This window comes from Silene latifolia, chromosome 7, assembly GCF_048544455.1.
Source record: "Silene latifolia isolate original U9 population chromosome 7, ASM4854445v1, whole genome shotgun sequence".
In the NCBI taxonomy this organism is placed as follows: Eukaryota; Viridiplantae; Streptophyta; class Magnoliopsida; order Caryophyllales; family Caryophyllaceae; genus Silene; species Silene latifolia.
The window spans coordinates 28,228,824-28,300,912 of NC_133532.1; positions in this window are offsets into that span (position 1 = coordinate 28,228,824).

Below are 72,089 nucleotides of genomic sequence, written 5' to 3' on the forward strand. Positions count from 1 at the left end.
TCGAGCTGAAGTTGATGAAAAGCAAACATCTTCTCCTTAGGGTCCCCGCATGCCCCAGATGTGTGTCCCGCTCCCTCGCATCTCCCACAAAACAGCACCTGCTGCTCATGAGAATGGAACATGAGTGGACCCTCCTGAAGTACTGCAAATAAACAACACTAAAGAAGAAGATAAGAACTGCCTCAAGGTACTCAGTCTTCCCTTGAGGCGAAAAACAGACTAAAATGAAAAACAACTAAAACTAGCGCTGCCTCCCCGGCAACGGCGCCAAAATTTGATACCGTCGTAGAGTATCAAAGATAAATTTATAATTTTCCAAACTACTACTATAGATAGCGGCAATCAGGGTCGAACCACAGGGAGGTAAGGAATTTGTAGTTGATTTCAATTCTAGTCTTAACAGTAACAGTGAGGGGGTTTTGATGAGAATTATAACTAAATCTAATGACATAAACTAAATAAACGAATAATAGTAGCAAAAGAGGTAAACAATGATAAAAGAAAAGCTAAGACGGTCGGTTCACTATAGCTGCGATGGCACAAAATCCTAGGTAACTTCGAAATACGGTCGCGAAGGATGGGGAAAACAAGTCCTCTCGGTCCATGTTAAATAGTAGCTACCTCTCGGCCTATGCTACTATTCCCTAAGTCTCATTAATACTAACTCTCGTTCTTGATTAATGATTCCTAATGCAAACTAAATCACGTTATCTCTCGATCTTAGCAATTTAGTCGTTTTAATTCGTTAATTATTGTCCATTCCTATCTCTCGATCTATGGGATGGTCAAGTTTAAGCATCTATCAAGTCTCCTCTCGGTCTCATTGAAAGATAAAGCACTTAACGAAACAAACAAAGCAAAACCAGACGCGAAGTAAGTCGATCGACCAGCTACCCCAGTCGATCGACCAACCGGCTCAGTCGATCGACCAGATAAGCCAGTCGATCGACTAAACCCTAATCCGAGGGTCACCTATTCGTATGCCATCTACGCTAAGTTCGCCTACATCCTAGCAAAGTATTTAGCTACTCATGTCTATGATGAAAATAACAATAAGACTAAGGCATAAAAATACTGAATTCATGATTGAGACAATTGAACAAACAAACAACATAAATTAGTAACACGGCTTTGGGAATCCTAACTAGCAAATCTAACTATAGAGAAATTAAAGCAATAAACTGAAATTTGGAACATAAGATACCGTATGAAATTGCAGCGAATAAAGATCCCAAAAACCGAATGCGAAACTAACTTGTATGGAAGGAAATAATTATAAACTAAGAACCCTAGAATTTGATGATGAAAACTGATAAAGACTGAATGAAAACTGAATGTATAAAACTGGATGCCTAATGCTTCATGTCAGGTTACGTTATATAGAAATATAACGTAACATTATTCCTAAACCTAACACATCTTGGGCTTCGGGTTTCTCGTTCTATAAGTTTAATTCACGCATCAGCTCGTAAGTTGGTCGATCGACCACTTAGGCCAGTCGATCGACCAAAGGTGCTGTACAGAATTGCATTCTGACGATTCCTACCGCGCGCACCGATCTTAAAACAGCTGCCATTTCTTCGTTACTTGGTCAAATCAGGCGTTCTACACGGCGTTGGAAAGCTAAGAGGATAAGCTTTCACGTCCAATTGGAATCACTCGATTATCTGCTCTAGAACTCGCGATATAGCCATCTGAAGTAGGCTACAATATCGAGAAGTGCTTCTTTGCTTCTTAAACTCGTATGCATCCATGCCGTTGCTATCTTTAGGCCTTGAAACGCGCACCAAGCTCATTCCTCGAGTCAATACTCCATGTCAAATGCAATGCTAAGTACTTAGGGACGGATTCGGCTTATTTTCCGCTGAAATATTCATATTCCTACAAAATCACAAGAAAAGGAAGAAATACACGAAACAAGGGAAATAGTAGCATAAACTACTCAATTGAGCTCTGAAATGCGTGTAAAATAGGGTGTAAAACATCATATAAATGACACGCATCAACGGTCATAGTCGGGTTCCTTGTCCGGGCCCAATACCTAACCCTTTTCGACCAATTGGCTCGTCCCGTCGGCGTGAGTTTTCTCATCCCCGCGTTTCAAATCCCGATTGAGTCAAGTATACCGTTGACGTTACACGTTTATGTTTCGTCAAAAAGCTTTCATCACCTTCGAGCACGAGGTTAGGGCACACTCCTTACACATTTTGTTTGGATTGGTATCCCTCTCGAAAATCGAGGTTTGATTGCTTGGTGTGTAACCCACCCTTTAAGCCAAAACCCGTGTCAGCAATTTGCATAATATAATCAAACTGCGAGTGCTTATGTGTTATGTGATCATAAGTCCTTCCGTGTCATTTTCAACTTTCAAAAACACCCTTTTTCTCCGTTATAATGGCCATTTCAAAACCTCGGTCTTTCGCCGACCGTTGCATTTCAAACAACATGCCTTTCTAGGCCGTCGTAATGACGATTTTCAAACTCGGTTTTTACAACCATTTCAAACATGCTTTTCTTGGCCGTCGTAAAGACGATTTTTAAACTCGGTTTTCTACAACCATTTCGACACGCCTTTCTAGGCCGTTGTAATGACGATTTTCAAACTCGGTTTTCTATAACCATTTAAACACGCCTTTCTAGGCCGTCTTAATGACGATTTTCAAACTCGGTTTTCTACAACCATTTCAAAACACCTTTTTACGCCGTTATAATCGCCGCGTCAAGACACGGATTTTAACCCGTCTCGCGCTAACAATGGCTCTTTCAAAACCCGAGAAAGGCACACACCCCTTTTTTAAAACATTTTCGAAATCCCGAGGACCATACACCGTCCTCGAGACCTTTTCAAACATTTCAAAACTCGATTTTTAAAACATAAAATTTTGAATTTAAAAAAAAAACCGTCTTTGAAAACACTACATTTTTTTCCAAGCCGACTCAAACTCGAACCGTCTTTTGAAAACAAACTTAAGACAACTCTTCAACTGACCGACTTTCGGAGATTCCTGTTCTTCGGAAGCCGTCCATAAAGCGACAAACTAATCTTTTTGAAAATCTCTATTTTCAAAAACTTCAGTCCACCATTTCAATTCTGCCTCGTGTCTATCGAGTCAAAGCAAACGTACTTATGGGTCTTTACTTATGAGTCGTCTCACCACGAGACTCGTCCAATGGCGTCATGCCACTACGTTGGACGCGAGTAAAAAAGTCCGGTCAACACCGTCGCGTTATAAATCGAGTCAGCACCGAGGTACCACACACGGTCATCCTCGTCTTGTTGAGTCCGATCTTTGTTCCCCTTTTTGTTGTCTACGTTGAGTCTTTCAACCGTGTCGGATTGAGATGTAATGTTAGCCGTTTTTCTTCCTTAGTTCCATGGCCTCGTCTTCAACTTCGTCCATCAAAAACAACGACAACAACAGAGATGTCACAACTGCCCAGCTAGCCAGCCTACTCACTGCTCTCAAGGTCACTCTGGACCGTGTCGAGACCCGTATCGACACCCTGGAAAATAAGGAAACCAGAGAACACAACACTCCGCCTTGACTGAAACTGAGAAAAGGTTCAAACTCTTGGAAGAACAATTCCTAGCCTGGGGTAACAACATCCACCTCGAAAACAACCGAAGATTTGAACCCGTTGGGCATAAACTACCCGACAACTTTACATTAACTGATGTGCCCAAATTCAAGGGAGGGGACGACCCACTCAATCACATCCGAGCCTTCAAGGACTACATGGCCATAAAAGGGGTCAAACAAGAACTCTTCACCCGGATCTTTCCATCATCCCTGGAACCGATCCCTCACCAATGGTACTACTCCCTTGACCCGAAGAACCTCACTACCTTGGATGAGGTCGCAGTTGCATTTGCTAAGCAATATGCTGACAATGGCGAGATTCAAGCCAACACCCATACTCTGGAGGTCCTCACTCAAAATGATAAGGAGGGATTCACGGAATTCCTAACCCGTTGGAGGAGAGTAAGCACTCAAATAGTCAGCAAGCCAAGCGAGTCAACTTTGGTAGAGAAATTTGTCAACAATCTCCGCCCGGTATATGCCAACTTACTGAGATACCAAAACATCAAGACATTCCAGGATCTACGAATCCTTGGAACACGCGTTGAAGACGACCTCCGAAAGGGTGTGCTAGCCAAAACCACCGGTAGAGGCTACCAGGGATCTACATCAACCGAATCTCGCCCCTATGGTCAAATAAACAAAATGGACGAGGTCAACCTTCTCGAGCCAACCGCGAAAAGAGCTGAGCGCCCTCAAAGAGTGTTCACCAACCTAGGGTCAACTTATGCAAGCGCCCTAAAAATGCTTCTGGAGCAAGGGAAACTACAACCAATCGGACCCACTCCGGATCCATCTGAGGGTAAGAAAACCCGTTTCTGGAATCCTAATGCCTACTGCCAATACCGCCAAGGGAAAGGTCATGACACGGAAACCTGTTTTAAGCTCAAACACGTCATTCAGGACATGATCGAGAAAGGGGAATTACCTTTGCCTCCACCGACAAAACCAAAAAACAAGACAAACCCTTTGGGAATCCACGCTATCTCCGAAGATGAGCCAACCTTAGATTGCTCACACCTCACCTTACCAATTGATGATGAGGTTAATGCCTTGGAGAAGGATGCCTCAGACGGGGTGTTTGTGTTCAGCGCCGCAACCATGCTTACCATGGTCCAAAAGGTTGAGGAGGTTATAGCCAGCCTTTCTGAAAGGATTACTGGACTTGACGACGCTTACCACCGATTGATTTTCAATCCTCCGACACCGCGCCCAAGGGAGGGTCATGCAAACACCCGAAGCTACTCTCACCAGGAAGGATTGCTGACGTGACCATTCTGGCATGCACTCCACAACAATCAACCCCATGTAGATACCGCATTTCTTCACCTCCCGCCAAACACCCGGTGATGATTGGGCCGCATGTTTGGTACCGGGAACGATTTATGACAGTTCGTAATTTTATCATCAAATGATAGCTCAAATACTTGTGTCTACCCCTTGGTCGTCATCTACGCGCCGATACGGTCGTTTTGATAGTAATTAGAGTTCATTTGGAGTCTGGGTCAAAAACCGCTTCATTTTCTAATAAACCGTTTAAAATGCCGAGTCGGAATGTTTTTAGAATATTCCAGATATTTATTCCATAATTTAATTTAATATCTTTTGGCAAAATATATCCTGAAAATCTTATTTTAAGGAACAAAGAAGTTGAGATCTACCGCAATTCCATAAAAGAAACACGGAAATATTTCTTCCGCAGGAGGAAACCTCTGGGGACAGGACGCAGCACCTGCTGCGCCTCTTCGAAGGATCGCAGCAGCTGCTGCGCCTCTTCCCCACTTCTTTTCTGCGTATTTTCAGATCTTTTCGAGATTTGTTTCCAAAGTTTTAGTCATTCCATAATTCCTCCGTGTGATTAGTATAAATAGGGACCTGTGGACATGGGCCACGTCTCGGTCTGCGGATTTAGGCCGCCTACCGGTCCGCGGTCGCGGGTCACCTGCACGCCAGGCCAAACTGTGGACATGCAGAGGTCTCTTTGAAAGCCACGCTCGGCGGCGTAAAAATGCTTTCGACCAGATCGCTTTAGATCGGTCGGTTTCGTCTCGGTAAGGGTCTCGAAACGATGTAGAGATGTTCGGAGTCGCCACCAAGCATTTTTGGGATGCTTGGACCCCGTTCGAATCCACTTTATACCTAGGTCAACCAAGGCAAAAAGCGGTGTTTGACATAGGTACTAAAGATAAGGACTCATCCCCCTTTTAGCATTCTATGCCTAAAATGACTCTCGTACCCCCTGGATAAGGCCATCCACTATCCAAAGGTTCTGAGTAAGGGGTGAGGGTACGTATTGGGAAGCCCTTCAATCGGACACCCAATCCCGCCCGCGTTAGCGGCCTCTACTGATCGATCGTGGTTGTTTAAGTGCAAGAGTTGATAAAACGGTAAATGCATGAATGCACACCCAAAAGTGTTAACCTAACATGTGAGCTTTCTATGTCGATTGATTTAATCCAAGTATCAAGTATAAGATGTCAAGTTGGATTTAGATTGATTTACATGTGAAAACGGAAATTAAACATCCATTTACCAAGTTCGGGTTATGATGCTTAACACGATCCATTTATTGAAAAAGGGTGTCAAATGACAAAGTGTAAAAATGTAAGCTTGTCAATCTGATCCGTCATGTATTCGGATTAACCGTAATCGGGATCGTCCTAGACAAGTGCTAAAAACGAGGCAGAACAGTGCCAGGCAGCCCCTTTGGGGCACGAGCCTATTGGCGATAGAAGGGGCTTTGCCTTGGTTTTGAAAGATGGAAACAGATGGCCTCTTGGGGCGCGAGCCATGGGGCGAACCAAGGGGCGTCTCCTGGTTGTTAAAAAGGTTGTTTAAAACCGTTTTTTGTGATTAATGATTTGCAAGTATGATTTGCATGACTCGGAATAATTACTATTGTGTTAGTAATATTCGTTGTCGGATTTGCATGTTTGAAAAGCATAATAAAATGGTAAAAGGAAAATGTTTGATTTGAACTAATTATGTTAAGTTCAATTATTTGTAATTAGTCAAGTTTGTCATCGTACTCGGATTAAACCGACATGGTATAAAAAACAAAGGATGATTATGAATTATGACTAATATATTTACAAATGTAAACAAATGAGAAAAATGGTAAATAAAATAAAAGGGTGTTAAAATACCCATTAAAATGTAATTATCCAATAATATCATCGAGTCACGGAATAAACCGTCATGGTATAAAGAACCAAGGATGATTTTTGTAATGGTCAAAATATGTTTATCATAAAAATGAATTAAAATATTTGAAATGGTAAAAACCGTAAAAGGAAAGAAGTAAGAATAAAAGAAAGTGTTGAAGGAAAGATGAACTCAAACACGGATGAGTCTGACCCGAGACCCACAAGAGGCGCGAGCTCCCTTGCATAGCAAGGAGCTTTACATCTCGAGCCAAAACTCGGTTTTGGCTCGTCTAACCTATATTTGAATCGTGTTATGCATTGTTCATGCTTATAGACTCATAAAAACAGTAAATACATGAATTAAAGTGAGATATTTACACCCTCAAACTTACGTATTTTAATGTTTGTGTGGTAGACGACTTTAGAGACGGTTTTCTCGTTGTGACTACTCGCGATCAAAGAAGTTTAAAAAGAGTGCCTTAAAAAAGGATTTAGTCTTAAAAATATGTTGAAAATATGTTAATTAAAACATGTTGATTAATGTTTGAGTTGGTCGAATGGGTCGGTCGAATGCACGGCGACGGTACCAAACAATATGTGTAAGGCTTGTGTTTACGATCGGTAGGTCGTAAACACGTGTCGATTTGTTGACTTAGGAAGTCGAGTATAGAAGTTTAAGGGAGAAGGAGGGGGCGGACTCTCGCGTGAGTTTTATGGGGTATGAAGGGTGGTATTTATAGAGAAATGTTGGGTGGTAGGTCGGTTGTGTTTGCTTGGATGCTAAGGAGACACCCCATTGAGGCGCGAGCCACCCCGTGACTCAATGGGGTGTACTGTCCCGTTCGCAAATTTGGATTTTGCATTTGTTCTAACCAATGTTTTGTTGGTTGTGATTTGTGGTCTTTGATGGTTGCTTAGCCGTGTAAGATTCATCTTAGGTGATATTTGGGGTAGGTATTTTGTGTCTTTGACTCGGGTTTGACCCGTGCGAGTCGGGATTTGAATTCTTGAGTCGGTTTTTGGCTCGGTGTCGGTTTTGACTCTAATTAGGGTCATTTTAATGGAAATGACATGATGAAGACATTCATGGCATTATTTTTGACATTCGAGATTTGGGTTGACTCGGGTTGACTCAGGTTGACTCGAGTTGCGGGTTTCTGAGTCGGTTTTGGGTCCGAAGACGGTTTTAACTCTAAATAGAGTTATTTTAATGGAAATGACATGATGAAAACATTCATGGCATTATTTTTGACATTCGAGATTTGGTTTGACTCGGTTTGACTCAGGTTGACTCGAGTTGCGGGTTTCTGAGTCGGTTTTGGGTCCGAAGACGGTTTTAACTCTAAATAGTGTTATTTTAATGCAAATGAAGTTAGAAAACTTTTGAAATCATTTTTCATATTTGAGTAGTGCATTTAACCGTCTCATGTATAGATAATCCACGCACGCATATCAAAAACACGTTATAGTCCGATCATCATCGGGTGGTTTTTGGGAGGTGCGGATACTGGGTATCTACAGAGCCCCCACTTTGACTGAGGCTTGGACAGGGCGAAAGTCAAAGTATGATCTCCAGGTCAATCAAAGATTACAACCTGAAGACCATTGCGACGTCGAGGCGACTCAAAAGGGTTTGAGCCAAGTACCTGCCGTCGGGAAGGGCGACGTCGAGGCGACTCGGGGATTCGAGTCAAGGACCTGCCGTCGGGAACAGTTTAGAGTCTGTCGACTTCCAGTTCGGGTCGTTTAAAGTCCATTAGACTTTGTATAAAGGCTCGCCAGCCATAAGAAGGAATCATACCTAAGGCATCTTCGGGATACGTCCTTCAATCATTTGCGCGCAAAGGCTCGCCAGCCGGGGTTGAAGGTGGTGCGTTTTGAGGCTCGCCAGCCATAGGAAGGAGTCATACCTGAGGCATCTTCAGGATATCCTTGAGTCGTATCTCGTGTGCGTGCAAAGGCTCGCCAGCTATGATAAGGAGTCGTACCCGAGGCATCTTCGGGATACTTCCTTGAGTTGTACCTTATTTGCGGACAAAAGCTCGCCAGCTTGTGAAAAGGAGTCGTACCTGAGGCATCTTCGGGATACGTCCTTGAGTTGTATCTAGTTTGCGGATAAAGGCTCGCCAGCTTGTGAAAAGGAGTCGTACCCGAGGCATCTTCGGGATACGTCCTTGAGTTGTATCTTGTTTGCGGACAAAGGCTCGCCAGCCATGGTGGTCGAAAGATCGACTGTGGGAAATAGCATGTGTGACATCAATTTGAAAATCGGCACTCGCTCGGGAGTTAGAAACTTCTCAGGACTCGCCGGGGATATGAGTTGCTGCTCGCTGGGAGGTAGCGTATGCCATGTAATTGACGGGGTTAAAGCCCTTGGACTTGACGGGTCGCCGTTTGTTGGGAAGAACCCAGTACTCAGTTGGAGTGAGTTCGTTTTCTCAAGATTATCTGCATGGTTAGTGACCACACAAATCCGCAGTCGCATAGACAAGCATGTAGGCATGCATAGAAGCACATAAGCACATTAGCATGTGAGCAGTTAGCATATAAGCAACTAGAATGTAATATCTCACGCAAAGGGAGATAGAAGTTTTGAATGTTGTGAAGCTTAAGAATTAAGTCTTATTGCTCGCAAATCCGTGATTTGATAAATTGGAGACGCGTGGCTATTGGGACACTGACTCACACAGACACATACCGACAGACTGACAAACAGGCGGTCGTGAACATGATGCCAACTCAGCATCGACACGACACGGGGGTGACTGTGACAGACTTTGCACATGTAAGTGCAACTCCTAGCCAAGAAAGGGTGACAACGCGTATCAAATCCCTGAGGTAGAAGGTCCGCTTGGCTGGGAAACATGAATTGATTATCTTCTCCAGACATCTTTGCCACTGTTTGCTTGTTTGAGATCCCTTCTCGAGGTATGATGATTCGGAGAGCGGAACCAAGACCTTGTCATCGTCCGAACCGAGCACTAGGCTATGGGTGGTTTATTTTGGACTGTAGTTGAGACTCAAAAGATGTTTGAGGACAAAGGACGGGTGGCGTCTTGAAAGAGAAGCCCCCAGAGTAAGAAGATGAGAATTTGACGAAACAAGGAATGGGTGACGTCTTAAGGAAGAAGCCCCCCAGTAAAGAGGTATAAGATTTATTTTTGCAGCTGGGTGGGCTGCTTTTGAGGATTGATGTTAATGGTTTAGATTGAAAGGGGTATGCGGTTGTGTCCTTGTTGGGGGACTTCCTACATATTCGCGTGTTTGCGAAATCAAACAAGATCGTAGTTCTGAGCTGGTTATTGAGGATTGAAAATTGGAAATGTTGTGAAAGGAGTATGCGGTTGTGCCCTTGTAATAGGACTGCCTACGTATTCGCGTGTGTGCGAAAACAAACCAGATCGTAGTTCAGGGCTGTGTGTGCAATGGGTTGCAAATTGAAGGTGTGAAAATTGAATGTGTGTGGGGGTGTGGTTGTGTCCTCGTAATAGGACTGCCTACGTATTCGCGTGTTTGCGAAATCAAACCAGATCGTAGTTCTGAACTGTGTGCCTAAGCGAGTTGTTACGACCTTAAAGTGATTTTGATGTGGATGGTTGTGTCCTTGAAGGACTGCCTACGTATTCACGTAATGTGAAATCAAACCAGATCGTAGTTCTGAACGTGTGCCTAAGCGAGATGTTAGGACCTTAAAGTGATTTTGAGGTGGATGGTTGCGCCCATGAAGGACTGCCTACGTATTCACGTGAAGTGAAATCAAACCAGATCGTAGTTCTGAACTGTGTGCCTAAGCGAGATGTTAGGACCTTAAAGTGTGTGGGTCACGACGGTAAATGCCGTTTGGTGACTCGAAAAATTGATTTGAGAGAATTCCCCTCGATCATGAATCGAAGAGGTCTAATTTGTATAAATGTTCCTTATCATGTGAGCACACTAAAAATTGGACCCTAAGGGTAGATTGGGTATGTCCCGTTCTCGGTAGCAAAGCATTCGAGGACTCCGTATCTTGGTCAGGGTGAAAATGGCTTCGACATTATGGAATGTGGAGCTTGGTAATAATGGTTTGTTTGACAGATAAAAATCTGGAGTTAAGGGTCACGACGGAAAATACCGTTTGGTGACTCGAAGGTTGATTGGAGATAAATACCTCTTGATCATGAATCGAAGAGGTGTAATTTTTGAAAATGTTCCTTATCATTTGAGCACACTAAAAAGTGGACTCTAAGGGTAGATTAGGTATGTCCCGTTCTCGATAGCAAAGCATTCGAGGACTCCGTGGGGATTGTGGTGAAAAATGGCTTCAACATTAAGGAATGTGGAACTTGGTAATAATGGGTTTGCTTAATGAGATAAAAACGGAGCAAGAATTTTGTGGTGTTTAGGCCGATGGGTAACGGCTTGTAGTGTGGTGCGGAATGGGGTCTCCGGCTTGATGTGGCCTGAGCACGAAATGGTTGGTAAATAACATGGGATCAGATTTCCATGTCTGGACCTTAAAGGTTAAGGTGGAATATTACGAGCTTGAGGGAAATTCTCAGAAGCCTAGATAGGTCTCCCCGCAACAGTCTCTAGAAGGACTTAGGGGTGAAGCGATGTTGGTCATGATCTTTGAAGGCAATCCCCAGGATCCTAGATAGGTCTCCCTGTAACAGTCTGTAGAAGGACTTAGGGGTGAAGCAGTTTTGGTTGAGGTTGTAGTGTTTGGTGTTTTGGACTTGTCGGTCCTGGGCTTTGGACTTGTTGGTCATGGACTTTGTATTTGGGTATTGGACTCATGGGTCCTGGACTTTATATGTTGGACTCATGGGTCCTGGGCTTTGGACCTGTTGGTCCTGAACTTTCTATTTTGGACACATGGGTCATGGGCTTTGGACTTGTTGGTCCTGGACTTGATGTTTTGGACTCATGGGTCCTGGGCTTTGGACTTGTTGGTCCTGGACTGGGTGTTTTGGACTCATGGGTCCTGGGCTTTGGACTTGTTGGTCTGGATGGGTGTTTTGGACTCATGGGTCCGGGCTTTGGACTTGTTGGTCCTGGACTTGATGTTTTGGACTCATGGGTCCTGGGCTTTGGACTTGTTGGTCCTGGACTGGGTGTTTTGGACTCATGGGTCCTGGGCTTTGGACTTGTTGGTCCTGGACTTGATGTTTTGGACTCATGGGTCCTGGGCTTTGGACTTGTTGATCCTGGACTAGGTGTTTTGGACTCATGGGTCCTGGGCTTTGGACTTGTTGGTCCTGGACTTTATATGTTGGACTCATGCGTCCTGGGTTTTGGACTTGTTGGTCATGGACTTTGGATGTTAGTGTCGGACTTATTGGTCCGAAGTTTGAAAAGTGAAATTGTGGGAAAATAACGAATTTGAATTTCGCTATTTCATTTTTTTTGAAAAGTGACGGATTTGAATTTCGTCAGTTGAAATTGTGGGAAAATAGCGAATTTGAATTTCACTATTTCGTTTTTGGAATGGGATGGTTTTTAATTCCGTTGTTTGGAATTGTGAAAATAGTGAATTTGAATTTCACTATCTTGTTTTTTAATTTGAAAATGACGGTTTTAATTTCCGTCGTTTGAAGCTGGTGAAGATAGCGAACTTGAATTTCACTATCTTGTTTTTTAATTTGAAAATGACTGTTTTAATTTCCGTTGTCTGAAATTTGTGAAAATAGTTAATTTGAATTTCACTATCTCGTTTTTGTTTTGGCTTTTGCCTTGGCTTTCGCTTTGGCTTTGGTTTTTGCCTTGACCTTGAACTTTGGCTTTGAGTGAATGGATATTGGCTTGGGCCTTTGACTTTGGCCTTTCGCTATGGCTTTGGATGAATGGCTATTGGCTTGGGCCTTTGATTTTGGCCTTTCGCTTTGGCTTTGGATGAATGGCTATTGGCTTGGGCCTTTGATTTTGGCTTTTCGCTTTGGCTTTGGTTGAATGGCTATTGGCTTGGGCCTTTGATTTTGGCCTTTCGCTTTGGCTTTGGTTGAATGGCTATTGGCTTGGGCCTTTGATTTTGGCATTTCGCTTTGGCTTTGGTTGAATGGCTATTGGCTTGGGCCTTTGATTTTGGCCTTTCGCTTTGGTTTTGGTTTTTGATTTATTGGTTCTTTGCCGTCCTTCATTCGAGGCTGGTAAAGGTGCAGACGGGGATGTACCCGTTGGTGAGAGGTTTATATTTGGTGATGGGATGTTTTTGTGGGGAATGGGCTTGCCTTCCGTCATTGACCATGAACAAGGAGAGGTTCTGGTTTGTTATCTAGGTTCGTCCTAGGATCCCTTTGATAAGGGCTCGTTCTAGATAGATGGAAATCGTGCTTTTATTTAGATAAATAAGAGGTTAGCAGAGACTCGATGAATAAACGTGACTCATGGGGACAGCCCCCAGTTGTCGTTTAGGAATAAAAGGACAGGCGCTAGGATAGATATGAGAAAGCCTAAGACTCGGACTCGGACTCAATCATAGATACGAACTCCTAATCATCATGTTCCTTCTTGAAGGTCTCCTTCGCAGCATCCAGCGGCTTGAATGTCTGATCTTGAGCATTTACCCACTTTAGCACTTCACTCTCGTTGTTGGGGATGATATGAGGACAATAGTCGATGAGGCTTTTATCTCCTTGCAGAAAGAGATGTTCATTAGGGTCGTCTTCAACACTTGGTTGGCATAGGGATGAAGCTATCAGTTCATGATTGTCGATCATATCTTGAAGAACATGTTTCAGCTTGAAGCATGTTTCAGTGTCATGACCTCTTCCTTGATGATATTGGCAATAGGAATTGCCGTCCCAGAAACGGCTTTTCTTGCATTCAGACGGGTCCGGAGTGGGCCCGATTGGTTTCAGCTTCCCTTCAGTCACAAGCTTTTGAAGAGCTGCGGCATAGGTTATGTTGAGTTTAGTGAATGTCCTTTGAGAACGTTCAACCTTGCTGTTTGGCTTGAGGCACCCAGAAGGATTGTCCTGGCTGAGAGGTGCAACTATGATTTTGCCATCGTCAATCATATCCTGAATAGCATTCTTGAGTTTGGAACAAGTTTTGGTGTCATGACCTCTGCCTTGATGGTATTGGCAATAGGCATTTTCGTTCCAGCAACGGGCTCTTTTGTGTTCTGGTGGGTCCGGAGTCGGACCAATGGGTTGGAGCATTCCTTCTGAAGCAAGTATCCCTAGAGCGGTGCCATATGTTATTCCCAGATCTGTGAATACCCTTTGATGTTTTCCCACGGTTCCCACATTTGTGTTTTTGGGGATGTTTTTGTGAGTTTTGTTTTTGTTTTTGTCAATCCTGGGCAGAAGCAGGATTGAGTTGTTGTTAGTGGGAAGTTTTTGGGATGTTGCTTGATATTTTGAAGGGTATTTTGGTGAGGCAATTTCATGTTCTTTGTTGGTGGGTTCGTGGGTATGGGAACCATCGGATGATTCCTCATTTTCAACAGCTGTTGGTTGGTGAACGGAGGGTTGGTTTTCTCCTTGATGGTAAGGTTCGTTTTCAGTACTTCCAAACCTTTTCTCCAAATTAGCTACTCGAGTGTCCAAGTCATCGATAACAACTTGCAGCTTTGAGAATATGTTGTTGATGGAGACAGAGAGCATCATTATACCGCTTTGTATGCCATCCTCATCAATTGCATGAATTTCCTCATCGTCAGGAGGGCTGAGGTGAGAGAAGTCCAGAGAAGATTCCTGGCTGTGTTCAGTAGGGTATTCTGGAGGGTTCTTCTTTTTGTTTGTTGAGGGAGGTAATGGTAACTCACCCTTTTCAATCATGTCAAGGATGGCACATTTTAGGGGGAGACACATTTCAGTATCGTGTCCGCGACCTTGGTGATATTGGCAAAATAGTTTTCCGTCCCATCTTCGTCCTTGCTTGTTTGGAAGAGGGTCTGGAGTTGGACCAATTGGTTTGAGATTTCCATGGGAGGTTAGCCTTTCCAAGGCTGTGGCATAAGGCATACCCAGATCAGGGAAGGCTCTATGAGGTCGTCTGGTTTTGGTTTTGTCGATGGCAAGTAGTCGGCTTTCAAGGAGCTTAACCCTTTGCTTAATATCAGAAGAGGGGAAATTCCCAGTTATCATTTTGTCCTAAACCTGGAAGAGACGAGTGCTCAAGTTTTTCACGGTTGCTAGGAGTCGAAGGACCATGCTGTTGGTTTCGGCAGAAGTCATGGTGGATGCAGATTGATTAGCTTCTTGAGTTTCTTGTCGACGATCGATGGCACCCAAGGGATTCCTATTTGACATAACGATAGGGGTTATAACTTGTCTTGGCAAGAGGTTGCACAAACAAAGGCAAGTGCGACACATATGTATAAAAGGCAGTTTTGCAGTGAAGACGCGACGGTGTGACTAGGTTATGAGTTCATGAAGATCGTGAATGACCTCTTGTGTTTGAACTCTTGGTGCATGACGTTGAATTTAGACTCGAGTGTCGACTTTGGCATAGTGATGCCTAGACAGACGACTTCTGACGAGATTTGGAGGTTTGTTGCTGGCGTGACGCCGTTGGACAAGACATGTACACAAACCTGACCTTTGACCCGTAATACAGGGGAAGGACGGGTTTAATACCCGAGAGATTTTGACTCTCCTAACGCCATAATTGGAGATGTCTCGACAATTAGGCGACACGACCTAGACCAAAAGGTAGGTACTAACTTTGGCAGACACTCGATGTTATCTAGACGACTTGACTTGAAATCGACTGGACTCTAATCGACTAGAGGCTGAATCGGAATGGTGGACTGAAGTTTTCGAAAATAGAGATTTTCAAAAAAGATTCATTTGTCACTTTATGGACGACTTCCAAAGAGTAGGGATCTTTAGAAGGTCGGCCAGTTGAAAGGGTTGTCTTAGGTTTGTTTTCAAAAGACGGTTTGAGTTGAAATTGCGGCGGCTCTGAAAACAAAGTGTTGTTTCCAAAGAAGGTTTTTAAAATATTGAATCACGGATTAGAAAATCGAGAATCGAATAATTTGGAATCGTCATCACAGTGGCCATGAAAACGGTTAAGTTTGTTCTCAAAGGATTTAAAATTGGGTTGAAAATTTGAAAACGGTTAGATTTGATTTCAAACAATTTAGAATCGGATTGAAATTTGAAAACGGTTAAATTTGTTTTCAAAGATTTGATTTTGAATTTGAAATTCGAAAACGGTTAGGTTTGTTTTCAAACATTTGAAATTGGATTTGAAATTTGAAAACGGTTTGATTTGTTTTCAAATATTTGAATTTTGATTTGGATTTTGAAAACGGTTAAAGTTGTTTTCAATATTTGATTTTAAAATGAAATTTGAAAACGGTTAGATTTGTTTTCAAAGATTTGATTTTGAATTGAAATTTGAAAACGCTTAAATTAATTTTCAAATATTTGATTTTGAATTCAAATTTGAAAACGGTTAAATTTGTTTTCAAATGATTTGAAATTGGATCAGAAATTTGAAAACGGTTAAATTTGTTTTCAATGATTTGAAATTGGAAATTGTGAGGATTGATTTCGTCATTACGACAGGTTAGAAAACCGTTTTATCCTTTGAAAGACGATATACAAATCGAAAATTATGAGAATTGAAATCGTCATTATGACGGCTTAGAAAAGCCAAATTTGATTTAGAAAACGAGATTTTAAATTTGGAAAGTAGCACGGGTTGAAATCGTCATTACGACGGTTTGAAAAACGTTTTTGTTTGAAAACTGATTTCGAATTTTGAAAATTTGAGGGTAGAATTTGTTATTACGACGGCGTCAAAGGGCACTTTGAGAATGCAATGGTCGGCGAGAGACCAAGGTTTGAGATGGCCGTTACGACGACGTAAAAGGGTGTTTTGAAATGGTTCGTGAAAACCAAGGTTTGAAATCGTCATTACGACGGTATGAAAAGGTGCATTTGAAATGGTTATAAAAACCGGGTATTGAAATGGCCATTATAACGGCATAAAAAGTTGTGCAACGGTCGGCAAAAGACCAAAGTTTGAAACGATTGTGGAAAACCAAGTTTGAAAATCGTCATTACGACGGCCTAAAAAGGTGCTTTTGAAACGGTTGTAGAAAACCGGGTTTAAAAATCGTCATTAGGACGGCCTAAAAAGGTTCTTTGAAACGGTTGTAGAAAATCGGGTTTGAAAATCGTCATTACGACGGCCTAAAAAGGCGTGCAACGGTCGGCGAAAGAACGAGGTTTTGAAATGGCCATTATAACGGCGCAAAAAGGTGTTTTGAACGGTTTGAAATTGACACGGAAGGACTTATGATCAATTAGCACATAAGCACTCACAGTTTCATTATATTATGCATAATGCTGACACGGGTTTTGGCTTAGAAGGGTGGGTTACACACCAAGCAATCAAACCCCGATTTGCGAGAGGGATACCAGTGCAAACAAAATGTGTAAGGAGGGTGCCCTAGCCTCGTGCTCGAAAGTGATGAAAGCTCTTTGACGAAACAGAAATGTGTAACGTCAATGGTATGCTTGACTCAATCGGGATTCGAAACGCGGGGATGAGAAAACTCACGCCGACGAGACGAGCCAATTGGTCGGTAAAGGTTAGGTTGTGGGCCCGGACAAGGAACCCGACTTATGACCGTAATATCAATTAATGCACTTTTAACCACGACCTCGTTCGAGTTTCACCTCTAAGGATCACAAAGACACAAGTGTCCTAGTTTTCCCCAGCGGAGTCGCCAAACTGTGGACATGGGCCACGTCTCGGTCTGCGGATTTAGGACGCCTACCGGTCCCCGGTCGCGGGCCACCTGCACGCTAGGCCAAACTGTGGACATGCAGAGGTCTTTTTGAAGGCCACGCTCGGCGACGTAAAAATGCTTTCGACCAGATCGCTTTAGATCGGTCGGTTTCGTCTCGGTAAGGGTCTCGAAACGATGTAGAGATGTTCGGAGTCGCCACCAAGCATTTGTGGGATGCTTGGAACCCGTTCGAATCCACTTTATAACTAGGTCAACCAAGGCAAAAAGCGGTGTTTGACATAGGTACTAAAGATAAGGACTCATCCCCCTTTTAGCATTCTATGCCTAAAATGACTCTCGTACGCCCTGGATAAGGCCATCCACTATCCAAAGGTTCTGAGTAAGGGGTGAGGGTACGTATTGGGAAGCCCTTTAATCGGACACCCAATCCCGCCCGCGTTAGCAGCCTCTACTGATCGATCGTGGTTGTTTAAGTGCAAGAGTTGATAAAACGGTAAATGCATGAATGCACATCCAAAAGTGTTAACCTAACATGTGAGCTTTCTATGTCGATTGATTTAATCCAAGTATCAAGTATAAGATGTCAAGTTGGATTTAGATTGATTTACATGTGAAAACGGAAATTAAACATCCATTTACCAAGTTCGGGTTATGATGCTTAACACGATCCATTAATTGAAAAAGGGTGTCAAATGACAAAGTGTAAAAACGTAAGCTTGTCAATCTGATCCGTCATGTATTCGGATTAACCGTAATCGGGATCGTCCTAGACAAGTGCTAAAAACGAGGTAGAACAGTGCCAGGCAGCCCCTTTGGGGCGCGAGCCTATTGGCGATAGAAGGGGCTCTGCCTTGGTTTTGAAAGATGGAAACAGAGGGCCTCTTGGGGCGCGAGCCATGGGGCGAACCAAGGGGCGTCTCCTGGTTGTTAAAAAGGTTGTTTAAAACTTTTTTTTGTGATTAATGATTTGCAAGTATGATTTGCATGACTCGGAATAATTACTATTGTGTTAGTAATATTCGTTGTCGGATTTGCATGTTTTGAAAAGCATAATAAAATGGTAAAAGGAAAATGTTTGATTTGAACTAATTATGTTAAGTTCAATTATTTGTAATTAGTCAAGTTTGTCATCGTACTCGGATTAAACCGACATGGTATAAAGAACCAAGGATGATTATGAATTATGACTAATATATTTACAAATGTAAACAAATGAGAAAAATGGTAAATAAAATAAAAGGGTGTTAAAATACCCATTAAAATGTAATTAACCAATAATATCATCGAGTCACAGAATAAACCGTCATGGTATAAAGAACCAAGGATGATTTTTGTAATGGTCAAAATATGTATCATAAAAATGAATTAAAATATTTGAAATGGTAAAAACCGTAAAAGGAAAGAAGTAAGAATAAAAGAAAGTGTTGAAGGAAAGACGAACTCAAACACGGATGAGTCTGACCCGAGACGTACAAGAGGCGCGAGCTCCCTTGCATAGCAAAGAGCTTCTGTCTCAGGCCAAAACTCGGTTTTGGCTCGTCTAACCTATATTTGAATCGTGTTATGCATTGTTCATGCTTATAGACTCATAAAAACAGTAAATACATGAATTAAAGTGAGATATTTACACCCTCAAACTTACGTATTTTGATGTTTGCGTGGTAGACGACTTTAGAGACGGTTTTTGATACGTGCCTAATGTATAGTCTTTTTGGCCTATTTCAGCACGTATTTCTATGTATTTCTATACTGTTTTTATGATATTTTGCCCCGAATTGGCTACTTTGGGGTATTTTGTCCTTTTTGTAGGAATGATCGCGAAAGTAGTGGAACCATACTCCTTTTTGTCCTTTTTGCATGCATTTAGAGGAGACGGGATTGTCCCAGAGTGAGATGCTGCTTTTGGAAGCGTCATGGCACGTACTACGAGGCATTTGGGTGCAGACGTGAGCTGAAATGAAGACATAATCACTCGATCGAGTGGTTTCTACACCCTCTGATGCTCGATCGAGTAACATTTTACTCGACCATTGAGCTGCGCAAAGACCAAGTTCTCGATCGAGTAACCATTTGGTCGATCGAGTAACTTTTGCTGAGAAGTTGGTCGATCGAGTGGTTTAATCCACTCGATCGAGTGGTTTTTATGGGCATGGGCTTTTAATCAGTCCGTGTGATGTTTATTTCCGCAAGCTTTAGTTTCTTTTCTATTTAAACCTATGCTAATTAGGTTAATAGACATCTTTTAATCACCTTTTATCTATCTGTTACTCTATCTTTGACAGTAGAAACTATTATTACGTTGCTTTTATTCCTCTTCACTGTTACTTTACTTCGGGGTTATTATTGCTCGGATTCAGTTGTTCTTTACGCCGGATTCGCATTGATTGTAATTCCTTCTCTTCCTTTATTGATAATAATCATTTTGTTGCTTCAATTTCTCGTTTGTGTTCTTATTTCCTTTGCCCTAATTTTCATTATTGCGAGTTTTAGTTTATTTATAATGTTCACTGCTGGAAAATTGTTTGCTGTAAGTTTAATCACCGATATGAGTAGCTAAACTCCCTTCATGTTGGGATTAGGGAATCTGCGGTAGAAAGATGACGATTTAGTAGATGAATCAGACGAATTAATCTCGAGACTCTGTCACTATAGCAATTTAACTGTAATTCCCGACCTAGTTGAGTGCACGCTTCTATGTCAACCTTTAATCTGGCTAAAATTAATCCTGGATCGAAAGATTGGACTAAATAGGCCTTTGTAAAAATGAGACTACCCTAATGAGGACGAAAGTTAAGTTAGTGGTATTTTAGGATAGAAAGTGGACCGAAAGGACCTTTTAACATCCGTCTCACATTAGTTCGTCTGAATCATTTACAGCTGAGTTATTTGACTACCGTAGTGAACCGAAATCCCGACATGTCCCTCTCTTCTTGATAGTTTAATCATATTTTATCGCCTTTACTGCTCTTTACTTTAATTATCTTTCCTTTAAATCTCCTAGTTTAGAAACCAAAATTCAACAAACCCAATTGTTACCGTAGGATTAGAAATAGACAGTTATAATTACATTACCTCCCTGTGGATTCGATACTCGACTGCCTCTACTACATTTTAGTTGAGACCGTTAGGTTTTATCTTTGATAGGGTTGCGATAGCCGTGTCAAATTTTGGCGCCGTTGCCGGGGAGGCAATTGTTCAATTTATTAGCTGTTTTATTTTTAGTCCTTCTCAGTTTAAGGAACGCCGTTCCTTAGACTATTCTTATATTTTTTCTGTAGTTTCTTCTTATGCGCAGGTCGCAGGGTGGTCCACTACTACCATTCGATCCCGAGATTGAAAGATCTTTGCACGTACAGAGGAGATTATTTCAAGAGCAACAGTTAGAGGAAGAGCCTAGTTCTCGTTCTAGCTTTTACGAGAACGAGCTGTTTGAGGAAAATCCTCCGTCTTCTCTAGTTTCCAATTCATCAGTTGAAACCGTTACTTCTCCAGACTTTCCCGAAATGGCTGAAGAAGCAACCATTGCCAGTCATTCTGAACCAACAGCTGAGGATCTCTATAAGGGATTTGTACTACCAGGGGAGGCAAGAAAATTCGAACCGAAACCCGCTTATATCAGCATGATCGAGAGAAATCGGCCTGGGAGCTGAATCGAAGATGCGGCTCAAAGATATGGAGACCTTTATTGATTACTGTTGCTCCATACCCCCTCCCCCGGCGTGACACGGATCGGATAAAATAAACCATGTTTATCTTCTCATTCCGCGATGCTGCAAGGGAGTGGTATAGGAATTTGGACCGAGCTGCTCACGGTATAACTAACTGGAATTCACTGGCTTTAGCATTCTATAAGAAGTACTTTTCTGCATCGAGGACTATTGCCATTAGAGCTCAGATAACGAGTTTTAAACAAGGGCCTGACGAGAACTTTCACGAGGCATGGGTTCGATTTAAGAAGCTAGTGCGAACCATACCGCACCATGGTTTAGAAAAATGGAGCTTGTGCAATCATTTCTATAATGGACTGTATGACGATCAGAGGGCCATTTTGGATCTTTGCAGACCATTGGCCGATTTCTTTGAAAACTTGGGAGCAACCAAGGGATGGAAGATCATAGATGATTTGGCCATCCATAAAGCTGAATATGGGAACTCGAGAGGAAATCAAAGAAGAGCCGCTGAATCTTCTTTCAGAGCCGCACTTGAAGCTCTCACCGCAAGATTTGATAAATATGAGTTGGGAGGAGCTTCCAAAGGAGGGATGTATCAGGTTAATGCTATGACAGACGGTCCTTTCGTCTGTAGAAGATGTGGAGGAGAGGGGCATGTCTCGGATCATTGTCCCGATCCTTTTGAGCAATGCGCGCCTTTCAACATTACGGGCGAGAACAACACTTATTACGAGCCGAATGTCCATCCCAATTTGAGGTGGAGCAATCAGAACGTGCTCAATCCCTTTGCTCCTCCAACCCAGCGACCATATATTCCTCCACACAAGAATCAACAGGGGCTATCGAAGCCTCCTTCTTTCAACCCTCCTAATCAAGGTGCATCATCTCCAAGTGGGGTGAGTGAAATGAGTGAGTTAAAGTCTATGATGCAGTCCATTTCAAAGCAATTACAACAAAAGGACGCGTCATTCAAGGCACTTGAGACTCAAGTTGCCCAACTTGCTGCGAATCAATCCTCGAGGAAGCAGGGTCAATTACCGACTCAAAATGAGAAGAATCCAAATGAGACGGTAAATCTGATAGAATTGAGAAGCGGTCTTTCTTATGAGGGACCGGAAGTACAGAAATCGGACCGAGGGAAGTCAGAATCGATGACGTGTGAAGTGCTTTGGCGGAAATAATGAGCTGTCAGCCAAGAAACAGGTCGATCGAGTAGTTTTTAATGCTCGATCGAGTGGAAATGGTGAAGAAACAGGTCGATCGAGCGGTTTTTCTGCTCGATCGAGTGAAGCAGATAATGAGGTTGGTCGATCGAGTGGGAAGTTTACTCGATCGACTGGTTTTGAAGAAGAAACTGCTCGATCGACTGAAGAAGTTGGTCGATCGAGTGGTATTGATGACGGGAAGCTTATTCGAGAGCCTGCTAGTGCTCGTTTAAGCGAGAAATCACTGGAAAGACCTCGTTCGAGAGGTAAGAAGCGTCAAAGGATACCGAACTTTAGGAAGACACTTTGGAAGAGAGAAACAAGGGACTCGAGATACCAATCACGGTTCCCTTCCCGAGGCGGCTGCAGAATACCAAAGTTAATCAACAGTTTAGCAAATTTGTTGAACTTTTGAAGAGCTTGGAAGTCACCGTGCCGTTCTTCGAATTGCTTGACTAAGGTACCCTCTTATTTAAAGTTTATGAAAGAAATTTTAGCACGTAAGAGGACTATTAATGATAATGAAACCGTAGCTTTGACTGAGGTGGGGTCAGCCCTATTTCAAAATAAGTTACCCCCTAAGCAATCAGACCCGGGTAGTTTTTCGATTCCGTGTCACATCGGTATGCATTTGATTGATAACGCGCTATGCGATTTAGGCGCTAGCGTAAGTGTTTTACCTTTGTCTCTGGCCAAGAGACTTGGTTTAACAAAGCTGAGTTGCACCAATATGACTGTCCAGATGGCCGACCGTAGTCTATCACGGCCACTAGGTATAGTAGAAGACGTACCTATTCAGATCGGGAAGTTCTTTGTTCCCGTTGATTTTGTTGTCTTAGACATCCCCGAAGATGTGCACACTCCTATCATTTTAGGGAGACCATTTTTGTCTACTGCCCGTGCAGTGATAGACATCGGGGGAAAGACTTTGACCTTTCAGGTAGGGGATGAAGAGCTGATTTTTCATCAGTCCAAGTTCCGGAGAGCTCCCATGCAAGCCCAGCCTTGCAATGCTCTTTCTTCTATTAGTCCTATTATTGACACTCCAGATGAAAATTTGGAGAATATTGCTGTTATTGCTAACCCTCCGCCTCATACTGAGAGCAAAAAGGAGGAAAGTTCGTCTGTTTTCCTTGCTGCAGGTACAGATGAAAGCAAGAAAGGAGTTGTCAAAGGATGTTGTGCAACTGTTGTCAATCAAACTGGAAGCAAGGATGCCAAAGAAGATGACAGAGGAGCAAGGACGAGTAAAGTTCGAACCTACGTGGATTGGAACTACATCCCTCCTACTGTTGCAAATAGTAATTCAAGCTCATGGAAATTAAAGAGGTCGGTCAGTATTGATGAGGTGACCTCCTCCAGTCAGAAGCCCACGAAGGGGCTACTGAAATTTGATGGGAATTAAACGGGTAAATGCCCCGTGTAACACCTTGTAATAGACAATTTTTGAATTTCTTTTGAATTTGGTTTATTGCGTTTTAATTAGGACAATTAGTTTAGACAATTTTTAGCATAGACGTAAGACTATAGACTGTGCTTTTGCGTATTTGGTATTTTGGGAAACGCTTGGATGTGTTTTTATGCAGGTTTGGGGAAGTTTCACGCAATTCAAGGAAGAAAAGACGAAATTCAAGAGCCTACAAGAGGAAAGTCCTCGATCGAGTACTTTTTGTACTCGATCGAGTGAAAACATGGTCGATCGAGTAGTTTATTTACTCGATCGAGAAAAGCCAAAAGAGTACCTGGTAGATCGAGTGGATGTTTATCGATCGAGCAATAGGGACATCAAAAGTCCTCGATCGAGTGATTTAAAATCACTCGATCGAGTGAAATGAAGAGGACACGGGAGTTTTCTAAACTTAAACTCTTTATTTCCTCTTCTAATTCATTTGCATCCCTAATAACGTCTAACCCTTCCCCTAATTGCGATTTCAACTCCCCAAATCCCCATTTTTCTTGCCCAAATCACCAAATCCGTCACCTACATTTCATTGCTTGCATATTAATCTTCAAAAGCCCCTTGATTTCCCCTCTATTTGTGTCCATTTTCGCGGTTTTAAAAGGGATTTAGGGTTTGCGGGTTTTTCGACTGAAATCCGCCTTTGTTGCTTGTTTACTTGAGGATTAATTGCATTTGTAGATTCATCATCATCAAGTAAGTGTTTCATTCACCCTCTGTGCATTTTATCTTCGATTAATTCGAATTTCATGAGGTGATTTTGAACTAGGGTTTCGAAAATCCATGTCTAGTCGAATTTTTTCGATTTAATTATGTTTATATGCCCTGAATTAGCTTGCTTGATGATCATATCCCAATTCCTCGCTGTTGTTGCTTGTTTAATTCGAAATTTGCGCGAGATTTCTGCGATTAAGGCTCCTAAGTCGAATTTTTTCGACTGTCAGACGTTCTACATGCTTTCTTGCTTTGTTTAACATCAGTTCTTGCCTACTTCCTGCTGTTGTTAACTGTTTTTTTTCCGTCTCCTATCGCCCTTACTTGCTGTAAATTGTTGGGAAATCTTGTACTGTGAGTCGGAATTTTCGACTGCTAGGAGTCTTACAAGCAGTCATATACAGTTTTCGTGCTGCTTTTTAGTCTCCATCAGCAGTCATTACATTGTCACATTATCACCATTCACATGCTGCTTTTTCGAAATTTCAGAGGAATTATTGGGAATTGTTTCTTTGTAAGTCGAATTTTTTCGATTTGTTAGGGCCTTTACTTTACGTCTTTGTCACATCTTTGGTTAACGTGTTGTTTTAGCCCCGGTTAGCAGCCGTCTTTCTCATCATGCCCACTACCATGTTGCAGGATGGATACTAGTTCTTTACCTTCTACTAGCTCGTCCTCCAGCCCGTCCGTGAGCGAGTCAGTGGCCCCTGCTGTTGCCACTAGCTCCACCTTAGCCACCACGGCAGCCTCGGCTACTGTTTCTACCCCTGCCAGGCCTTTCTCTATGCTGGGTCGAGGAGCCACGCCTCGATTCCCGCCACCTGGTATGATGCCTCCTAAGCCGAGTCAGCAGGCTAGTCAGCTAGCCATTACTTCCAGCTCTTCTGGGCCTGTTGTTACGAGGGAGGCCGCTCTTACTCCTTTACCGGAGTTACCCACGGTACGTTTCACTTCCGCGGATCACCGAACTCGGTTATCCGCTTTGCTTCGTTGCCCTCTCTCCTCTACCCGTTACATTGCACGGACTGACCTAGAGACCTTAGGAATTTATGAGGAGGTCTGTAGTTTGTTGAACGGGACGGGAATGTCGGGTCTGATTACCATGCAGGAAGCTGCTATTCGTATCCCTACATACGAGTTTTTCAGCTCCTACTCTTTTGACACCGACTCTTACGCTGCCAACCACTCTAGTCCTTGCATTCACTTTCGACTCCGCAATGAGTCGCACCATTGGACTTTGGCCAGGTTTGGGGAGGTCCTTGGCCTCGTTAGTGACGGCCCCATCGACCCACCTCGGGATCTCCTTCAGCCACTTTGGGCTGCGCTTTCTCACACCCCCTTCCCCACACGGAAGGGAGCCCACGTACACTTACCTGCTCCCCGTTATTTCTTGCGACTTATAGGAGAGACCATCTTTGGGCAACCTGAGCTCAATAACGTGACCAACACTGAGCTAGCGATTCTCGCGGGGTACCTTAACATTGACTACGGTACCCCGTTTGTTCTAAACATTGCTTATTTGGTAGCTCAGCATTGGAACGGGATTGGGAAGAAGGTCAGGACCTCTGTTGTCTGCGGCGGGTTAGTGACCAGGATAGCCTGCCATCTTTACCCCTCTGAGCCTGGACTTACTGCGCCTCATAAGCAGGCGTACCTTGACTTGGCTGCCATGGTTGACTTCACCTGGTTCCCAAAGACGAAGGGCGCGAGGACGTGGAAGATTTGTGGTTCCACGTCTGTTACCTTGCCGTGCCCTACCCTTCCTCCACTCTTACCGCTCCCGACTGCTGTTGAGGGAGCGAGGCCACCTCCACCCACCTACCACCTTACCCTTACCCCTTCTTCTTCTTCTTCTTCTAGGAAGAGGAAGCGGGAGGCCGGAGGCCGGAGAGTCTTCTAGCCCTCAGGTTCAGACTCCGGCTCAGACTGGACCCACACCTTCACTTACCCCTCCTCCTTCTAGTCCGGCCTTCCCGGCCAATTTTGTGTGCCCTCCTGCTTTAGGGGCGCCCGAGGTCATGGACCAAGGGCGTCGTGATGCCTTGCTTCTGGATATGTGCAGGTACCTTACTGAGATGAGATGGGATCAGGCTCTTGCCTTATTTCCGATCTACGAGTTCCACATCCGAGCACGGCGACCGATTCCAGAGGGGTGGCCGCATCCCTCCTTCTACCGATACCCAGAGGGTGGGTACCCTCCACTCCCTTCTGACTCAGAGGACGAGGTGGAGGAGACACCGTGAGCACGAGAGTTGCGCGGCCGGGGCCGAGCAGTGGCACAATGAGCTGCCGAGAGGAGGCGAGGATCCCCGTTCACACCAGTGCGGAGGATGTGGTCGGAGATGACGATTAGAGGTTCCCCTAGTTTATTGCTGGTTTGGGGAAACCGTCTTGTTGAGTCGGAGTACCAGGGAGATGGCGGTGACGACGACGATGAGTAGCTACTGGTCTACTCACTTCCCCAGTTTTCTGGCTGGTTTGGGGAAGTTCGTGTTTTGTATGTTTTCTTACTCTTTTATTTTGTCTCCTTTAATTGTTGCTTTTATTTTATTTATAGGTTGTATATTCCCGATCCCCCATTTTTCTGCTGGTGTATGCTGGAGGACAACGAGGGCGTTGTCCGTTTTGGTTTGGGGAGGGTATTGCATCCTTTTGAGTCTGCATCTGCATTTGTTTTGCATTCACGTTTACTTTTCAGCTTGCATTGTTCTTTTTTCCATCAAAAATCCAAAAAAATTAGAAAATTTCAAAAATTCAAAACATTTTCACGTTTATTTTTGCATATAGGTTGAGTCGGAACGGTAGATTTCCGTGATGACAATGCACTATAACTTGTCAATTCACTTGAGCCTTGCACTTTATTGATAGTTTTTAGCTTTGTCATACGCATAATCTACAATTTTACATTTAAATATGTCGATTGTTTAGACTTGACCTATAAATTGGCAAACTACTTAAAAATTCTGAGTTTTTAGAGCCATAACTGGTCCTAAAATGTTTTAGGATATTTTGGTTAATTTTTCGGATTTTTATTGTTCATATTATACAATAATGGCATTTAAATATGATTTTATGAGTAAAAATGTCATTTTTGGTCTAAAATTAGCTATACTTCGAATTTTCCATTGATTTTTGGATATGTTGTCACATATATTATTTTGAGATAACCTGTAAATTTTCATAATTTTTGGACTTGTTATGCTCGAAAAATGGATTTTTCATTATTAAATTCGGATTTAGGTGAAAAATAGGTTAATATGAGTTAAATTTCGAATCTGGTCATATAAAATTAATATGTTGTCACATGCAATTTTACAAGATGTGTGTAAAATAATTGGCTATAAAGAAGTCTTTTTGCATGATTTATGGATTTTTGAAGAAAAATGGCATAAATAGTGTCATTATTAGTGAAAAATTAATAAAACATAATCTTTGACTTAGGAAAAACGTCTAATGTTGCATTTTATTATCTTTTTCAGATCTAAAATTGAAAAGTTAATGAAAATAATTTTTCCATGTTTTTATGATTATTTTATTAAAAATCGATAAACCGCAACATTGTTTTTCCGGAATAAATTTCGAAATTTTTAACCTAAGATTTTGAACATTATGAGTGTCATGGTATTTTTCCAGAATGTTCATGAATTTAAATTTTGAATTTTGAATTTATTTGAAATTTTGTGATTTATTTGAAGTTTATGGCTTATTTTTGTAATTTTTGGTCCATTTATGAACAATTTTATAAAATATGGGTTAATTATGGTCAAATTGTTAGTGAAGACTAAATTTTGATTCCTAAGAGGTTAGGGTAATTAACTTATTCATAAATATGAGTTTATGTATTTTTGTGATTATAAAATGTTGAAATCACGCAAATCCGTAAAAACCGAGTATTATACGATATTGGCTAATTAAAGGCGATTTAGCATAAAATTGAGCATGTTCATACATATTATAATGATGCATTTTTCTTTATGATTGTCATAATTTTAATTTATGTAATTTTGAATTATGTAATTTTACTTTGTATGGCCTTAGATTTTAATTGGTATTTCCCGAAATGTATGGGAATATCGATTCGGTTGTAATTTTATTGTGATCTCGTATCACCGGTTTGTAATTTAATAGATTAATTTTATTTTAGTTACAAATGTATAATAGGAAATTATGTAATTTTTATGTAATTTTATTCATTCCGGAGTTCCCAAAGACGGATTTCTTCAAGAATGGCGATACATAAAGACGGTGTTACCTCGAGATGCGTGCCACAACCGAAGTTCAAGGGACCAATGGAGTTGGTTTCCGAATATGTAATAGTTAAAGAGTTTTTCTATTTTAGGAAAGGCCATACTAGGATTTATTTACTTTTATGCTTGCATTTTTATTTTATGTCACATGCATTGCTAAATCGCCATAACTAAACATGCATTGTCATTTTATCGAGTTTATCGACCGTGTCAATTACAATTATCGTAGTTCACCGCTTTAGTTCACTTAAAACGTGATAGATAATAAATTGACATGACCTCTCGCTAAAACAATTAATTGAGACATAGCCTTACCAAATAGTAGAAACCATGAAAACCTATTTCGCGAGGGAGTGCGCTCGGCCCCACCGGGGTACAAACCTTGTTACGTAGGGGAAGTGGGTGATGAATGTCTATCCACCGAATTCATGTTGAAAAGGGATGTATCGGCCACACCGTGCCCAAGTTAATGTGGGTTTGGATCATGGACACATTTATTCGAAATTTGGATTGAACTCAACAAAAGTTTTTGATAAGGGATGTATCGGCCCCACCGTGCCCTTGTCGATGTGTTTTGGGCTAAAGATAATTGTTAATGTAATATTATCGACCAAGAGTTCTAAAAGTAGAATCGATTAAACGTTAATCCACCGAGTTATATTGATAAAGGATGTATCGGCCCCACCGTGCCTAAGTCGATATGAATTTGGGTCTTGGAATCATTTATCTAGTTGGGTAGAGGTCACTAGAAAAATGCATAAAACTTGTTTAAATCATACATTTTTACGAGTATTATTATTAAAACGACATTTGTTTTACTCCTTATATTTTGTTTTGTAGACCACTTCTTTTTTTCTCATAACAAATGGCAACACCAACACCAACTCCTAATGCTACACCTCTCGCTAGTTCATCATGGCTCCGATCTTTTATGGATCGATGTAAACTTGAAAAGAATAGGCCAAATTTCTCCGAATGGGATGCCCAACTCAAATTAGCCGCCGAAGGTGACGACAAGCTTCCTTACCTTACCGAGGCCTCTCCACCCGAACCCTCCACTAGGTCCACCGCGGCCACTAGGGAAGCATATGAGGCTTACCAAAAGGAGTCCGCCGCAATGAAAAATGTCTTAATATTTGCGATGGAGGCGGACCTCCAAAGGAGAGCCTTTAAAATGGGCAATGCTAATGAGATTTACTCCAAACTTGTGACCATGTTTTCACAAACTCCGCGGATCGTCCAATATGAGGCGGCCGCGGCATTCTTTGATCTCGACTTCAAAGAGGGCCAAAAGGTTAGCCCTCATGTGCTCAAACTCATGGAGCTTGTCGAGACCTTGAAAATTCAAAAGGTTGAAATCCCCAAAGAACTCATCGTAGATAGGATTCTACACTCCTTGTCCAAGGTCAAAGCATATGTGCAATTCCGGGTGAATTTCAACATGCAAGACAAGGATGTGTCTCTTGAGGAGTTGCACAAGTTACTTGTGCAAGCCGAGAGGGACATGGGGTTAAATGTGAACCCTCCCAAGGATGTGCTTAACATAAGCACTAAGAGTAAGGGGAAGTTCAAGAAGAATGGGAGAAAGGGCAAGAAGCTAGCTCCCACATTCACCAAAGCTAAGCCTAATGAAGCTAGCACCTCAAAAGTCAAGAAGGGTCCTCTTGATAAATGCCATTATTGTAATGGCATGGGACATTGGAAAAGAAATTGTTCCAAATACCTTGGTGATATCAAAGTCGGAAACATCACTCCAAAGAGGTAAATGACTATCCTTCTTTTATGTTTCTAATTCAACTATGGTATTATGATGCAAAGTTGTGATAATGTATCTCCCTTTTTATTGTAAATAGGGCCTCCACCAAGCAAAGACAAGGGAAAGGAAAAGCAAGCATAAGAAACCATGGAGAAGCTAAGGATAGCTTTTATGGAGCTTTGCTTTTCATTGTCTTAATTTAAGATTATGTTTTGGATTTTTAGAACTTTAAGTTTCCATGTTTGACATGGAAAGGTATTTTGGATAATGGTTTGTATTTTGGATGATGGTGACTTGGTTTGCAACCCAAGTCACCTGTTTTATCATTTATCCTTTTATGTTCTTGTTCCGGGTGTAAATCCAGAGCAGATGTTTGATACCACTCGTTGCTAGTAGAATGATGTCCTTGCTAGAATCCTTCCTGCGGTCTCCTGAAACGATGAACAAACTGAGGGCTCGGCTTTGGCCGAGCGTACTCACTCCGACGCTCAAGTCAGTGAACTTAGAGAGGTAAGTTGTGGTTACTTGGCTAAGAGTGTATTGTAGAGAGATAAGGAAGATATTACCAGATGAATAGTGTTTATTAGGTCAATTTGTGGATCCTTTCCTCAATGAAGGTTGAGGAGTATTTATAGGCATTCACCTTTTGTCACGTAGTGGCCAAGTGGCCACGTGGCTCATTAGGTGGAAAGACCGTTGTACCCTCGGCCGATGGACCTGTGGTGGGCTCGCCGAGGGTCTTGGATATGAGTACGCGGATATGTGTCCCGGCTGGCTAGTTTGTCTGGCCGAGACCCAGGTGACAGCCGATGGATTGTATCGGCTAGGCTGTCTAAGTCGTTTGACTTTGCTATGGATACCCTTGACCTTGCTCAATATGTTGACTTGGTCAGCGGTGCAGAATATGCCCCATCAGTTCTAAAATTCATCTTTAATTGCTTGCACTTTGAAACATAAGATTAGTCACTTAAAGTGATCTAATAGACAAATATAATGACGGGTTTCATTTATATGTCCACATGCTTAAGGCTTGTGTATGATCATTTATAAAGCGATTTTGAGTCTATGAACTCTCTTAAAGGTATGTCAATCACCAAGTACACATATGAAATCAATAACTATTAGTCTATCTATGAGATAGTTCTCCTTATACTTCAACATCATTAATTTGTGTCTCATATGCTATCTTTGAATCTATAGTGTATTTATTCTAAAGATAGAGTGGGAGAAAAATGAGGACACAACACACAAGGCAAGATAAAATTGTGTACTTGTGTATATGAAGATCTACGCAAGAGAGAATGATTTGAATGAAGGTATATTTATTTACATAGTATGCCGAATAGATGAGATCTATGGTCTCAAGTTAGTTCTATATGACTAAAGAGACCAAGTGTAGTAATCATAAGAGAATATTCTCAAGATAACTACACGAGGAGACCAAAAGAAAGTTTTGGAAGAAAAATGACTAATGTAAAGTCTTAACAAGTTTTTGACTAAGTTTATGAAATATTTGACCAATAGTTTCAACCTTGAGATTTACTTAAGAGCCTAAATGAATCAAAGTTACATACTAAGTTATGATCGAGTTGCATAGATCGATATACCGATATCTTCAATGGCCAAAGTTTTAACCAAGCAAATGTCACTTCTTAACCTCATTGTGAAAATGAAATGGTTAAACCGCCTTCCAAAAGGATATTTCGAAGTACGTATTCTAAATATTATTTATATTTGAATAATGACATTGCTACACATCATTATGATATGTGTGAGTTAGAGATTAAAATTTTAATAAGGTTAAGATGAGACCACTTCAAAATAGGTATTTTGAAGGGATATGATGGGAACATATATGGTTCTATCTTAATAACTTGGCAAATGCAATTTATATTTCAATTCTTTAAAAGTTCCGATTGAGAAGTCAATTTCGAAACATGTAGAATTGAGTGGGAGTTTGGCAATTATCATGTGAAGACATGGAAATTAGTGGGAGCAATCATCTTGAAAAGGGTTATAACTCATCACTCATTGAAGAATGACGAGCCAATACCTTCCTTCATAAAGGAAGATGTGAGTTTTCAATTCTGGATGAAAATGGACTATGATGAATCCAATTACATCAGGGATGTTGGATTAGTATTTAGAGATACACATCACATCAACATACACATAGGTTATTCATATGAATGAAAATGGAATTACCATTAGCAGTCATGGTCGTTCATAGAACCCACGAACGGTTGATCTCATGATTATTAGTTACTAATGTTTCCGCCATTAGAATAATCATGCACATGTCCAATTATGAATCATATGCATAAAAGCATGATGATTGATTGGTAAGCCATAATAGAAACGTCATGAATTCTCAAGTAGAATCCGATGAGCGATTTCGGTGTTTGACGGAATACTCCATTATGTGATAAGAGGTTGCGCATATTATAGAAAGTCCGAGCACATGTAAGGATTTATGAGAATCCCAGATCTTTCAAGCCTAGAAAGAGAAATGAGAAGTTTTGGAAAGATGCTTGGTTGAATAAGAGGTTATTCAAGATAATCTTTCCTAGTTAAGCTAGGACTTGTGAGAAGTGCTAAGCTAAATAATCTTGTCAATTGTTACAAGATTCTACAAAACATATACCTAGTGCATTGTGTGTGGATGGAATACTTGATCAGTACAAGTTATATTATTCATCACAAATTCGTTCGTTATGTGATAGTCGATAAGAAAGTTCTTTCAAGTTAAAGAACCAAAACCAAGGTCGGGAACCTTGATGTGTACTTGGTAAGATTCATGCTATGAGAGAGAACATGAATGTAAAGGAAATTGCAAGTGTAAGAAGTTTGAACACATGGACACATGGGATGTTAAACTTCTATTGCAATCAATAAGTGTTTTACACTGACGATATACATCACAAGGTTGTACTATGATATTGACTACCCAAGTGTGATGTCGACATTTGTCGTTTGAGTTATTATTAACTCACCTTGTACATTGTTACATCCAAACGGCTTGTAGAGACAATTGAACCCCGTTAAAGTGAACATGGATTAACATTGTATTTGCCCATAGTTACTTGTATGAGGTGATGTCTCGAAGTGACTAGAGTGTGATGCGATTGATGGCAAGTTCAAGTGCCATAGAGTCATGTGATATGACTAGTCGATCACATAGGCAGACTGTTAGGATCATTTTGTCGGGCCTAATGACCGCTTATAGAGTTCTGGCAAATTTATATAGCCTGGTCGTGGCGAGAGCTACTATAGTATTCAAATGAGTCGATTCTTTTGACTAAAGACTATTCACCTAAGATGGCACAGTTTCAGATTAACTTTGATTTGTGTTACTACGACCTTCGTAAATGGGGTCAAATGGGCATATTTTGGGTTATGATGGCTGTGGCTAGTCAAAGGGAATGAGTGCGATAGGAATTGTCCATCCATAGTCAGGGTTATAACAATATCTCGGGGCCACTCGAGGAGTAATGAACTGGAATGCGTGGCCACGCTCGGAAGGTATCTATGGTAGATAAGTCCGGTCAATCGGTTGTTCTCGGATCGAGGAAACCACTCTCGATATGATCACTTGCAAGTCCGACCTGAAAGACACCTTGCATTGAGTGGGAGATAGTAATAGGACAAGAGAATTGGTGGAGCACACTTGTCGAGGACAAGTGGGAGATTGTTGGAATATGTGTCCTCCGACAATAATGCGATCACAACTGTTGATCATGATGATCACATGTTTAAATCTCATTATAAAGAATACAATTGGGAAGTAATATTGTTATAGTCAACTGGTCAACATATATCGGTAATGATTGGCTGACTAGAGTTTGACATTCTTGTCGTCGGGACGGTGGTGATCGAGTTGACCCCTAGGTCATACCTATAGGGCAACACTCTTAATTGATTATTTAATTAATCGTATAATGTTACGAGTTAATTAAATTACTTGAAAATTGACGGACGATTTTTGGAAGTAAAATTTACGTATCAAATTGAAATGTGATTAAATGAGATACGGTCTGAGTAATTGAATTGTATCATTACTCGGATGAAATTAATGTTTAAAGAAACAATCGAAATTGAATGAATTATTATAAATACAATCTGTTGTGATTTATAAATGGTAAAATATTTTGGCACAAGTAATTATGAAATTACTAAGTCGATTTTTGTATGTGACGTATTTTTATTAATACGTTGATTTTTAATATGTTAAAAATACATAACAAATTTATGTTACATATGACATGTGACATATTGACAATTGACAAAAATAATATGGAATCTATATTAACCAATGTGCCGAAAAATTAGAGGAGTATTAAGCTAATATTGTGTTTGTTTAATTAGTGGAGAACACAATCATTTACCCTAATTATCTAGCCATGCAACCCTATGGTTCATTGTAAAGACAAACAAGGGCATACATTGGCTCATCTCACCTCCTCTTGCCCGGTTTTTCACAAGGGAAAAGCAAAGGGTTTTTGCTCTATATTTTTCCTATACACTACATGCATGAGTGTATTATTTTCATTCACTAATTCTAACTCATCTAAAACAAGAATTTTAGAAAGATAAAAACTTCCTCTCCTCTCCTCTCTCAACGGGTTTTGGGAGATCAAAATACCAAATTATTTTGGTTCAATTTTTCACAAAAATTAATATTATCTAGTATTCATAGTATTAATTTTAATTAAGAGAAAGCCTTGGGTATTAAGCTTAGGGAGAGATCCTATACTTGGATCTTGGTTCTTCCATAAGGGAAAGCTCAAGCACAAGAGATAAAGGTGATCTCTCTTGTGCCCATTAATCCGAAATCACCAATGTAAAGACATGATTTCTCCTCTATTATATTAATTGTTTGCATGCATAAAATCCGTATTTAATTTTATGACAAATTAATTTAACATATATGAGTATGTTAGTGTATATAGATCTTCATTTCCTTCATCTTCCCCAGCTCTTTAATGCGTATTTTCAGATCTTTTCGAGATTTGTTTCCAAAGTTTTAGTCATTCCATAATTCCTCCGTGTGATTAGTATAAATAGGGACCTTCGTTCCTCATATTTCTCACGCGAGTGTCCGCCCTTCTCTTCTCTCTTTGCATTCTAAGACCGTGCTCTAAGCTTATTGACGTCTACGTTCTTGATCAATCGACCACGTAAGCTCGGATCCTCCTGAGTACCAGTCACGTTGAATGACCGACCAATTTGACCAACTACACCTCAATTAATCAATCAATTTATTCTAAATCCTCTCGTGAGGGCACTTTCTTCATACATTCGAGTCGAGCAATCACTAAACGTTAACTTAGTTAATCTCGTTTCGTCAAACATGTAAGTCTGAGGGTGTAAATCTCATCTTTTATTATTGTATTTTATTTTTGTACTAACTAATGTAAGATTTACGTCAAAAGTATACTTAAAACCGATTTCTAAAACCCTTTTGTTATACTTTTTTTACGAATAAGCAGTAGGTAGACGTCGAGAAGAAACGCAGCAACTGCTGCGCCGCTTCGAAGAGTCGCAGCATCTGCTGCGCCTCTTCCACAGGCTGCCGCAGTTCCTGCTTTTCTTCTTCTTCCTCGCTTCTCTGTTAATTCGTCCTTTGTTTTCTTATTTTCTTCTCTTTTATTCATATATAATGTCTTTAACACATATTCATTATAAATATTACGCTTTAATTCCGACCTAAATCCCTTATAATCAATATTTGTGGGTTTTCGTCATTAAATCAAACCCGGATTTTGGAGATTCGATTTGTTCATATCAAGTCTCTGGAATTCGACTTTTGTATATGCTTCCGACAGTTTATCACGTTTGTCTAATTCGTTTCCGTCTCTATAGTGTAACCCTAATTAATTCGTAATTAGTTTGTAATTAGTTTTAATTTGAAATATTCGTTCTAATTCGTTTTAATTCGTTTTTTATCGCTTTTATGACACGTTCATATGTAGATAACATGCTAAATCACTTTCATCCGAGTCAAATATCCATAATCAACCATTAAACACACACAGGAACATTAACAATTCATAGATTCGACTTTCACAAAGAACTCACGAGGAACCGACGACCGACCACCATCGCGCCTCTTCCAAGAGACGCAGATTGTTTTTGCTCCGGTTGAGGTCCTCTCTCGAACTTCCGTTCTTGCTTTGACCTAATTCATTAGTTTATGTATTAATCGACTATTAATCGTAATATCACTCTTAATCTGTCTGTATTTTCTAACCTAATTTATTTTCTTCTATTTTTCTGAAATTATCCGTCTTAAATATATTTTTGACGTAAATCAATTAAGTCGTTGTAATTATTGTAATTTGTATTGTATTTATTTATTGTATCGGATGATTATTTATTTGTTTTCACATGTAATTAATCCTAACTCGCTACTTCGATATTAATGAGTGCTAATTACATATTCACCGACTTAGTACTAACTCACCTGCTAAGATTAATCTGTGGATGTTGCATTGCATGCATATAATCGACAGTATATCGAGTACCAATGATTTCCCTAATCATTAGTAGAGGCCGCAATTGAGGCGGGCGGGATTAGGTGTTCATTAAAAGGACTTCCTAATACGTACCCTCACCCCTTACTCCAGATCTCTGTGAACATCCGTGTTCATTGGCATCCACGAGAGTCATTCTAGACATAAAATGCTAAGGGTAACGAGTTATTGGTGTCTATGTCACTACTTTGTGTCTTCACATGACGCGAGGTGTTCGAACAGTTTCCAATTTTCCACAAGAAATTGGTGGCGACTCCACAAATGCAAACGCTTGTTTCCCAAGCGCCCCCGTCCCCCCCCCCCCCGTGTCCACATCCCACATCAATCAACCCCACAATAATCACCCTCACAAAAATTACCCTCACAAAAACTTCCCTCACAAAAACTACCCACCAAGGAATACCCTTCCGAGGTACCCACGAGATCCCAAAATCAATCTGGAGAGACGACGCTGAGGATGTCTATGTGGTTTCGGGAAAAGGGAAACAGGCAAAAGAGATCGATCATCTAACCCGATCCGGACGCCCCTATCAAAATCCGAACAATTCAACAGTCGTTCCAACAACGAATGACCAGATTGTCCCTGACGTGGACACTCAATCAAAGGCTCCCGAAAGTTCGATCCTCAAACAACTGCAAAAAACAAAAGCCGAAATTTCAATTTGGCAACTGATTGTTACATCCTTCGAGCATCGGCAAGCTCTACTGCAAGCCTTTGGAAAATTGACTGTTCCCTCTACCTCCTCCCCCGAAGAAGTGGTAGCACACATGACAAGGGATGTCCTCGACTTGAGCAACCCGATCATCTTCTCTGATGAGGATATCCCTCCATTCGGAGCCAACCATAACTTGGACCTGTATATCACTGTACAATACCTCAAAAAGAATGCGGCTATGGTTCTAGTGGATGACGGATCTGCCGTTAATGTCATTCCCCTCAAAACGGATCATAAACTGGGTATCAAAGAAGCTGATTTGGTCCCAACCAATGAAGGAGTACGCGCCAATGCCGACACTCGTCGTAAGGTTGCGGGGCTCATCACCCTTACCGTTACAATTGGACCTTTGGAAAGGCAGACCAGTTTTCAGGTAGTCGACATCGACGCCTCCTTCAACATGCTTCTGGGACGCCCCTGGATTCACTCCGTCAAGGCGGTTACATCAACCCTTCATCAGAAAATCAGGGTCCCCTTCGATAGGAAGACGATCACAATACCCGCTTCTCTAATTAAAGTCGTCATGAAAAAGAGAATAGCCTCCCAAGCCATCGAGGAGCACGATAGCGAAATGTAGGGATTCCAAGCTTTGAATGCCCTAACCGACGAATCAACACCTTTTGATTGTGACCCATCTGCCAACCTCAGAGTCAACCGCATTCTAATGCGCAAAGGTTATTTCCCAGGTCTACCCCTCAATCCGCTGAAGAGCACCTTACCTCCTTTGAAACAGGCTAAGGTCCCCAACATCCCCTTCGGGCTAGGCTATGAACCTACCGACGAAGACATCTAGGAGATGAACCTCCTATTACGGAAGCGTAAGAAGCACGGAGTTATTCTCCATCCCTATCATTTGACCCTCAATGGATACTTTGTCCCCGAGGGAGAGTCCGAGCTCTACCACGGCTTTCCTGAGCCGATCTATGATTATGTGGCCAAGGTCAGACACCCGAGTGTAGAAGTCTTTCAAGACTGCTATTTCATCCCCGACAACACCAAAGCTGCATCAACCATATCTGAGTCGACCCTATGCCTTGACGGACAAGCTGCCACTCTCCTCTTCGGAGAGGACAACGTCAAACACATCGACTATGAAGACATCATCAACATTGCCCTAAAGGACAACCAGTTTGACCCCACCGCCTTAATCTCTGATACTGACCCAGAGAAAGCTACACAAGGCTGGAGGAAAACTGTCAAGTGGACCGATCGTCAAGGCCACATTCTCAAGATTACAACTGGAGAAGGCCCTAGGTTCAAAGAGGGAAGTGAAGAAGAGTCTGAGTCTGAGTCGGAGTTAGAGTCTGTCTTGGCTCCTACAACTCCTGATGTCCCAGTCAGAGTCCTCTTCCCACTATTTTATCACAAACTTGTGGCTGCTTCAGAGGCCGAGTCAACTAGGGTCATCCCCACTCCCATGGAAGATGACAACCTGGAGCTTATTCCAGGGGCCACCTCCTCTACTGTGTCGCCACTGACAGCCTATGAGACGTCTGTCCTATCCAAGCATTTTGCTCAAGTCGACTTAATGAACGCTAAGTTTGCTTATGACTCATCTCAATTTAACTGCAATGCAATTCTGAACGACTATGAGGAATGTGACTTGAGTGACTACCCACCTCACCTAGCCAAAGAACTTGACAAACGGGAAACTAGGACCCTCATCATTGAAGAGACCGAACCTATTAATGTAGGGACCGACAACACACCTCAAGAACTTAGGATAGGGATAACCCTTGACCCCTCGGAAAGACAACAGTTTATCGACCTCCTACGCGAATACAAGGACGTATTCGCTTGGTCCTACAGAGACATGCCTGGGATCGACAGGGAGATTTCGGAGCACAGGATACCCATTAAACCCGAAGCTAAACCCGTAAAGCAAAAGTTGCGCTGAATGCGCCCTGAATGGGCGTTGAAAATCAAGGAAGTAGTAGATAAACAGTTCAAGGCCGGGTTCATCAAAGTGCATGTGCCTAAGAAAGACGGAAGAATTCGGGTTTACGTCGACTTCAGGGATCTGAACAAAGCAAGTCCAAAGGACGACTTCCTTTTGCCACATGTTGACATCCTGGTGGACAATACCGCCGAGCACGCCCTCCTATCATTCATGGATGGGTATGCTGGGTACAACCAGATCAAAATGGCTGAGGAAGACATGAAAAAGACTGCATTCACTACACAGTGGGGTACATACTGCTACACGGTCATGCCTTTCGGCCTCATCAACGCCGGAGCAACCAATAAAAGATCCGCTACCACCCTCCTACATAATATGATGCACAAGGAGGTAGAGGTATATGTCGATGACATGATCGTCAAATCAAAAGAACGGGACGGCCACATCAGCGCCCTTCGAAAATTCTTCGCTCGTCCGCGGAAGTACAACATGAGACTAAATCCTCAGAAATGTGCATTCGGGGTCATCTCCGGAAAGCTCGTGGGACATGTCGTAAAAAAAGAGGCATTGAGATTGATCAAACCAAAATTAAAGCCCTTCAACAAATGCCTCGGCCTAAGAACGAGAAGGAGATCTGGGGATTTCTCGGTCAAGTTCAATACATCAGCCGCTTCATATCCAAGCTCACCATGATCCGTGAACCAATCTTCAAGAAACTTCGCGCCTCCGATCACACCGATTGGGATGACGACTGTCAAAAGGCCTTCGACAGGATAAAGGAAATCCTATCCAAACCTCATGTCCTCATGCCACCTCAACAAGGAATTCCCTTATCTGTATACCTGACTGTCACCGACACAACCATGGGAGCAATGCTAGCACAAACAATCGACGGCGAAGAACGAGCCATCTACTACATCAGCAAAAAGTTCATCGAGTATGAGACAAGATACACCCAACTGGAAAAGACATGCCTTGCCCTAATATGGTCAACAAAGAAGGTGCGACACTACAGGCTCAGCTACCCGGTTCACATCTACTCCAAGATGGACCCGGTCAAATACATCTTCGAAAAACCCATACTAAACGGAAGGCTGTCTAGATGGACACTCATGCTATCCGAACTTGATCTCATGTTCGTGCCCCTCAAGGTTATCAAGGGAAGGGCAGTCGCCGATTTCCTAGCAGAAAATCCCGTCAATGAGGACCCAACGACTGACACATGGTCACTTCCTGACGAAGACATCCTTTGTGCCGACTCCGACGCATGGGACCTATATTTCGATGGTGCATCTAATCTGAGAGGCTTCAGGGTAGGAATCCTTCTAATATCACCAGAAGGAGAACATGTTCCGATCTCAGTCAAACTAGACTTCGTCGTCACCAACAATGCCGCCGAATATGAAGCATGCCTTATCGGCCTACAAGCCGCCATAACACTTGGCCTCAAGAGACTGAGGGTCCATGGCGATTCCTCGCTCATCATCAATCAGCTGTCTGGATCATGGAAAATCCGAAGCGACAGCTTAGCACCCTACCGAGCAAAAATCAATCAAGAGGCCGAGTTATTTGACCAAGTCGACTACTTCCACTTGCCACGAGAGGAAAATCAATTCGCAGATGCCCTGGCAAAACTTGTCGCGCTCGTCAACATACCCGACGACATGACATCGATGCCCCTATGTGTCGAGAGAAGGAGTAAGCCAGCTCACATTTGCGCCATCAACAACGACAAGGAAAACCATGTCGAACCTTGGTACCAATCCATCCTCAACTTCAAAACCAAAAACGAATTCCCTCTCAACTCCGATACAATAGGACAAAGAGCCATCCGTTTACTTGCATCACAATTCTTGATAAACCAAGAACAATTATACAAAAGAACACCCCAAGGGATTCTCCTCCTTTGCATTGACCATCACAAAGCCAAAAAGGTCATGGGAGAGGTCCACGACGGAGAATGTGGCCCTCACATGAGCGCAATGATGCTGACCCAAAAAATCATGCGGTTAGGCTACTACTGGACCACCATGGAAGCCGATTGCCGCAACTACGTCAAACTTTGCCACAATTGCCAAATCTTTGCCAACATAAAAACATACCACCATCCCTTTTATACACCATGACATCACCCTGGCCTTTCTCGACCTGGGGCATCGACATCATCGGGAAAGTCAACCCGATAGGCACTAAAGGACATTGCTTTTTCCACTTCGCCATCGACTACTTCACCGAATGGGTGGAAGCACATTCCTATGCAGTCTCAACCGCCAAACAAGTGGCCAAGTTCATCTAGAACAACATCATCTGCAGATATGGGGTACCCCATGAAATCATCAGCGATCAAGGCTCTCTCTTCCGGGCGGAAACACAAACCTTGCTGGGCAAATACAAGATCAAACGACATCGATCATCGCCATACCATCCCCAAACCAACGGAGCGGTGGAGGCAGCAAACAAAACTCTTGTCACCATTATCAATAAAATGCAAGATAATTACCGCGATTGGCCGAGCAAACTCCCATTCGCGCTCTGGGATACCGAACCTCCATTCGAACACCGACAAGAGCCACACCCTTTTACCTAGCATACGGTATGAAGGCGGTTCAGCCGGTAGAATTAGAGGTCCCATCTCTACGCATCCTACTTGAAAGTCAAGTTACTGAGGCGGAATGGACCCGTCGAAGGTTCGAACAACTGACGCTTCTAGACGACTGGCGGCACAACGCGTTGCACAACGTCCAGCTATACCAACGACGTATACAACGAGCATTCAACAAGAAGGTTAAACCCAGGAACATCAAGGAAGGCGACTTGGTCCTCAAGTCAGTTCGAGCACCAGTACCCGTCAATCCGAGGGACAAATTCAAACCCAATTGGGTCGGGCCATACCTAGTCAAGAAACTACTTTCGGGGGGCGCAGTGAGATTGAGTGACCTAGACGGGGAGGATTTTACAAACCCGACCAACCTAGACCAACTCAAGAAATACTACCCTTGAACCTTAGCTACCAACAACCTCGTCATAGTTTTACAACTAGCGACCACCTTGTCCCTTTCAAGTCAAATTCCTCAACACGTTCTGATTTGAAATTGCATGTTTTATCGAGTCTAAGTTGCGGCACCTTGCCCGTTTCGAATGCCCTTTGATCTGTCAAAGACAACATCCATTCGCGCTCAAACAAAAACACCTAAACTACGAGCATGGTTTGATTTCACCTTTTCAGGTGGATACGTAGGCAGTCCTTTCTTATACAACAAGGATACAACCACAAAACCCGAATAAATTTATAAAATATTTCGAACTACGAACATTGTTTTATTTCACCTTTCCAGGTGGATACGTAGGCAGTACTTTCTTACACAAGAAGGATACAACGATCCCCGTAATAAAAAAAAAACACATCCCCATAAGAAAAAAAAATCACCCATATCAACTTAAAAAAAAAAGCGCAAACAACAAAGGAAGGGGAAGACATTCCCTCTCCCACAAAAATACAAAAAAGAAACCTTTTCCCCCTTCCCACAAAATCCACTTCTCGAGTGCAATGTTTAGGACAATTCAAGCCGAATTGCCTTTATAAAATGGATGGAAGAAACAAGCGTTCACAACTGTTTTGACACAAGCAATCCTCTTATTTAGTTAATAATGAGAAGGATTACAAATTCAATAACAAATAAAGCCCGACAAGTCTACAACTTGCCAAAGCTAAGGTGTCGACTAAGACACCTCACATAGTAAAACTAGCATAAAACACACAAGACATAGCTACTACAACATAATAAAAACTCACAACACAAATACAACATAATAATAAAATAGGTAATGGAGATCTTCATTCTTCCGTTCTACCTTTGCCTATTCCCTCGGGGCACATCTTCCCCTTTTTCTTCTTGTTGGCCCGCCTAGCATGAACTTCCTCTTATGAACGGATCCTCAACGGATCTGCAATGGCGATGGCCTCCGGTCTCTTGCATGACCCCATACTCGGTCCAAGGCGAGCCCATACACGGCCCACTACCTCTTTGGGACCCGAGCTTCTCCTCTTTGGTGGCCTCATTACATCCGGGCTAGCTCTATCATCAAAATCGTCAAAGAAAGCACGGTTGGCCTTGCCAACCTCTCTATACTTCAAAGTAACAACCTCGTCCTTACGAGATTTGGACCTCTCCTCGAAGGTTTGAGATCTTGACCACTTGACATAAGTGGGAGTCACCCATGTCGTGGCAACGGGGTTTGGTACCTCCCAAAGAGACCGAGTGGCCCACCATCTTTCGACGACCTCCACAAGATCGGAGTTTCGAAAAACGCTCTCTTGGACGAGAGTATCTTGAGCGGGCAACTTTTGTTGATGCCCCATTTGCCTCATGAGCCTTTCGGGATAAATGAAGGATACAACCTTCAAAACCACCACCATCAAAGAACAATAACTAGTAACCGGAGCGGGCAACCCCGTGAAGGACCTCAAGTGCCACCATGGCACCACCCACCGGATGTGAGAACCGCCCTCCTCCACCAATCTCGAGGTCCAATAGGCCTCGGTGGATGCAAAACTATCCGAGTACAACTTCTTCCTCATAGTAAGGTGACGAAAGGAATAAGAAGAAGATTCAGCCGGAAGCTCTACATACGTTAGCCTCTCCAATAACCACACTTGGAGGATCCTTGGAGATCCAAACGAGGGAGCTTCTCCACAAGAGCCCTTCTTGTCCAAAGCTTGGGTGATCTCGCCAATCACCAACCATAATGGATCCCTACCATGCTCCATTTGCTCAACCACATGCACAAGGGTCATGCTACCATATCATTTTGGCCCCACGTTCTTCAAGGCATCAACAAAGAGGTATGCATGCACTAGGCAAAAGGCAACAGCCCTTCTTCTAGCCACCTCCGAGACATTGGCATCCAACTGGTTCGAGAAAATGTTGATAAGAGCGAACATATCCACACCATGAGGAGCAAGGATAAAGTTGACTTGACTCGTCGACAAGCCCAACATTGAACGGAATTTCTCTCTATAACACAACCGAGTCGGGGGAAGCACCGGAACACAACCCGGCCACCCACCAATGGCACCTACTTCTTCTGCAAGAGGACAAATTTCGCCTTTCCGGAAAACGAAAACATGATGTTTCGAATCCCAAAACCGAGAGCATGCTTCAATAAACGAGGATTACCTTGACTTGATGATGCACCAACAATTGGCCAACTCTTATGACAATGAGTTGATATTTCTTGGGAGGTGACAAATCCCGACACCAATGCCGCAACCTATTTTCGAAAGCATCCATGAATAATTTTGTTGAAGAAGAAGAAAGGTTTTTATTTTTCAGATGATGAAACAATGAAACACAAACGTCCCTATTTATACCAAACAATCAGCGCCTTTTTTCCGAAAAAAGGGGAAGCTCCCTTCTATCGCCGTTGTACTCGCGCCTCTTCCGGATGTTTCTCAGAATTCCCACCTTGAATTGTCCTTTTCAAGTTGTGTTTCTTCTTGACACCTCAAACCTCCCGCCACAGGATTCGCGCCTCTTCGGGCCTATCCAGGATGTTTTGTGTTTTCTCACACTAACATTTCCTTGTTTTCGCGTTTTACGAAATTCGACACGGTTTCCACGACGCAGCTTTAAATATACGGGTTTTTCTCTTCTTTTTTAAAGGGGGAAGGGCTAGTCGCCCTGATCCGTGACGGATCGTTTCCATGTCAGTCGAAATTCCGAAAATGTTTCGCTTTTTCGCATCTTCCACAAAAATCGAGAATTGAAAACACGGCGTCAATTTTCTTCAAAATTTCAAGCTCTTGCAAATCCGAGTCCTGATCTCACAAAAATAAAATACACTCGCAAAAATCTCTTTTAAAATTCACCCCTGGCGGTTTGAGTTTTAATTTTTTCGAGTTACAAATCAATTCCGACAAGCTTCGATGCAATTTAGTTAGAGACAGGAGTTAATTGCTCGAAAATTCAAATCAATTTCTTTTTGAAAAATCCAAACATGACGACCTGTCACGGAATTTTCAAAATATCAATTTAAATTTAAATTTTAACTTGAGTCATCGTGGTTAATTTGGTTTTTCCATCAAATGCTTTTACGTGTTTACATTTGTGCGTACGTGCTACATGTTGCCTGTTTTCTACACTAACGATGCAGGAACTAGTGCGAAGCAAAGGGGAACTAACAGCCGACAACGCTTCTCCGAAACACAAAAAAAAAAAGCAATCCAAAACACATATATACAAACCGCCTAACGCAAAATACATCCAGACACATTTTGATACAAACGACTGACCATACAAACATGATCCAGCACAAGTATTTATCATACAGACACTGGCCTAAGACAACAAACTGGGGGCTACCTTCCACCTACCGAACTAAGCACTCCCTATCCCTCCGATCATAAAATAAAAGGAGTAACTGCAGAAGCAGAGGTGGTTACCATGACGGTAATACCACATTCCTGCTCCACGACAAAAAGGAAAATGATGCCTGGCAGATTTTGGATGACATGACAATCAGGGATAGTAACTCAGTGCATGGTGTGGGTTCAAACTCGTCGTCAAAAGCTACCAACCAAAACAATATTTATAACTTCACAAACTACTCCTAGTAAAAAGGTAAGTAAAGGTCAGATCCCAAGGGACGGGTATTGATGTAGGATTCTAAATTTCAAATAGCTATGTCTTAGGGTGTCACAATTTGGGTTGAGGTGATATGAAATCTAAAATAATCAACAAGATGAAAGTAAAGTAATGAAATCAAAGCAAGGCCAATAAAAGGAGTTGTAAACAATTGATTAAAGGCACTAGGGTGTCATGGGTTCATAGGAGATTCATGGGAGTTGATCTTATAAACATGTTCTCAATTATATAGCAAGCACTTATTGTTGTGATGGGATCGAGTTAGTGTATATCTTACAATCCCAAAGAAGGTTTGGTTCCCGGAGCCGAATCGATTAGATTGTAAAACACCTACAAGTCGACATAATCATTCATATACAACTTTGTGCATTGTCTAATGAGGCTCGAGTTGGTTTATAAGCTTACTAGCCTCATTGAATAGATAGGTGATGGATCAAAAAATGCAAGGATTCATAGGCTCGCATTTCATCAAACATAACATGTACATAAGTTGAAATCACAACAAGCAAGCAATTTAATTATAAGAACATATTAGATTAATCATAGATCAATCCCAATGTTTGTTTCTCCTAATTCCCCGTTAACCCTAGCTAAGGAAACTACTCACTCATGATCAAGTTTAGCATGCTAATAAGGTTGTCAATCATACCAACAGAGCAAAACATGATGAATAAATGAAAGTGATTAACAATAATTAAACAAGATTAAGAAGGAATTCTACCTATGAAGATGATTCCAAATAATAAAGCAAAGAATAATAGAAGTACTTGATGATTGATGGAAGGTTGTCAATCCTCCAAATAAACCCAAATAATTTTCTAATTACTTTAAATAAAGGAAGAACAATAGAGAAATTAAGGAAAGATTAAGAGATGATTAATATTGAGAAATGTATTACAACTAAATTAAGACTAATTAAGTGAGGATTACAACTTGATTAAGAGATGGTTAAGATATGATTAAGAGAGATGATCCTAATCTAGGTAGTACAAGGGGTATTTATACTAATTATTAGGTACAAGGATTATGGTTACTAAGGGCTTAAATGACTATTAAGACCCTAAGAAAAGTTGAGGAAATCCTACTCCCGAGGGAAATGAGCGGATCCTGGTAGAGACGCCTGGATCATTGCTGCACAGGCCGCTCATCCTGGGAACAAGACTCTCGGTTCCTGGTGTTCTAAGACGCTCGGATCGTGCTTGATCCGCTCGGTTTTCTGGGCAGAGAGCTTCTCTTCTATTGCTGCTTAACAATCCGCAAGGATCATGTCGGGGATGCAAGAATCCTTTCAACATTGCCCATTTCACTTTATTATCTACTTATGCCTCTAGTGTTGGTCTTCTCTTTGATGCTTGGTCATTGGATGCGATCCATTTAGCTCCATTTCGCCTCATAAATTCAAGGTTAGCAATCCTTTCCTACCAAGGAGACAAAACCTCAAAGAATATGCAAAATGGGAAACTAAAGATAGTAAATGACCCAAATAGGTGCTATAAAGCATAGGAACGAGATTAATTCGGGGACTAAATGTGCTCAAATATAAGTCACATCAAACATCCCCAAACCAAACCTTTGCTCGTCCCGAGTAAAGAGGTGACTAAAACTAGGACCTTTATTTAAACTAACCTACTAATATAGCCGATATGAGAGAATTAGTGGGTCTCACTCCGCCCCTTCAACTCACAACAAGACAACCATGAGGTAGGATGTCTTCTTGCAAGGCAAGGTGGGGCTTGCCAAAATGGCGATACATCCAAGCATTAAGCACACAAAAGCAAGTAATGGATGCATCTACAAAAATTAATAGCAACTTTCCTCATCTAAGTGGCAGAATTTATCTAAAAGGGAAGCAATCTAAGGGTACACATTCCATTATAGATACGCTTTCTTCAAACTACTAAGCCTAGAATGATAACAATAAATCAGCTCCAAGTTGTGTCAAGCTAGGGTAACTTTGTCCTCAATCGTTAAATGCTTTCGTCAAGAGTAGTCTCCCTATGGTGTTAGAAACACTGGAGGATCGAGGATTCCCCTTCTTGCCTAGACAAGAAGAAGGGTCGTCGCTTCTCTACCATGCACAAAAGTGGATTTGATGGATAAAGGGATCAACGTGTTTTGAGTTTCATATGGGAGTTTGTTTTTGATGTTGTTGTTATTTCCCCCCAATTTCTTGTGGCATTTGACATTTTTGAGAATAATTTCTTTTTGCCATTTCTCTGATGTTTGGCATTTTGATACTTGACAATTTTCAACTTTTGCATTTTCTTTTGAACATTTCAAAGTCACCCCAATTAGTAACGAGGGTGCTTATATTTGAAGCATAAAGTTCTTGTTTTTGTACTCCTCTTTTCTTTGATGCATTTTACAATTTTCTTGACTTTTATTTCAATGCTTGAACTCAAATTGCTAATTTTTGTGCCCATTCCCTTTTTTATGACAAAATGTGATGGATGTGGAAGATGGTTGCATGGTTTCGAGGGTCACCTTGGAATAAACGGTGGCCAAGGAGTTATCACACCACAAGGTACTCTTGACTAAGCCTTAATCCATGGGTCAAAGGATACTAGCATGACACATCCTAGGGTGTTTTAGAAGCATTCTAATGAGCAAAGTCTTAAGAAAAAAAGTATCTACAAGGGCCTTATATACACTTGTCAAGCTTCCCAAATAGATGTTTTCACAAATTGTTTCCTAAAATACAACTACATGCCATGATGCAACTATCATTTATACAACCTAATGCAAATGCTTCTATCAACTACTAAGCCATATAAGCTAAATGCAACTCCTAGAATCACATTGGTGAATACCGCATCAATCAAAATAAAGTCACATAGTCATTAACATAGAGAGGAAAAAGGAGATTGTAAAGATCATATCATGCGGTCTTCATAATCCTCATGCCTCGGATGTGGCATAGTAGATCAATGTGATAGAAGGATAAAGAAACAAACAAACAAGTATATACAAAATATACAATTCTACAATATAAAGGAACGAACATGTTTTTGGGTTTTCAAAATTTTTCAATTTTTATAATTTTTGATTGAAAAGTCAAGTTAGAATTTCCCATCTCCACACTAGTATGGGCATTGTCCTCAATGGCCAATACGATAGGAAATTATGCAAGCGAAATGAGAATGCATGATTTCTACACTATTACGCAAACTATATGACATATATACAAGTGATGCATTGTAAACTACACTATATGATGCATGAATTTATTGGTTGGAGAGCTAATTTAGATTAACTCCCAATGCTTGTGTTTGAACTTCCCCAACCCAAGTAAGACACTATTTCTAGTGTAAAAATGGGGGAGTTCATGCACAAGTACGCAATGCATGAAACTAATTGTCATTTTGGATTTTCAAAAGTGGGAACAATATGAGACACCTCAATGGAACCGAGGTGGGAGTCCTCTAAGTGTTGCTAGGACTCAAAACCAATGATCAAGATAAAATTAAAATGATATAAAGACAAAGCTAAAGGAGGTGTAGGAAACTCACAATAGAATCCTCCATAAAGCTTGCCAATCCTCAATTGTCGCTCATTGCGACATCCTCATCACTATCATTGCTTTTATTATCAACTTCCTCATCATCTTCATTATCTACCTCCATTGACCCGGAGGCTTCACCACTCTCATCATCACTTGAGCTTTGTTCTTCTTCCTCTTCTTCTTCTTGGCAAGAGTCCCTACCTTCCCCGTTCTCAACAACAACAATCTCCTTCCTAGCAACTCTACTACCCATGGTGGTATCTCTAGAAGCATTTGGGAAGAATACCTCCCTATCCGCCCAACTAGGCAAAGGACATGATGGATCAAGCAGTTCTTGCCTAGCTAAGTGTAGGAGGGGCGGATATTGAGCACGGTAAGCATTGACCTGATCTTCATGAGCTTTCTTATGCATATGTTGCATTAGTTGGGTTAAGTAGTCGTTGCCTACCATGACATTTGAGCCACTTGGCTTGAATTCTTGGTAGGCAAATGGATATGGTGGAGTCACAATGGAGGAGGAGGAGGGCGTGGCATTTGATTCCCTATGTTGCTTCATAATCACCTCTGCTTCATCGGAGACGGGTAGAAGGTAGTTTGGACTACGAACGGCAATGCGGCATATTTTGTTAGGCAAGATGAAGGACCTAGCTTCCTGGATGAGCCACTCAAACTTGTTGTCAAGATTATCATTCTTGACCCAATTATACTTGTTGATCATAGTAGCCAAATCAATGAGGTTGGTCCCTTTAACCGGTTTGTATGTTTTATCCTTGTTGAAATCTCGGTTAAAATGTTTGGCTAACCTTGTCACTAAGCCTCCATTCACAATAAAAGCTGCTCCATCTTTTCCATGGTTAATTTTAAGCCACCGATCAAGTAAGAGTTGAAGGATGTTGTATTCTTTGGTGAACTTGCCATTGACATTCATAGTAGACTTAAGGTAAACAAAGTCAAGCTCGGTAAAGTGGTTGGTGCCTTTTCTTGCAATCAAAGTGTTGCCCACAAACTTGTGCCATACCCTTATACCCGGATGGTGGATATATAGAACATGGCACTCCTAGAAAGACTGAAATTTTTGCCCGGTAATCGCTTTCCAAAGGGGTGCGGCATCATATTGTGAAGGCTTTTTCTCACAATGATAATGTTCTTCAAGACTAAACACTTTGCCAAACTCACTCAAAGACATTCGTCTATCCTTGTTCTCAAGGCGGAATTCGACATTTTTCCGAGTATCTACCTTAGTCACCTTCAAAGAGCTTACAAACTTCATGGTTAATGAAGGGTAGGTTAATTCCTCCATTTCAAAGAGGAATAGCAATTTCATAGACTCGAAAAATTTCCTAGTTCTTTCAAGCACACCCAACTTTTCTAAGGCGTCATGGCATATGAATTTGGTAGGCAAAATAGTCTTCCTAGTAAGGGATACAAATGCTTTCCTATGAGAATCGTTTATGAAAGTTACCTCCGGATAATCTTGCAATTGTTCTATGACCGGAGTAGGTGTAGCTTCCACTATAGGAGTAGCAATTTCTTGAATCTCCACCCTTGGTTGATGCACTACCATAGCCTTTGAGGCTAGAAGAGCTTGTTGCCTTTTGGATAGATTTGAGGTTTTGGGTTCCTTGTTTCCACCTTTTGTTCTTGCCATGTTGTTCTCCTTATCAAAATTGTATCAACAAACCAATATTGTGCTTGAACGCTCCTTGTTTCCTCAAGCTTCAATCAATTCCCAATCGATTTTAAGATTTTCGTAATTGTGCTCAAACCCTAGAAAATCGATTCAATTTGTGAGGATTTTGATGTTTGGATGGTCTTTTGTTGATAAAGGAGTAGTTTAATCTTAATTTGAGGAAGTTTGGTTTTTATTTTGGTGAATTTGGTTGAGGAATGTGTGTTTTGTTGATGAGGGGATTGAGGGTTTTGAGGTAGAAAGGGTGTGTGTTTGTATTTGTAAAAGATAGAAATGAATTGGGGAAGGAAGGAGGATCTCGTGTTTTTTATTAAGTAGCAGCAGGGGACGAGCGGATTGGACTGGGGACGCTCGGATCCTCAGTCGGTATGTTGTGGAATTTCAAACCCGTGCTGGGACGCGCGGATCTCTGCCAAGACGAGCGAATTTTGCTGAGGACGCTTGTCTTCGCCTGGGGACGCTCAGATTTATAAACAGCGTGAACATTAAATTTTGAAGCAGCCGGGACGCGCAGATTGCTCTCAAGATGAGCGGCTCATGGCATGGGACGCTCGTCCTGTATGTGATATGCTCAGATTTTACAACAGACCCATTTCTTCAATTCCAGCACTCCCAAAACCCGCGTCCTAGAGCTAGGACGCTCAGATCATAGCCAGCTCGAGCGGATTCCCTCCTAGGACGCTCGGGTTCTCCTCTGCACCCACGAGTTCAGTTCCACCCCTGGGGGTCTTCATTTCCCGTATCATTCTTTCTTCATTTCCTTTGTCCATTGTTGCGGGTGCACCGAAGGCTTGGGTAGCCTAGGCAATTGTTGTCCCCACAATAGATCAAACATTACACATCAAAACACATTAAAATACCTCCCTCACATTCTCTCGTAATGAAAATCCTTGATCAAAGTATGAAATTGCAAATCCAAAAGTGACAAAAATGCAATAAATGAAATAAAATACTAGTTCAAGGGTTAGAATATTTACAAATGGTGGGTTAGGGAGGACTCCACCAAACTCTCATTCTTTGATGAGACGTCAAGGGGGCAAAGCCAAGGTGTTTTTGATGTTGCTCAACACCTTGTAGATGTAGTCAAAGGCTTGTTCATTCTCATAATAAAGATCTTGCATAGATATTTGCACATTGTGTTCTTCATTATGGTGATGACTTGAGTCAAGATGATGACAAGGATCACCAAAGCCTTGGTCTAAGGTCATAGCATTGCCGATGTAGGGATTGACTAATCCTTCAAATTCGTCATCCCATAGACCACAAACTTCATCAACTTGCTCCCCAATGTTATCATGAGTTGACAAGAGTACCTCCTCTTTCTTGTTGTCATGGCCAATGAGGCCTTATTCCTTTCTTGTCATGTTTGGTGGTGAGCTATTCAAGCCCTCATTGTTGTAGAAATTTTCTTGCTCTCCGGATAGAGCATCTTGAAGATTATCCACCTTCTTCTTCCATATGAGTGGTGATTCTTTACTCATAGCTTGATCTTTTCATTGAGATGCCAACATCTTCCTATCACTTTCTCGGCTATAATGGTTGATCATGAAACATGGCTCATGTAGTCGGGGAGCTCTCATTGTTTTGTCAAGGTTGAAAGTGATTATCTCATCCCCCACTTCAAGTGTAAGCTCTCCATGTTTCACATCAATTACCGCTCCCGGGGTGTGCAAGAAAGGTCTTCCTAAAATGATAGGAATGTTGGAATCCTCCTCCATGTCTACAATAACAAAGTCTACCGGAATGAAGAATTTGCCAATTCTCTCGGGTACATCTTCCCATACTCCTAAAGGTATCTTTGTTGATCGATCCGCTATTTGATGTGTAATGTTGGTGCACTTGAGTTCTCCCATTCCTAGCCTATTCCACACCGAGTATAGCATGACACTTACACTTGCTCCAAGGTCACATAATGCTTTGTTGATTGTAGTGTCGCCAATGGTGCATGGAATAGAGAAACTTCCCGGATCTTTGAGTTTTGGAGGGGAACTCCCTTGTAGAATAGCCGTACTCATTTTGGTAAAGGCAATAGTCTCTAGCTTCCGGATGGATTTCATCTTGGTAAGTATGTCTTTCATGTTCTTCACAATCTCCATGAACTTTACAAGTTGTTCATCAAAATTAGGCTTAGCTTGACGACTTGGGAATGGAAGTCTAATCACAATAGGCTCTTTTTCCTTAGCCTTATCTTCATTCTCCACAACTCTTTGCTTGTCACTAGCATTCTCAACATCTTCATCAATTGGCTTCTTCGGCCCCTCATATCTTGTACCACTCCTCAAATGGATGGCATTCACCGTCTCATGTCTTGGGGGATTACTTTGAGGTGGTAATTGCCCCTTTTGTCTTTGAGAGCTAGAAGATACTAATTGAGACATTTGAGTTTCTAGCATCTTGGTGTGGGCTAGTATGTTGTTGATGGTGATGTCTTTTGCTTGGCTATCTTTTTGCATTTGGGTGAAAAATTCTTGTTGGTTCTTTTGCATTTGGGGGACCGCTTTTTGACCATCAAAGCTTTGGTCATTGGATTGATTGTAAGAAGGTTGACTTTGATAACCTTGGCTTTGGTTGTAAAAGGCTCTTTGACCTTGATTTCTCATTGGACGTGGGGTGTATGTTGGTTGAGGGTTTTGAACATTTTGGCTCTTGTATGAAAGATTTGGATGGAATTTGGTATTCTCATTGTAATAGTTGGAATAGGGGGTGCCACTTTTGTATGCTTGGAAAGCATTCACTTGTTCCCCTACATTAACTTTGGTCATGTCCCAAGGTTCCACAACTCTCACATACTCCACTTGGAATTGAGGATGATACCACCATAGCATTAACATGTTGTTTGGGTGATTTGGAAGCTTCATCAAGCTTAGCCATGGCCTTCTAAAACTTCAAATTGATGGTGTCAATATGAGCACTTAGTTGAGCACCCAATTGTGTGATGGAATCTACCTCATGCTTTCCTCCTCTAGTAGCCTTTCGAGGCCTACTATATTATGAATTATGACCCGCCATCTCTTCGATTTTGGCCCATGTTTGATTGTCATCAACTTCGGTGAACATTTCATTGGATCCCATATTGAGAATGTTGCGAGAGTCTTCATATAGACCATTCCAAAATTGTTGCACAAGGAGCCACTCGCTAAGTCCATGGTGTGGACAAGAACGACAAGTGTCCTGAAATCTCTCTCATGCTTCATACAATGATTCCTCATCTCTTTGCTTAAACCCGTTGATTTGGGCTCTCAACATGTTAGTCTTCTCCGGAGGATAGATTTTCTTGTAGAAAGCATGTGCTAACTTCTTCCATGAGTCAATACCAAGGGTAGCCTTGTCTAGGCTCTTCAACCATTGCTTTGCGGTACCAATCATAGAAAAAGGAAATAATGCCCATCGGATTTGGTCTTGAGTAACTCCGGTTTGAGAAATCGCATCACAATAGTCACAAAAACTCTCCATATGTGAATGAGGATCTTCACTAGGCATTCCTCTAAATTGACTTCTCTCAACTAGTTGTATGAATGCGGATTTGGCAATGAAATTACCGGTTAAATCTGGTGGTGTAGGAGTACCATTTGGTAGGTTCTCCTCGGTTGGTACGTAATGTGATGAAAATTTAGGCATTGTGGGTTGATTTTGTGGTGGGTTTTGTATTGGGTTATCCACTCCTTCTCTTGCAAGAGGTTTGGTGAACTAAATGTTATTTGGTTGAATGTCCACAATCTCAAAATCAATAGGTAATAAATTACCTTGTGATCTCCTAGTCATGCAAAATATCAAACAACTTGAAAACAATTAGAACAACCTTGAGGAGATTGACTTCACCAAGGTAAAGAAAGACACAACTAAAAATAGTTAATGAAAATCAAATCAATTTAACGCCGTCCCCGGCAACGGCGCTATTTTTGGTGTGGGTTCAAACTCGTCGTCAAAAGCTACCAACCAAAACAATATTTATAACTTCACAAACTACTCTTAGTAAAGAGGTAAGTAAAGGTCGGATCCCAAGGGACGGGTATTGATGTAGGATTCTCAATTGCAAATAGCTATGTCTTAGGGTGTCACAATTTCGGTTGAGGTGATGTGAAATCTAAACCAATCAACAAGATGAAAGTAAAGTAATGAAAGCAAAGCAAGGCAATTAAAAGGAGTTGTAAACATTTGATTAAAGGCACGAGGGTGTCATGGGTTCATAGGGGATTCATGGGAGTTGATCATACAAACATGTTCTCAATTATATAGCAAGCACTTATTGTTGTGATGGGATCGAGTTAGTGTATATCTTACAATCCCTAAGAAGGTTTGGGTCCCGGAGCCGAATCTATTAGATTGTACAACACCTACAAGTCGACTTAATCCTTCCTATTCAACATTATGCATGGTCTAATGAGGCTCGAGTTGGTTTATAAGCTTACAAGCCTCATTGAATAGATAGATGATGGATCAAAAAAATGCAAGGATTCATAGGCTCGTATTTCACAAACATAACATGTGCATAAGTTGAAATCACAACAAGCAAGCAATTTAATTATGAGAACATATTAGATTAAGCATCGATCAATCCCCATGTTTGTTTCCCCTAATTCTCCATTAACCCAAGCGAAGGAAACTACTCACTCATAATCAAGTTTAGCATGCTAATAAGGTTGTCAATCATACTAACAAAGCAAAACATGATGAATAAATGAAAGTGATTAACAATAATTAAACAAGATTAAGAAGGAATTATACCTATGAAGATGATTCCAAATAATAAAGCAAAAAATTATAGAAGTACTTGATGATTGATGGAAGGTTGTCACTCCTCCAAATAAACCCAAATAATCTTCTAATTACCCAAAATAAAGGAAGAACAATAGAGAAATTAAGGAAAGATTAATATATGATTAATATTGAGAAATGTATTACAACTAAATTAAAACTAATTAAGAGAGGATTACAACTTGATTAAGAATTGGTTAAGATATGATTAAGAGAGATGATCCTAATCAAGGTAGTACAAAGGGTATTTATACTAAAGATTAGGTACAAGGATTAGGGTTACTAAGGGCTTAAATGACTATTAAGACCCTAAGAAAAGTTGAGAAAATACTACTCCCGAGGGAAATGAGCGGATCTTCCTTGCTAGTCCTGCCTCGGTCCGCTCGTCCCGTGGTATGGCACCGGCTGTTCTGCCTTGTGATCCGCTCGGATCCTGATGGAGACGCCCGGATCATTGCTGCACAGGCCGCTCGTCCTGGGAAGAAGACGCTCGGTTCCTGGTGTTCTGAGACGCTCGGATCGTGCTTGATCCGCTCGGTTTCCTGGGCAGAGAGCTTCTCTTCTTTTGCTCCGTAACAATCCGCAAGGATCATATCGGGGATGCAAGGATCCTTTCATCATTGCCCATTTCACTTTATTATCTACTTAGGCCTCTAGTGTTGGTCTTCTGTTTGATGCTTGGTCATTGGATGCGATCCCTTTAGCACAATTTCGCCTCATAAATGCAAGGTTAGCAATCCTTTCTTACAAAGGAGATAAAACCTCAAAGAATATGCAAAATGGGAAACTAAAGGTAGTAAATGACCCAAATAGGTGCTATAAAGCATAGGAACGGGGTTAATTCGGGAACTAAATGTGCTCAAATATGAGTCACATCAGCGCGTCATCCCGACGTTTACCTCCAATCGTCAGAATTCGGTGACAAAAAGGAGCTATGACATCGGACGCCACCCCGATGTTGAACCGCAATCATCAGAACTCAACAACGATCGAAGACGGCAACGTGGAATAACGCACCCGTCTTTAACCCCACTCATCACACATCCGCCCTCTGCAGACAACAGCCTGTAATACCCGCCCTTTTAGGGACCCTTTGACCATCGTTGACTGCCCTTGGGAGCAGGAGTAATCTAGAATGTTATGACAAGTCCATCCTGGGTGCGTGTCAAGAGTAGTACTCGATAGAGTAGAGGCTACTCGATCGAGTATCTAGGGTACTCGATCGAGTAGGGGGCTACTCGATCGAGTATGTTGGGTACTCGATCGAGTGCCTGGTTTTCAGCGGGGGTTTTATATCGCGTTTTGTTAAATCCGCAAATCACTTTCGCCACTTTCCTCCTATCCTTCAGCCGCCTCTTTCCCTTCCCTTCACCTCAAAACCTCCATGGGTGCCTTTTGAAGATCCTTGAGCCTTAGGAGAGCGTCTCTTGAGTCGGGTAGCGGTCTCTTACTGAGTTTCCCCTATTAGGTATGTCATATTCATCATCCGTGTCTTTGCTTCTATAGTTAGGGTTTTGCTTGTAGTAATAGATATTTGCATGATGATAATAGGCTTTGCTTGGTTGCTGGATGTGTTATCTGTCGGCATGGATTGGTTGCGGTCGCTTAAAGGTAGGTTCGCCTACTCAGTTTCTGTAGACGGTCTAGTGTGTCGGTCGTTGTGGTAATATTGCGGTTGTTTGATATGGTGTTTTGTATGTGTTGTGATTGTGGTTGCGGTTGCTGTTGATGGTTCTCGAGATGCGTTCTCGGCTGAGTGGGGTCACTTGCGGGAGTGATCTCACGCCCTAGTTTCGCCCTTCGTGGAACCCGCCACGGGAGGGGATGTGCACATTAATGGGACAGGGTTATCGCTCGTTTGATGAGCGGGGCTTAGGTGGGAACGGCTGCGGTCCCCCACTGGCAGGACTGGTCCAGTGGACAGTCAGTGACAGGTTTGGTTGGATTGTTGTGGTTGCAGTTGGGACTGGTGTCATTGTTTGTATTGTTGTTTGTAGTTGTCTCGTCTTGTCCCAGTACTGACCTTGTGTGTTGTTTGTTTGTTATGTGTCTGCCGTGATCCCTTATGGTGAGCAGTCGGTCTTAGCAGGTGTTGATGATGTTGATAGCTGGTTTCCGGGCAGGGATGAGTCTTCACGAGTTATGATGGTCATAGCGAGTAGTCCTTGAGTTGTACCTTTGTATTGTATTTTGGTTTAAATCACTTGTAACACAACTTAATAGTTCTTTTATTGACGTTTGATAGTTACTTTCCTCGGGCAACCGAGATGGTAACACCCTTATATGCTAAGGAAGGCCTGGTTAAGGCTCCTCTGAATATGGGGGTGTTACAAAGTGGTATCAGAGCGACGATTTTGGAACCTGTAACAAATGAACATAACGAATGTAGAGAGTCTAATAAAATGAACCTGGTGTATGTGTAATGGGAGCCCCGGCTGATGCTAGATTTTGGGTGAGTAGGCGCCCTCATTTCAAAATTTTGGCCCCATGACACTTAAGCTAGTCACATGGGATGGGAATGTGGAGTCCGTGTGTCTGTGTGTGCTATGTGTGTTAATTGTGCCGGAGCTACCTCCGGTTAAGTTTTGTTAGAATTAATAGGGGTGGGGTAGTAATGTTTGGGCCGAGTATGGTGATTATTGATAAGATTATTGAAGCTCGTTGGATGAGCAGTGAGCTTATAAGATGGTCATGAGATATATGACGAAAACTTATGTAGCTGATATGATGATAATTATAGTATAGATGAGTAATAATTCGAATCACGGCATGTGGTAATGTGTATATGCTTTGTTAGTTAGTTGAAATTTTTCCGCTGCGTAATATTTGATCTATGCAAAATAGATTGCTTATGATAGAATGTGAAACATGGTAGATTAATTTGTTTTGAAAAGTATGCATAATGTTAATCATCCGCTTCAACTGGAAGTAAGCATGAGTTTAGTAGTAACAGGTAAAACAAGTTTAAGTGCAATAAAATGACACGACTAGATTATAAATAACTCGGTGACAGGTAGACCGAGTTAGGTAATTTGTATAACGTCACGTGATGTGTCTCTTAGTTGTTGAAGGGTTATACTTGACGCGATAATGGTTATAAAACGTGATTGAAGGTGATGATTAGTGTCGAATCCCGAACTTGGTTTGGACTCGACACGTTATGTTGTTTTGCAGGTATTCTCGGTTTACTTCGTACTTCAGACCGAGTACTTAACTAAACTTGACCGAGTGCGAGTGCTTAATTGACCGAGTAGACTCACTCGATTTAGCTAGGAGGCGATAACGTCGGGATTTGGAAAATTTCCTGCGGATACTCGACGATTTAGCCCATACTCGATCGAGTAGGGTGGTACTCGATCGAGTACCCCAGGCACTCGATCGAGTAGGTTACTGTGCAGCATTCCTACGGGTTTTCTTAAAACCCTTCATCTTTCTATTTCTTCTTCTATTTCCTTTATATCTCGACACTCTTACACCTAAATCACTCTCAATTCCTTATTTCCTCTCAAATCCTCTCTTTCTCTTGGGTTAGTAGTGAATCTTGGGGTTGATTTTCTTGTTTAATTCGTTTCTTTACCTTACTAATCAATCAAGGTATGTGATTCTTCTTAATTTATGTGATTTGTTACTTTGAATGTGTTAAAATAGTGTAATAATCTGAAATTTTCGATTATAATGATCAATTTGGTGCTCTTAATTGTTGAAACATGATTCACATGCCTTCTTGCTAGGTTTGTTGGTGGTTAATTGCTGTAAATTAGATTAGAAATTGCAAAATTGAACCCGAAATTTCTAGGGTTTCCAAAATTGAAATCGATTTTTGGTTGTTTTACAATGATTAGATGGAAAAATTGAGCCTTAAGTATTGTTTATAACATGTTGAGGGATAGATTTTTGGTGATTTTACCTTAGAAAGTTGCCTTAAAACTCCGTCTTAAAAGTGCCCCAAATGGAAATTCGTGATCTATAATTGAAAATTTATGTTGCAATTGATATTATAAGTATGAGTCAAACCTCAGTATGATAGTAGGAACGATTGTTGATGAGATTATGCCAAAATTGTCTCAGCTGTTAAGACCGTCTGAAAAATTTAGTTGGGTTATTGAACATAATATGGAAGTGATGATGTTATGCTATAAAATTTCTTACTCTTTCTCTTGATTTAGTAACATGTGATTGGAAGTGTGTCGGGAATAACCTTAGAATCATGCTAGGAAATTCAAATTTGTCGAACATATGTAACCACCATGATAATTTCCTTCTCCACCGTGGCTTGTGAGTAGTAATAAATTGAACTTGTATGTTAAAATTTTAGAAACTGTTGATAAACATGTGTACTTATCTTAATATTCAAGGTTAATAGCATGAATTATGTGCTTCACATGTCAAAAATTTGTTGGAAAATTGTGTGCTTTAGTGGGTATGTGAATTTAAATTACATGAAACAAGTGCTTGAATGTTTATACAAGTTGTTTGGACTTATGCCTAAAACAGATGCCGAGATCGAACCTTGGGCTTCGCCAAAGTAAGCGGGGAGGGGTAACCCACTTGAGACAGGGGAGGGAGCGGGCCCGTGGTACCCGCGGTCCCCGAATACCCTACGGTTGTGTTTGTTGACTTCAAGCAAAGGGAGCGTTTTGTAGCTTTACAAAAACGCAAGATGAGACCTACAAAGTGTATTGACACCGCTGTGTTAGAGGAGTTGGAAATAGAGACGGATGTCCGTCACATATTCGAGACCTTGGGGTTTACGGGTTGGTACCGGCTGAGGAAGCACACTTACCCCTTCCTTACCCTAGAATTCATGAGTTCCTTTAACTATGACCCGGTGGGTCGATCGTTGAGTTTAGATTGATGAATACCAGTTTCTCGTTGACCATGGATTTGTTTGCCTCTCACCTTGGGTTGGCCAAGCCTCCCAAGGACTCCATCACCGACATTCCACCTGAGTGCGCGCGTCGCCGCCTAATGCCTTGCTTGACCGGGAAGCAAGCTCCCACCTCGAGCAATATGTCGATTAATGACGTTCAAAGACATCACCTTGAGAATCTTCCTTCGTTCTCTTTCAAACCTCCTCTATGATAGAAAGGATATCGATAAGTTGAACAACCATGAGGTCTTACTTCGATGTCGTACACTGAACCCGGAGCGGACCAAGAAAGTGGTCTTCAATGCTCCTTCCATAGTTTTGTCGCTCTTGCCTTGATGGCTTCTTCTCCTTCTCGATACTTGAGCCGTGGTGCTATTGCCACTCGGTTAGCTGAAAAGCTAACCTCTTTTGAGGCATCTTCGGCATACGTGCCTCTAGTTACCCCTGTGCCTACCATGGATCGTGAATACTATCTCGATCTGAAATGGTTGAGGACCTTGGCCGATGGTAGCCTAGCATGGAGGGTGTATGGGATGAGCTGGAGGAAGATTCCAGCTCCTGAGCACCTCCCAGCCACGGAGCCCTTGGAGCCGACAGTGGTGACTGTGGACTCAGATGACGAGGAGGAGGAGGATGATGACGGACCCCGCCAGCTGCAGACCTATCTCATTGATGGCACCATCCTCCAGGAGATGCCGGAGCCGACGAAGGGCGAGAATGCGGAAGTCCAGAGGGTGGAGAGACCCAGAGTGGTGAGGGGACCCCGTCGAGTGAGGGAGAGGGCCTCGGGGACTAGACCACAGCCGGAGGCGCAGCAGCAGCAGCAGCAGCCTTTCCCGTACTACCCCTATCTTGACACCCCGGAGACGCGGTCCAGCTACTTGTCGGAGAGAGTGTCATCTACTTTGACACTCCGGAACATGCACGAGATGGCATACACTCAGGGGATAGGGACCGAGGGACCGCATCCAGTTTGGTGGAGTGGAGTTGGGGACTACTCAGGGGTTTTCCATTCCTACGCGGTGGATCAGTCGACGTGGGGAGCACCTCAGTCCTTCCCTTACGGTGGCTTGACCCCATGGTACGTGGGCCCGGGAGCAGGAGCAGGAGGTGATGCGGGAGTGGGTTCATCAGGTGCGGGCATGGCCGGAGGTGGTGGTGGTGGTGATGAGGTGATGTTCGAGCAGCAGCAGCAGCAGGAGGAGTGATACTCCTCGTCCTTATCTTTGTTGATAGTAGTTGATGTTAGATGGTGATGTTGTTGTTAGACTTTGGTAGTTATTTCCTTTTATTTTTCAGACTTAGTCGGATTTGTATGATTGGCCATAAGGCCGGAATCGCTACTCTAACCTTTTGCAGGATTATTGAGAGTCAGGGCATCATCCCGACTCAATTTATGTGACAATCATGTGTTATATGTTGGCTTACGACGGGTTATGAAAAGTACTTGACTGCGGTACTCGACGTAGTACCCCACACTCTATCGAGTAGTGCAGGAAAGGGAGAAAGGAGACATTGATCTCGGGCTACTCGATCGAGTAGCCAAGACACTCGATCGAGTAGCATGGCACTCGATCGAGTACCGCTAGTTACTCGATCGAGTAGCACTGTTACAGGGGGTTTTTGGAAATTAAAAATGTTCAATTGTTTTATAATTGCGAGTTCAATGTTTAAAGTTGTTGCGAGTGCATAGTAACGCCTTTGAGCCGTTAAATTCATACGTTACAAGTCATGATTGGAATTTTATAAGCATAATTGTTACAATTGGTGAAGCGGTAATAATTTCTTGCTACGATTAGTGAAGCGGTAATCATTTTCTTGTTACTTTAATATGGCATACGCCTCATTACGATCTACTTATCGGAGTTGTAACTCCGCCTATAATTGTGCATATCATTTTAACGTGTGTTGTCAACGGTAACTAGTTATTCCGGTGACTCGTGTAGGATTTCTAAGTTAATGAGTATGTAGTTAGCGAGTAATGTCCACAACAAATAATATGGTTTCCTTTAATGTTAAGATACAATATGCGTTGACATTTAGGTGAGGTGAACTTCGGGGACGAAGTTCTTTTTAAGGGGGGAAGACTGTAATACCCGCCCTTTTAGGGACCCTTTGACCATCGTTGACTGCCCTTGGGAGCAGGAGTAATCTAGAATGTTATGACAAGTCTATCCTGGGTGCGTGTCAAGAGTAGTACTCAATAGAGTAGAGGCTACTCGATCGAGTATCTAGGGTACTCGATCGAGTAGGGGGTTACTCGATCGAGTATGTTGGGTACTCGATCGAGTGCCTGGTTTTCAGCAGGGGTTTTATATCGCGTTTTGTTAAATCCGCAAATCACTTTCGCCACTTTCCTCCTATCCTTCAGCCGCCTCTTTCCCTTCCCTTCACCTCAAAACCTCCATGGGTGCCTTTTGAAGATCCTTGAGCCTTAGGAGAGCGTCTCTTGAGTCGGGTAGCGGTCTCTTACTGAGTTTCCCCTATTAGGTATGTCATATTCATCATCCGTGCCTTTGCTTCTATAGTTAGGGTTTTGCTTGTAGTAATAGATATTTGCATGATGATAATAGGCTTTGCTTGGTTGCTGGATGTGTTATCTGTCGGCATGGATTGGTTGCGGTCGCTTAAAGGTAGGTTCGCCTACTCAGTTTCTGTAGACGGTCTAGTGTGTCGGTCGTTGTGGTAATATTGCGGTTGTTTGATATGGTGTTTTGTATGTGTTGTGATTGTGGTTGCGGTTGCTGTTGATGGTTCTCGAGATGCGTTCTCGGCTGAGTGGGGTCACTTGCGGGAGTGATCTCACGCCCTAGTTTCGCCCTTCGTGGAACCCGCCACGGGAGGGGATGTGCACATTAATGGGACAGGGTTATCGCTCGTTTGATGAGCGGGGCTTAGGTGGGAACGGCTGCGGTCCCCCATCGGCAGGATCGGTCCAGTGGACAGATCGATGATGAGTTTGGTTGGATTGTTGTGGTTGCAGTTGGGAATGGTGTCATTGTTTGTATTGTTGTTTGTAGTTGTCTCGTCTTGTCTCAGTACTGACCTTGTGTGTTGTTTGTTTGTTATGTGTCTGCCGTGATCCCTTATGGTGAGCAGTCGGTCTTAGCAGGTGTTGATGATGTTGATAGCTGGTTTCCGGGCAGGGATGAGTCTTCACGAGTTATGATGGTCATAGCGAGTAGTCCTTGAGTTGTACCTTTGTATTGTATTTTGGTTTAAATCACTTGTAACACAACTTAATAGTTCTTTTATTGACGTTTGATAGTTATTTTCCTCGGGCAACCGAGATGGTAACACCCTTATATGCTAAGGAAGGCCTGGTTAAGGCTCCTCTGAATATGGGGGTGTTACACAGCCAATGACCGGTGCACGGTCAAAGGCAGGGCAAAGGCCACCAGGGAGAAACACAACCAAGCTTGTAACAAAAAACAGTCGCCTCTCTCCCTCCAGGATCATCCTCGTCCTCTGAAGTCTCAGCAATGGACCCGGTAGGCCCGGAACACTCCCCTCCAATCAAAGGCAAGACAAAAAACGTCAACCGAAATTTCGGCGTTACGACGGCACAAAATGGGCAAATCCAAAAAAAACCTGCAAAACAAAACAAGGGCAATCCCGCCCAAACCCAACCAAACAAAACAATCCACAAAAACCACACAAAAAATGACTCGCTTTTCTTTTCAAGCAAAAGACGAGTAAAAACAACAACAACAACAACAACAACAACAACAACAACAACAACAACAACAACAACAACAACAACAACAACAACAACAACAACAAAAACAACAACAACAACAACAACAACAAAACGGCACCTCAAGACCCACACAAGGTCCGCCAACAACCAAAAAAATATTCCCGACACAATGGGGTATTTTCCCGGGCTCGAAAAAGGCGGTTTTGCCTCAATTCGAGCACGAACAGGTCAAAATTTCAAAATACGACCACAACAAAACAACGTGATTTTATCACACCTCAAAGCGACCTAAACTACCAATAAGGTCCGTTTCAAAACAAATTAACTGAGTTTGAGCTCAAAACGACGCTCAATTTGGCAGACATAAGGCCGCTTCAAAAGGCAAAAATTCTCGTTTTGCCCACAATACTCCAACGAAGGTTCAATATGGCAAACACGGTCTTCCCCGACTACAATACAACCTAGTTGGGCACACAACTCAAGCAAACAAACTTGACTTTGCGAAATAAGACGGTTTTACCGCCTCATTCTCGTTTTTCAAGCATAGGGAGCGGGAACGGGGACCAAAATGCAAACTTAAAGCACCCCTATACTCCTAAAAAGGTTTCTAACCTAATGCAATCATCAATTTCACCCAAAAATGGCTTAATCAAAAACGCCCAATTCGATTTTTGAGGGTTTAGGGTTCCGCCCTAATTCAATCAACAAAAGACAAACAAATTCAAATGGATTCAAGAAGATTTACATACCTTGAGATGACATGATGATAAGGACACAAAAACAAGCAGGAAATGAGATCGAAAATGGCGTCTTTCTTTTTCGGGTTTTTGTGTTTATGAGGAAGACGCAGTGAGAATGGAAAGCTTCCCATTCTCGCGTATTTTCTACAAAAATAGGGAGGCTCCCTTCCTTCGCAGATATGCTCGCGCCTCAATGGGGTGTTCCCCTGCTTTGTTCAGCGAAATTCTGGGCTTTGGCCCAATTTCCCACATAAACTTTCAAATTTCAACGACGGCAATAAAAACCATTTCACAAGCAATAATAGTGAAATTCAAAATTCACTATTTCTTCAAATTTCAAACGACGGCAATAAAAATCGTCATTTCAAAAATAATAATAGTAAAATTCAAAATTCACTATTTCTTTAAATTTCAACGACGGCAATAAAAACCGTCATTTCACAAACAATAATAGTGAAATTCAAAATCCCCTATTTCTTCAAATTTCGACGGCAATAAAAACCGTCATTTCAAAAACAATAATAGTGAAATTCAAAATTCACTGTTTTTCAAATTTTAACGACGATAATAAAAACCGTCGGTTCAAACACGAAATAGTGAAACTCAAATTCGCTGTTTTCAAAATTTTGATGGCGGCATTAAAGGCCCCCATCAGTCAAAAATATAGCAGGACTCAAACCCGCTATTCTCACAAATTTTTCAACAAATTTTCATCAATCTCAAATTATGGGAAGACGAAATTAAAGTCATACTCCCCAAACACACATCGAACGACAGAGTACGCATCTGTCCTTTTCCTACAAAACCAACGGTAATAAAAACCGCTATCTCTCTTCGAGATTCAAAAATCACCGCCGACCACGGGGGCCAGGCTCACAAACCTGTCCCTTTCCGGCACCACAAACATTCAATACAAACACCGAGATTCCCCAACAAGATATCGGAGGCTTCCTCACGAAGCCCACTGATTCGAACGACCTCTCGAAGTAGACCCATCGAACGCGGCTATTTCCACGATCGATCAATTGACCATTCAATATGGCTGGCGAGCCTTACAACGCACATGGCTGGCGAGTCTTACAACGACATGGCTGGTGAGCCTTACAACGCACATGGCTAGCGAGCCTTACAATGCACATGGCTAGCGAGCCTTACAACGTATATGGCTGGCGAGCCTTACAACGCACATGGCTGGCGAGCCTTACAACGCACATGGCTGGCGAGCCTTATAACGCACATGGCTGGCGAGACTTAAAAACGCTCATGGCTGGCGAGGCTTACAACGCACTGCGGCTAGCGAGCCCCTTTCATATACACATCACGGCTGGCGAGCCCCTTTCATATACGCACCGCGGCTGGCGAACCCCTTTCATATACGCACCGCGGCTGGCGAGCCCCTTTCATATACGCACCGCGGCTCGCGAAACCCTTTTATATACGCACCGTGGCTAGCGACCCCCTTTCATATACGCACCGCGGCTGGCAAAGCCCTTCATATCCGCAACACAGCTGGCGAGCCTTTGTTCGCAAACAAGAAACGACTCAAGGACATATCCCGAAGATGCCTCAGGTGTGACTCCTTCTTATGGCTGGCGAGCATTTGTACGTAGTCTAACGGACTTTAAAGAACCCGCACAGATAGTCGACAGACTCTAAACTGTTCCCGACGACAGGTCCTTGGCTCGTACCCTCGAGTCGCCTTGGCGTCACCCTTCCCGATGGCAGGTCCTTGGCCCGAATCCTTTCGAGCCGCCTCGACGTCGCTGCGGTCTCCAGGTTGTAATCTTCGATTCACATGGGGGCTCTACTTTGACTTTCGCCCTCTCCAAGCGTCAGTCAAAGTGGGGGCTCTTTAGATACCCAGTATTTGTTGACTCTCCAACAAACACCCGATGATTATCGGACTACAACGTGCTTAGGAATCGCAGCATTTGATCGACGGTTTGTGTACAAAAATACGTCGGAAAACATAAAACGATTTCGAAAATAAAACATTTTAAAACTTTTCAAAAGTACCGGGAGTGTTTAATACATGACAAAGGGGTCGCAATGACACTAATTAGAGTCAAAACAGACACCGGACGAAAAACCGACTCAAAATTCAAATCCCGACTCCAACAACAAGTCAAACCGAGTCAAACACAAAAAACAAACTTTTCAAATACTTCCATGTTAAGGTTTCCCGGAATCCTAAATGGTCAAGTACAAATCAAGTTCTTCCAAATCCTAGGATAGAACAAATCATGATTAAACTTGTGTGATTGTGACAAGACAACCGAAGACGCGCGAAATGGCTCGCGCCTCTTTGAGCAGCCCATGCGGCCACATCGCTCAAAACACACACAACCACCCATTTTTCTATAAATACCCCTCAAATGCCACCATTTAAGAGTTAAGCGAGTGTCCGCCCCCTCATTTATCCCTTAAAATTCTAGACTCGACTTCTCAAGTCACCAACCGACACGTGTTTATGACCTACCGATCGTAAACACAAGCCTTACACATTGTTTGGTACTGTCATCGTGCAATAAATCACTTGACCGACTATCTCGACCACTACACCATCAATAAACTTAAAAAACACTCTTTTACTAGCTAAAACGGTTTTCAAACCGAGTTTTCCGGCCAAATAAGTTGATACACTTTCGTCGTTTTCTCGTCTCAAGCCTAGCATGTAAGTATGAGGGTGTAAAAATCTTCTTTTATCATGTTTTTCATTTGTTTCATGACTATAACATGCTAAATCATGCATAACATGGTCCAAACATGGGATGAATGAGCCAAAACAGGATTTTTGGTTGAGGCAGGGGCTGCTTATGTAGCATGTAGGCTCGCGCCGAAAGCCCCCCCTCACCCTAAATCCAAACCGTGTTTGGTCTCTTCCTCTCTTTTATTTTCAATTCATATTTGTAATTGGTTTTTACCATTTTAAAATTTCAAACCATTTTTATGACAAGTTTTTAACCATGAAACATTAATCATCATTGGTTCCTAATACCATGACGGTTTAATCCGTGTCTCAGTGATAATATTTGGTTAATTACATAATAAAAGGCATTTTAAAACCTTTTATTTCATTTCTTTACATTTTGAAGGGTATTTTAAAGCCTTTCTCATTTCTTTACATTTTCAAAACAAATGTATTAGTCACCAACACAAAATCATCCTTGGTTCTACATAACATGTCGGATTTTAACCCGAGTACGATGATGAACGTTGACTAATCACAAACAAATGAACTTAAAACAATTAGTTCATAATCATTTTCAAAACTATTCATGTCAAGCTTGCAAAACCGAACCCGACATCGAATATTGTCAAAACAATGACGATTAATCAAGTCTCGTTCTACAAATTAGCACAAAAGCGGCCTAAACGGCCTTTTCAAATCAAGACGGGTTTAAACAACAATTTTTCAATACATTTTATAAACCTTTTAATGGTCAGAAGACGTCTTTCATCGTCTCTTGACCCGCGCCTAAACAGGCCACTTATTTTTCCATTTTCAAACCAGGCAGACCCATTTGCATCGCCAACAGGCTCGCGCCTCTTCTGGCTGCCTGACGCAGGATCTGTTCCCATTCCAACATTTGTCCAAGATAGTTGTGCATGTTTCCGTTTTTGTCATGGTATAGTGATATTCTGTTGATGGGACACAGTTGTGAGAAGTTGTTACAATAATTTTGATCTTGTTTTATGATGAGGTATCGGTAGACATAGTCATGGCAAGTGATTTGTGGAACCGGTGTTGTACTGATATGGAAGCTGTAAGTGGTTCATAATCTCTTATTCGGACAGTGAGTATAGGGTGTTGGAAATTAGTATCATGTTAATTGATGAATGAGTTTTGTGGTAATAAAAGAAAAGAAATTGAAGATATATTGTGAGTGTGCGTAGCAAGTGTGGACCGTGAGTTATGTTTTTGGCGATAGGTGTTTTATCTAGATAGGTATGTTGTGTTGTGGTAATGTGGAAGAGTTGGAATGTTGGTTATGCTAAGGATTTTGTGGTATTGGTTAGATGGAGTGCAGAATGAGTTGAGGTATGAGAAATGTTTAAGTAAGAGGGCCTTGAATATAGGAATAGTAAGTGTTTAGATTATAGGTGGTTATCTTTGACATGCGGTGGTGATGGGGATAATGAGAAGATATAGCTAGGATTTAGTATTAGTGAGTTACGAGGACGTAACATTTATCTTAAGAGCAGTAGGATGCGGTAAAGAGAGTTTGATGGTTGTAGATGTTCTAGTATATTTGGAAGTTTGAGTCTTAATGGAGAATAAAGGATGGTTTTCTGTGGTGGTTGATTTTGTTAAAGGGCATGGCCGTGCTTGTAGTAGTTCGGTGTTTAGGAATGGAAGAATACTTCGATAGTGTTAATAGTTGGATGATGATGTTTAGGAGTTCGAGAGTGTTGACAATGGCATGATGATGTTTACGAGTGTGAGTAAACTTCGAGGACGAAGTTCCTTTTAAGGGTGGTAGAATGTAACATTCCGTTTGCTGTTATGACTATTTTGATATTGGATTTTCTAGTGGATGATATGTTACGGAGCTAGCAGTAGTGTATGGAGTTAGTGTCGAGAGAGATATAATGGAGTTGATATGATATCGTGAGCCATGTTGTGGAGGTAGGAATAGTTGGTGGAGTTGGTGTTACGAGTTAATGTTTGGTAGGTTGGAGTTTTGTTTCGGAGTTCTTAGTTGCGTTGTTGTGTCTTGATCGAGTTAGTATGTGGTCGGGACAAAATATTTTCCGTAACTAGGCGTTAGGAGCACCTAGACCAAAACACAATTTATAGCTTCACAAACAACTCTACAATTAGTAAAGAGGCAAGTAAAGGTCGGATCCCAAGGGACGGGAATTGAGATGAGATTTCTATTGTAACTAGTGGTGTCTTAGGGATGTCACAATTTGGGTTGATGTAGAAGGTCACTAAACTAAATAGCAATGAAAGTAAACAAGCAAGATGGATTAAAAGGGTTGTAAACAATTGATAAAAAGCACTAGGGTGTCATGGGGTCGTAGGGGAATCATGGGAATTGATCATACAAACATGTTCTCAAATTATAAGCAAGCAATTATTGTTGTGATGGATTGAGTTGGGTTATATCTTACAATCCTAGGAAAGTTTGGGTCCCGGAGCCGAATCGATTAGATTGTACAACACCTACAAGTCGACTTAATCTTCCCTACTCAACAACATGCATGGTCTAATGAGGCTCGAGTTGGTTTATGTCTTACAAGTCTCATTGAAAAGATAGGTGATGGGTAAAAAATGCAAGGATTCATAGGCTCGCATTTCATCAAACATGAGATGTGCATGAGTTGAGATCAAAACAAGCAAGCAAATAAACCATGAAAGCATATTAATTTAAGCCTGAATCATTCCCCATGTTGGTTTCCCCTAATTACCCATTAACCCTAGCTAGGTGACTACTCACTCATTATCATGTTGATCATGCTAGCAAGGTTGTCAATCATACCAGCAAAGTAAAACATGATGAGTAAATGAAAGTAATTAACAATAATTAAAAAGGGATTAAGAGAATTATACCTACTAATGATCCAATAATAAAGAAAGAATAAAAGAAGTACTTGATGCTTGATTGAGAGGTTGTCAATCTCCCAATAATAACCCAAATAATCTTCAATTACCCAAAATAAAGGATGAACAAAAGAGAGATTAAGGAAATAAAACTTGTATTAGAACTTGATTAATTGTTGATTACAAAACTAAAGAGAGATTTGATTGATATTAACTACAGTAAAGATTGCTAAGAAGAACATCCTCTTCTAATTAGACTAATGGGGTATTTATAGTGGAAATTAGGTGGATGCATTAGGGTTAACTAAGGCTAATTTAGTAATTACACTTTTTAGATTTGAGCAAGGAAACGCCGGTATTTTTCGAAGGAAGGGCATCTTTCACTGAGGCTTGAAGAAGACGAAATTGTGCTGGACTGGAATCCGTGCATCTTAGGCTCGGGACAGCCGGATTCTGTGGTCTGGGCCCGGGCGTCTTGAGGTGAAGACGGGCGTCTTCTGAAGCTGCTGCCCGGGCGTCTTTGAAGGAAGACGCACGGATTGTGGTGCTGAGGACAGGCGGATTCAGGGCAATCCGCACGGATTGCTGCTCAGCTTTGTTTCTTCTTCTTTTCTTCCCTTTTCTTCATAAAATCCTTGGGGATTTCCTTGGGGATGCAAGGATCTTTCCTCAACGTTGCCCATTCTACTATAATATGTACAAAGGCCTTCTAATCTTGTCTCTCCTTGATGCTTGGTCATTGAATTCAATCAATTTAGTCTTGTTTTGCCATGAAAATGCAAGATTCTTACTCCTTTCCTACCAAGGGATCAAAATCTCAAAGAATATGCAAAACAAAGAACTAAAGACAATAAATGACCCAAATATGCACTAAAAAGCATGGGAACAAGGCTAATTCGGGGGCTAAATATGCGCTAATTATGGTCACATCAAATATCCTCAAACCGAACCTTTGCTCGTCCCGAGTAAAGAGGTGACAAAGACTAGGACCATTATTTAAACTAACCTAATAACATAGC